The sequence below is a fragment of the Taudactylus pleione genome, unplaced genomic scaffold, assembly GCF_031769625.1.
Source record: "Taudactylus pleione unplaced genomic scaffold, aTauple2 ptg000009l, whole genome shotgun sequence".
NCBI lineage: Eukaryota > Metazoa > Chordata > Amphibia > Anura > Myobatrachidae > Taudactylus > Taudactylus pleione.
In genome coordinates this window covers 9,365,862-9,437,950 of record NW_028284412.1, presented here as the reverse complement: position 1 = coordinate 9,437,950, position 72,089 = coordinate 9,365,862, and the positions used below count along the sequence as shown (strand labels likewise).

General features: G+C 41.9%; 1 protein-coding gene across 1 annotated transcript; it reads right to left on the bottom strand.

Annotated features, from left to right (window-relative positions):
- Positions 1-52,408: 52,408 nt before the first annotated feature.
- Positions 52,409-62,995, bottom strand: TNFSF15 (TNF superfamily member 15). Its single transcript, XM_088466502.1, has 4 exons — positions 62,781-62,995; positions 60,477-60,504; positions 53,978-54,025; positions 52,409-53,273 (listed from the first exon to the last, which is right to left on the bottom strand). The coding sequence occupies exons 1-4, from the start codon at positions 62,973-62,975 to the stop codon at positions 52,855-52,857; spliced, it is 690 nt and encodes a 229-aa protein (XP_088322628.1). The 5' UTR covers positions 62,976-62,995; the 3' UTR covers positions 52,409-52,854.
- Positions 62,996-72,089: the final 9,094 nt, after the last annotated feature.

The window sequence follows — 72,089 nt, the reverse complement described above, 5'->3', positions numbered from 1 at the left end:
TGTTGGATAGTGATGTAGTTACAAGTATTTAATAGTCCTGCTTGCCAGTGTTTTGCAAAGGAAATCTTCATTTTTCTTACAAGCTGATGAGGTACTGAAAGCACAGCTCAAATGTTACATTTCCTGTGGAATGAATATAATTATACTGTGATGTGAGGCAAGGCTCCCATGTAATGTGTTGGAGCTGTAAAGCTCTATATAGGAGTAAGCTAGTGGTTAATTTGTTGCTAAATTCATTCACATGACAAGGGATTTTTCTAATGTAATCTCTGTCTCTTGATGCATGAACACAGAGAAAGGGCAAAACCCTGATGACGCGATTAAGAAAATTCCCCCCAGTAGAAAATGTTGTTTTGAAAAGACAGTTTACTGAGCAGTCTTACACATTATTAATGGTAAGAAGTCCATTAAATCAACTTTGGAAATAATTTTCCCAGATGTTTTAAAATGTAAGTGGCAACTCCCGCATTTAATTAATTGTTAGTTAATGTTTAGTTTGAGATGGTTTTATTAAACGGCTTCAAAGTTTGCGTAACAATTTTTGTTATTTTGTCACATTTCAGAAAGCCCCTTTGCAGTCTGAGACACATATAATATATGTAAAACTGGCCAACTATAGGCAAGTACCCCAACTCAGACCCAATCTACAGATTCCTTAAGGAAGAGAAATTATCTTACTGCCATTTGCAACAGATTCCTCCAGGGCTGGTTTGCCAAAAGGACCGATAGCCATATGGGCCGGTTTGACCATGAGAAGACCTGACTGAGCACTTCCATCTCCTAGCACTTTGCTTGACTGGTATGATTAGACTGGGACATGCTGCATGGCTATGCCCCTGTGATTCGGAGCATGCCCCCCGTGAGGCATGGTTGTGCCCCTTTTCCATAGGTGCAAAGGGAATGCTAAGGCCACATTAAAGTCTCAGTCCAACTGACTTAATTTTGAATAATCAATGTTATATGTAAGCTTTTGTAGGATGTCTATATAATTTCCAATCAATGTATAATTTCAAGATTTTATTCTCATTTCTTAATGCTGGATTATTTTTAAATCAGTATCCTATGATTAAAGAATTGTCTACCATTAAGTATATTAAGCAGATTGATGTTTTTAAAAAGTAATGCAGTGAATATGCAGACAAGAAAATGTAATTATAGAAGTGCTTCACCTGGTACAGTGACATCACTTCTAGTTCTGGACTTTACCATAAGAACCGACAAGAACACAACTGCTGTGTCTCCTCAACATTGCAACAGAGCTCTTCAGTTAAACTGTTTATGGTTTTATCTCAACTATGGTGGGTTGTCCTGCACAAAATAATTATTAGTAACTGATTTAAAAACTCCTGTTTCCTCTTACCAGGGCGTCTGAAATATAATAATTGTGGCTAATATCCTGACATCATTCAAGTTATGTTGCAGGGTATGGTGCCATCAAACTCATTCAATTGTCATATTATAAAGAAGAAAAAAAGAATGAGACATACATGGTGCACTCCAGGAGTTATCAAAGTGGCATTCTGTCAATGTATTGTATGTTGTATTATATATCTTTAATTTTTAATTGTTAAAAAAGAAAGTTATCATATCCAAAATCATGGTTCTTTGGCGAAAATATATAGAAAATATTAAAGAGAGAAGTGAATAAAGTTAGAAAAATAAGTGAATTTAAAAAACAAAATCTGCTGTGTCTGTGTCTTATATTCAAACACTCCTTATATTGGAAATATGCATATTAACCTAATATATACTGTATATATATTCAGTCACACTATAAAGAAGGATGAATTAATAGTATACATAATTTTCTGTGTTCTCAAGCTCTGAACAGTACTGTTTGTTTACAAACAATGCAATAGTTAGGGTGCATACACACCTGTACGATATCGGCCCGATTTAGCAAAATCGGAACGACAAATCGGGCATATCATGCAGTGTGTATGCCCAATTTGCACATAACCACGGTCGCATGTGATATTGTACGATTGCCTGTGCTGCACAGTAAATCATATGATATCGCATGTGAGCCTGTACAAGTGAATGAAGGACGGAACAGTGATTGTTCTGTCTTTCATTAAATCTTTTGTCGAAGCCGGATAATGGGATGAGACAGGATCGGTTTAAAATTGAATCTGTGCAACGCCATTTTGCGAATGGCAATGAGATGCCATTTTAGGAATGGCGCCCAGCGCCATTTTAGTGAATCTCGCCCATTATAAGTACATATGGCGATGTTATTATTTAACGTCGTGCGATTCCCACACAATAGAAAGAAGTTAAAAGTGCTCACCATATAAATACAGTACCTAAAACATATAAAATGATTAACCCTGCAAAACACGTACCATGGTGTACTCCAGAAACACATAGTTGCACAGCGCTAACTAGCATCTTTTCTCAATTCCCCAATACTTACACACTGGACAATTACATAAAAAGGTTCCCTAGCATTAAAATGTAATATTCAAGGTTTATTCAGTATTATTAATGATGTGAAATAAATGTAATTTGAAATCTAAAGGTTTAGTACATGGTAAGCAGACCGTGTTTGGTGTTGTACTGATCCACTGTGTATTTGCAGATTTCTGGTACCATCTGTGAGAAGATCGCAACATGTGTCTGCAAACTATGGACTATAGAGAGTTAAACATTAAAAATGTACTCTGTAATGTAACCAGCTTAGATTTAGTATGCAGCGGGAAAAAGGACACAAAGGGCTGTTGGAGGCTGGTTTGTGTCCATTCGAATTGACCTATGAACTATACTGTAACAGAAGAACCAGGAAGAAGAACCAATGGAATCATGCTAAACTATTCTATTGTATTGCCTATCTCTGCTAGTGTATATATGTGGGCTCTCTAAACTTGGATGCCAGTCTTCTTGCCTTGCTGTTGATGGAGGTTTCTATATTGATGCCGGTATCTGGGTCCAGAGCGCGTGCGTATGTAACAACTGTACCTTGGGTCTGTATGATTTAGTTGCGCTAATTGTATTTAGATCACAGTGTGTAACCATCTGTTTTTATATTGAATAATAACTTTTTGTGCTTTGGAACCACACTCAAAGTCTGAAAGCATTTATTCTTGAGCGACTCATAACGCTAAATAGCGACAATTTAAGAAGGTATAGGTAGGTAGGAATCAATACTTTCAAGTGTGTACCGGCAATTATGCGATGTCCAGGGTGATGGCAAATCACCCTGAACATCTGCACGATTGCCAGTCGTTTGTGTGTACCCTGCCTTACACTTTCTAAAAAATAATTACTGTTTAGGTACAAATAGATACATAGGAGTCAATCCTAGTCTATGCAAAGGTGCGAGTTGCCTTTTTAACGGCGTTAAAACGTCGGCATCAGCACCACACCTCGCACCCTTCACTGCACACTCCGAGCCTGAAGTCGCTCAATTTTGTCCTATGGGGCTGCGAGCACTTTCATGTGAATCTGGGCTGCCGTCAAGTGCGGCTGTTGTCGCGATAACTCACACCTGCAAGTACATCGCGTATAATTGGATTGACCACATAGTTTAGGTAATAGCTTCATTCACTTTTACCGATGTGAATCTTGGTACACTGGTTATAGATAGAGAGAGATAATTTTGCCACACTGGCTGTGGTTAAACTGGTATTTAGGGGTAAATGTAATAGGAAGCGAGTTTTGTGTACAGGACAAACTCGGACTTTCACGCACATTAAAGGTCGAGTTTGTTCCACAACTTGCCAAATGTAATAGGGTATTTGGTCATTAGGTCTACAGTAAAAAGGTAGACAATGGAAGATAGACAGGCAATAGATCGACACAGAATGAAGGTCGACATACTAAAGGTCGATGCACAAATGGCCGACACACAAATGGTCGACACTTTGTTTTTAAGGGTTAGGCACTTACCCTGACGGTTAGGGCTAGGCACTTAACAGAAGGTTAGGCACTAGAAGGGATGGTTAGGTCAGGCACCTACTCCAACGGTTAGGGTTGGGCACCAGGATGGACAGTTAGGGTTTAGGCACCAAGGGGAGGGTTAGGGTGAAGATGAGGGCTAGAAAAAAAACACAAAAACATGTGTCAACCATGTGTGTGTCGACAGTTGTGTGTCAACCTAATGACTCGTCGACCTTCTGCACCTGTCAACCTTCTTACTAGTCGACCTTTAGTGTGCCGACCTTCAGTCCCTGTCAACCTTCAGACCCTGTCAACCTATTGCCTGTCTAAGTTCCATTGTCTACCCAAACATAGTCTACCTTTTTACTGTAGACCTAATGATCCACACCCATGTAATAGCCTGCAAACTTGTGAGTTCGAGGCTATTACATTGTCTGTGTAATAGTCTGTGTGAGTTTTCTCATATGAAAATTCTGACCTTACAAGGTCAGAGTTATCCAGAAGCCTTCACAGATCAGTGAGAATAGTAAAATGTAAAAAAAAATTGATGAGGGGTTCCCCCCTAAAAGTACAACCAGCACCAGGGTTTTCTGAGCCAGTCCTAATTGTGAAAATACAGGGAGGAAAAAATGTAAGGTTCCCCTGCATTTTCATGTAGGGGTCTCCTGTATTTTCCTTAACCAACACCTATCTAGCAAGGGTGTAATGCTACAGCCGGGGTACTCTTTCACTGGGTCCTCCCCCCAATAAAAAGGTTTCCCCTCTCCAGGGCACCCCAGGCCTGGGCTGATAGCCCGGGGCTATCCTTGGCACTCCTGAGCGGTGGGTGCTGGGTTGATTGTGTAAAAGATAATGTTGTCTTTTACAGTAGAACTAGTGGTCCTAGCAGGCCTCCCCCGTATGCTGGTACTTGGAGAACCACAAGTACCAGCATGCGGGCATTAAGGGCCCGCTAGTACCTCTAGTTCACCTGCAAGACAATTCAAATAAACATAGGACACAGACACCGAAGGTTTTAATATTTTTTTCACATGCACTAACCTATAATCCCTGTAGACATTCACGTCCTCATCTCCATGTAGCATCCAGGACACCTGCAAAAAAAAATACATACTGTCCTTTTCCTAGTGTAGAACATGTCCTCTTCATTCCAAGTAGGCATCCAAGGGATTAAAAACAAAAAAAGTATACCCGATCTGCACAAATGAGCAGGACCCGTGTGACTACTGCCATTACAGGAGCTGGAAGCCAATCAGCGAGCGTCTCCATAGGACCTGCCTGCTGATTTGGTTCTGAGTGGTCAAGCTGTCTGTCAAACATTCCTCCATAGACATCAATGGTGGGATAACTCCATTGAAGTCTATGAAGGGAACCGCTACATTGTATCCTAAAATGGGAATTGCAAGGTTCATCTCTATTAGATGGCGTTGCTCAATAGAAACCTATGGGCTTCTATTCTCAAAGTGCTGTGATCGCACTCCTCCCACCCCCCCCCCTGTGGAGCATATGTCACTGGAAGCATGTGCAGAAGTCCTTCTAAGGACTGCTCTAACCAGTAGAGTTGTCCTTTGTGATTTTTTTCATGCATACCACATTTATTTGCGCCGCCATGGATGCGATGATTGGTGGGATGTGTCATATGGAAAATGCAATGCGTCATGCATCCCGCCTATTAAGGGACAGATTATGCAGTTATCAAAGAGAGAGACTACTACTGACAACAGAGTGGGGAGCTCTTTCAGGATGTAATTACCTTGGAGAACAGATCTAGGAAAAATAACGTAATTGTTGGACTCTCTGAATCAATCTCTTAAAGGGACAGCACTTTATATATTTCTCCAAACCTCTTTACATGAATTACTAACTGTACAGGAGGCATGTGTTCATATGGCAGTGAAAAGAGCTCACACATTAGGACCTATACTTGATACCATTGAAAGAAGTAGAATGTCGGTGGCATTAATTCTTCTGCTAGAAGAAAGAAAATTAATTTATATTTGAGCAAACTTAATATAGATGTTGCCTTTCTACAGGAAACCCACCTTTTGCCTCCTGAGATCTTGAAGCTGAATATGTCATGGTGGTCTGTCCTTGTTTCGGCTCCATTTACTTCTACAGTAAGTTTTTAATTTTGTTATGAGCACTTTTTCTTCCAAGTTGCATTTGGTTTTAGTTGATTTACATGGCCTTTATTTAATTATAGATGATATCTGTTATGTAATATTTATGCTCCTAATATATATTCTAAAGTATTCTTTCGTCAATTTAGTGAGGCCAATACTGGGATCAGGGGGAGTAGGAATAGGACTGGAGGAAGCGAGAGGACAACTGTACAGAGTCAAGTGAATGTCTATCATTGTAATTAGTCACAGTCTGGTTTTTGTTAGTATGGGCTGGGCTGGCTGGGGGGCCATCAGACAAAAGTTATTTTATTACTGTGGAGGGCATGAAAGTTTTATATTTTGTCTGTGGAGCTGGGCCAGCCCATGATGGATGTTATCGTATTCATGAATCCTGTGGTATGGGGGCTGGGGTCCATTGTTTAATTTTTTACTGTGAGGCTGCTGCTTGGCATGAATGTTATTTTATTCCTGTTGGGGGGGGGGTAACAGAATAATAATATTTTCATTGATCAACTCAATCCCTGGCATCCGGGATTGAAAAAATGGGACAAAATTGGCTTCCCTACTCCAATTGCTCATTAAAGTATTGTCACAACTTGTTTGTTACGCCTGCCGCTGGGTCTGCTCCATTGGAAAGGATATGGTCCTAATGAGAGATCTTGGGTGAGTGCCGAAAACATTAATTCTCTTTGTTATGTTTCTGGTTTTCATGTAAAGTTTTCTAAAAAACCAAAGAGAAGTCCTAAGGCCAGTCCTACATGGGGGGGTACTGTCACAACCCATGCCCTTCTGCAGGGTCACTTATCGCTTCTGTGGCCAGCCAGCTCGCTACCTGAACTCTGTGCGGGGATGGAGCCGTATGCCGTCCCTAAAAGGGGTGTGACCTAGTGGGCAGAGGCGTGTGCCATGCAGGAAGAGGTGTGGTCTCGTGGCCGAACCCCGTGGTACGACTCCCGATGCTGCTTATCATTGGGAGGCGGGGGGGGTGACGGAGGTGCAGACTGTGCAGTGCCGGCTGGCTCCCTCACAGGAGCTGATTGTCAGGAGCTGAGTGCTGCACTTAATTATACAGTGCAGCACCCAGCTCCTGTTACTGAGGGGGAGTCTGCACCTTGTTGTCACCCCTCGGCAGGTGACACCTGGGTGCGGCTCACACCCCCGAACCCTCCTTGTGATGCCACTGCATCCACTGTCATCCCAGGCTTCATTGTTTCCGGCCTGCTAGGCTGCAGCTCACATCCAGCCACCCCCAGAGTACTGCTGTCCCAATCACCTGATCGATCTGGCCAATCTCTATCCAGTCTGAGTCAGCCAGGAGAATCTGACGCTGCTCATCCAATCCTGGCTAACCTTGGGGTATATATTCTAGCTCCTGGCTCTCATTGCCAGTACATTGTCTAGCTCAGTCCCTACTGAGTGAAGCTCAACTGTGCTCCGTTTACAGTCAAATTGTTATCCTGCAAGTGCAGTTCTGTTGTTTGGCGAACTAACTTTCTATGCTATTCTATTTATGTATAATCAGCATCTCAAGTTGCACAGGTAATCCCAGCTTGTTCCAGGGTGCTGATTCTGGGTCTGATTCAGAGCCGGACGCTCTGACAGAGCGCGTGCTCTGAATCAGGGCGTCTTTTTTTTTTTTTTTTATGGAGCGGCCTCTAGGCCGCTCGCATTGCTGTGGGTTGCCACCCACAGCTAATGCGAGCGGCCAGGATGATGGTCACGATGGTCAAGACCATCGGGCTTGCAACGAGACCCTTGTGGTAGGGTCTCATGGCCGCAAGCCCAGAGAGCTTTCGGCTCTAACAGAGCCGAAAGCTCTCCCACTGACATCTCTTGTAATGTCAGTGGGGCCGCCCCCAGACTGTAGGTGTTCTCATGGGAATGCCTCCGTCTGGGCAGCCACCCCCCGGCCCGCCCACCAGAGGGGGCGTGCTGTTACTCAACATCGACAGCACGCCCCCTTTGGTGCGAGACCCGGAGTGACGGATTGCCACGCACGATGAAACTGGCTCCATCGTGCACATGCGCTCTGGGTCACCATCGACCCGGTTGCGAGCACTCAGCGCTTGCGACCGGGTCTGAATCAGGCCCTCTGTGCAAAGCATCCACCTGTCTGCTCAGGTATATTGCTGTTCCTGATTCCCTGGTTCCATTCCAGATTATTCCCCAGCTACCATCCATTCCGGTGTTCCATCTGTATCCGGTCCTGTCATCATTAGATTGCTCCCAACTACAGAGAAAATCCAGTCCAAGCCTGGTAACTCCTTCTTCCAAGATCTACTACTCAGGTGTCCTGGACTACAGAACCAAGTAAAAAAAAGTGCTTTATTATTATCAAGTAACAGCCCAGTTCAGTCTGGTTAATCTACTGCTATAATCTTCTCTGCTACATACAGCATACCATCAACAACACTGACGTCCCTGGTGGTCTAGTGGGTATGATCCGGCATCTCTATGCCAAGACCCGGGTTTGATTCCTGGACAGGAAAGCATCTAACTACATGTCAAGAGGTCTCCTCAGGCCTGCCAGCTTTGCATACACACCTCCCACTTCTAAAACAGAAATCTACTCAACCTCAGTTCCACAAACAAATACAAGCGTGACAATTATATGAGTATTTAGATGCCTTAATTATTCTCTTAGGGGAGATTTTAATTTGGTTTCATTACAACACATTGATGGGAATTCCTCAACTGCTACTCATTTCATCCCTTATATGTCTCAACAACTGCATATGGTAGAAGTTTGGAGGGCTTGGAGCGTGATTATACCCGTATATCTGCAGCATATGGCCCACTCTTACGTATTAAATACTTATTATCAGAAGATTTATTTCCTCTAGTTATTGCCTTTAAGGTAGAACCAATATGTGTTTCTGACCACGCTTGGTGTTTGGTGAAATTATCTTTATCTACAGAAGGAACACCATTTCGGTAGTGACATTTCCCGACTCACCTCTCAAGCTGTTTAAAATTTTGTAACATGCTTAACACTGCATGGGTTGATTATAAACATAATTATCTGGATTGTGAACGGGACACACCAATGCTTTTCTGGCAGGCCTCTATACCTGTACTCAGAGGTTCTATTAAGTCATATTGTATTCATAGATACAAAACAGCTTAGAGCCTCTTATTTAGAAACACAAACAGCCCTGACTTTAGCTTATCAAAAGTTTAAAACTACCCCTAAACTTTTGTCACTAGGACCGCTTATTTGGCATCAGAAAACCCTATTTGACAATATGTTATCCCACCAGTAGATTGTTGTCAAATCTACCACTAATAATAAATCTATCCGGCATCCTGATGGATCTCGTGTACACGGGTGCGCAGATTACTGACATTTTTAGATCTTTTTATGTACAACTATATTCTGACCCCCCCAGTGGATGTGTCGGAGAAAGCTGCCTTTTGGAATGGCTTACACTTGCCACAAATGTTTGAAACTCATGCTTCCTCCTTGTTGGCCTCTATCACTAAGGAGGAAATTTCCATGGTCATTAAGTCTTTCAAACCAGGAATAGCACCACGTCCGGATGGCCTCACTAATTATTTTTATAAAATTCTTTCTCCCAAAATTTGTGAGCCTCTCAAAGCTGTTATAATGCCATCTTGTCTGGTCAATGTCTTCATACATATTTCAATTCCGCTATGCACAAAGTTATACCTAAGCCAGGCCGTGACCCGGAACTTCTTGGTTCCTACCAGCTGATATCATTGTTAAACACAGACTATAATATTTTTACTATATTATGATAGACTGAAACTTATTCTCCCCTCAGTTGTTCATGAAGACCTATCTGGGTTTATATGGGGGCGACATTCTGTGGTGAAGATCAGAAAAGCCCTCACATGTTATGCAGTGGTTGGAGACCTTTTGCTGCTCTGACACCATAATATCAGATGCTGAAAAGGCTTTTGATTTAATCACGTGGGATCATCTGTATAAGTTCCTGCATCAGTTTGGAGCTCTGGAGGACTTCATTAAAATGCTTACCTTTATGTATGCTGCCCCAACAACAAAAGTAGCAAGTAAAGGATATCTATCTACCTCAGTTTTAATACAGAGGGGCCCCTGACAGGTTGAGGATGTCCTTTACCACTGTTACTCTGTGCCTTAGCATTAGAAACCCTTGCGATTGCCCTTTATAAATTCCCCTTTTATTCTGTCATTCGAGTAGGTCGACAAGCAGTCAAGTTTGCATTATTTGCAGACGACATGCTGTTATTAGTATCCAATCCAAATGATCAGATCCCTGCTATTATGTAATGTATCAAATTTTTATCTTCATTCAGTATTTTCACAATTCCCTATTTCTAAATTCCCACTTAAATACATAGGAGGTTTTATTCCCACTTCTTTTCACAGTCTTTATGCTGCCAATTTAACCCTGTTCTAGCTTCCATTTCTAAACTCCATTCTCCCCCTTCCCTCAAGGGTCCAAATAGATGGTTCCTGTGGTTCCCTGTTATCCAGCTTAATGCACCAGCTTAATTCATTTCAGAATGAATGTCCTTCATCAGAAGTTTAGTGACACCCTTAACTAGTCCACCTATTTATACCAATGAGGATAATTAGGATAATTCACCAGATGAGTTCCGCTTTTCCCGCCAAACTCACTCAATCACATGGTAGGAAGTGATGGAATCAAAGTTCCCCATGTGTTCCAGCCGTCTTGGCCGTAAGTGGTCACATCGCGTCATGCTCCAGACTCAATGGAGAGCCCGTCCATCTGGCCAGAGGCTGTCACTCATACGCCTGAAATATGCCAACGATCCAGGGATTGCGCAGATTTTAAATTGTTGTTTGCTTTATATTGTTTAGCCATCTAAAGATGGCATTACCCACCATGTCCAAGTTTCAGCAGTTATCGCATTCCAGAGCTTGGTACATATAAAAATGCTGCCAAAACTCAGAAAACAGGTTTTTGGAGTTTTGACCACATTTCAGCCTTCAGTATATGCAGCCCTAGGAAAGATATGTCATATGTTCCTAGGGGCAGGTAAAAAACCTAGGATAGCATATGCTAAACTCAAATTAAACAAACTGATGGTGGTTTAGGTCCCAGACCTAGGCGGCTATCTTCCGATACATTCCATAATGGAGGAGATCAATTTTTACTAATTTTGAGATGGAGGAAGAGTTATTCCATCCCTATTAATCAAAGTGCTTCATTACATTCCCTGAAACACTTCACCACTGCTACTTTGAATATTTTATTTTCTGATGTTTATAAGGCTTGGCTTGGTGTCATACTAATGTTAAATGAAAGAAAAACCCGTTGTGTTCATCATTTACAACCTTTTGGGCTTATACTGTATTTAGTCCAAGCCTAGACAATACTACTCTCTTTTTGTGCTGGAATATCAGCCATCCATGAGGTTTTTGACCAGGGAGGTAATTTACAGCCCTTCTCCGCTTTAAAGTTTAATTTGTCACATAAACATTTCTCTATGTATTTACAAATCCTGTGTCATGCCCAGCGTACACCAACTAGAGGTCCCGACTGGGACCCCAACCCCCTAGTATGTCTTTTGGTATCCAGTGATTCATCCCAATTGGTGTAGAGGTGTATCTTCAAGTTATTAAGTTTCATTATATGATGTCGTCCTAATACATCCAGTGAAAGGGTCAGAACAGGCTCCCTGGGTCAAAGTTCTGCCCAGCTTCCCCGGGTCAAAGCTCTACCCAGCATGCACCAATGGGAGGTCCAACAGGCATGTCAACCACCTAGTATGTCTTCTGGGAGCCAATGTTACCAATCTGTGTAGTTTTCATCCAAATTATGTGATGTCGTCCAAATCCATCTAGTGGAAGGCTCAGAACAGGCTCACTGGATCAAAGTTCTGCTTGGTGCACACTGCAGTGAGGCCCGACAGGACACCAACCACTCAATTAGGCATCCCAGACCAATTGTGAAGTTTTCATCCAAATCCATTGAGTGGAAGGCCCAGAACAGGCTCCCCGGGTCAAAGTTCTGCCCAACATCCCCAGGTCAAAGTTCTGTCCAGCATACACCAATGGGAGGTTTGACCGGGACCTCAACCCCCTAGTATATCTTCTGGGACCCAATGTTACCACACTGTGAAGTTTTCATCTAAATCCATCCAGTTAAAGGCCCAGAAAAGGCTCCCCAGGTCAACGTTCTGCCAAGCTTACGCCAAAGGGAGGTCACAACCGGAAGTTTTCATCCAAATTATGTGATGTTGTCCAAATTCATCCAGTGGAAGGCCCAAAACAGGACCCCTAGGTCAAAGTACTGCATGGCACACTCCATCGTGAGGTCTGACCAGGACCCCAACCACTCCATTAGGCATCCCATACTAATTGCCACCCCTCTGTGAAGTTTTCATTTAATTCCATCAAGTATAAGGCACAAAACAGGCTCCCCAGGTCAAAGTTCTGCCTGTATCCTCGGGTCAAAAACAGGCAGGACCAATGAGCATACAGCCGCAAGTATTTACAATCGGCTAACTGAGTACACAATGAACTTCCAGTGAAAAAGCCCACGGCAAAACGCACATCGGCACAGCTCCAGGGGTACCTCTGTGTGCATAGAGGGCCCCCACACCACCAGACCATAGCCAACTGGGAATCCAATGCAACTATCGATCAGGTACTTCATCTCCCCTCCACTGTTTCTAACAGGCTGAAGCTCTAACACTAACACCCTGCAATGCATAGCAACAGGGTTCAGCTCTGAGCCAGGGTAGGCAGCAGAAACAGCTGTGCTGCTCCTTAACTGTGCCACTGCACAGGACTCTCATCCCCAGTCAGATGCAAGGAAAACCTGGGGAAAGCAGATCCCAGTGCATATAAATACACAGCTATTGTATTTACTATCTACACTCTAAACAAAAATGTATTTTACCTGAGAATACCTATTATAGTATTAATACAGAATTACACTCCCAGCTGCTTGAGGGACGCCTCACTATACAATTAACCATTTGCATATCAAGGGCTTATGGTCTGGTTGAAGGTGTCATTTTAATTGTGTATTTAACACTTTATCTATATATTCTCACTAATATATTTGCCGATATTTACCCAGGTGGTAAATACAATAACTGTACATGTGTGTGTATATATATATATATATATATATATATATATATATATGAATTTATACTTTTTTCACCTTATCTATATCAGTTGTTATTTTCATTTATTAATTTCTCTAATTTTTTTCATCTTTTTAATTTTCTCTTTTATTATTGTGATATACAGTATACTGTCATATTTCCTCTGATTAACCAGGACACATGCAAATGAATTGTTGAGTTCATACGTGTTGCCTTATGCTGTCTCTGATTTTATGAGATATACTAATTAAAGGTTATATATTAAGTTACCAATAGTACCTTCTTCTCATTTTGGATTTGTACCATCTCTGTCAGGTTGCTCAGACAATGTTGCTTAATTGCATCATAACTATGTGACACTGTCATGAGGGGATACATTCAGTATTCTGGCACAGGGGATGCCAGCGCTTAGAATACCGGCGTCGGAATCCCAACACCTGTCAGAATCCTGGCACCGGCATCCCGAAGGTAAGTAGTGAGGTTAGGGGGAGGGTTAGGATTAGGTTTAGGGTGTGGATAAGGGGAGGTTAGGTTTAGGCACTAGGGGAGGAGGTTAGCATCAGGCCCTGGGGAGGGAGGGTTAGGATACCTACCAACAGGTCTTAGTATCCTAACCCTGTCGGGATGCCGGTGTCAGGATTTTGACTGCCGGGATCCTGAGCACTGGCATCCCGTGCCCATCCCGCCATGAGCCGAGAATAACTGCAGTGTGCTTGATGCTGCAGAGAGAGACTTTTTTTCTCAGCCGGGCATGGTGGGAGGCAATCTGCCTCTGTACAAGAACAATATGTGGGGCTGACCATAATCACGTGGGCCATGTGCAACACATAACACAAGCCTCCGGGGTTTGTTTTTTAATGGGGTTCTATCATTCTTCAGAGATTAGAGTCAAAACAATACCAAATAGTAATTTGCATATTTTGAAGAATGGATCTTATCTTCTCAAAACACCTTACACAAAACAAAGATTTTACTGTTCTCTATACAGTGAATCTTATCTTTTCCCAAGTTGTTTTGAGGTAGTGAAACTTTTTTTTTTAGTAAAAGCCGAAGTCTAGTGTACAAACACTGACGCAAGGGAGCAATACCATTTTTAGAGTCTGAAAATGTTAACCTTAAGATAAGAGAAATGAAATCCCTTGATAATTATAACACTCCATTTCTGATGTATATGATATAGTGTAGGCTAAAATGCATTGGGAAACGAAGACTACTAAAAGTACACATTGTGGAATACATAAAAAAAAAACCATAAAAAATAATGTTGAGAAGCAAGAATCACAGTGTCCCCAGTCACTTGAAGAAAGAACATAAATGCAATCCAGAAAGCCTTAAATGTAAGGCAAAAGAATTTGTAGAAGTGGCTAAAAATGGAGAGATAGGTTAATGAAACTGACAAATAAAACAGTACAGTATGTACTAAATACAGTTTGGATGTGAAAAAACATTTTGGCTGGTCCAGAATTGTGCGTATCTCCGCAGCTTGCGGCTAAATGGGTGTAACTGGGTAAGGGGCATTTGCACTTAGGACAAGTGTTTCATGGGCATGTCATCGGGTTGTAGATGGAATTGCGTGCTGTTAAGCAAACTGTGCAGTTAAGCAGGGCTGGCAAAATTGATTCATCTGGAGACCACCCCCATAATACCACAACCTCGACCCCACCACCCTCGACTCCCGCATTCACACATCTTTTCCCTGCGTGTGTCCAGGGCCAGCAACAGAAATCTAGGGGCCTGGTATACTGATGTCTCTGGGGGCCCCACCTTCTCGCCACCCCCCCGATCCCTCACATCCCTCCTCCTCCTTGATAGAATGGTGACTGGAATAGCTATGAGTGATACTGACAGATCAGATGTGAGAGCTGTATAATGGATAAGCAGACCAGCTGTCCCTTACCAAAGCCAGCAACAAGAGCTAAGGCACCATTAACATTGGTACATACAGAAGTGTGTGGTCCGATGAAAGTAAAATCAATAAGTGGAAACCATTATTAACTCACGTTCATCGATGATTTCATGAGAATGATATATGTTTATTTCATCAAAGCCAAGAGTAAAGCAGTGAACAAAATAGCAGACTACAAAAGTCTATTGGAGACTCAAATGGGTTACAAATGAAAAATCTTGATATTTGGCAATGGAGGGGAAAATGAAAACAAGAATGTAACAGTCTTCTTAAAACAATATGGCATTGAGCACCAGTCAACCACTGCATACACGCCAAAACAAAATGGTGTCAGTGAGTGTGCACACCACACAGTTGTGGAGAGAGTACATACTACTGTATGCTGACTGATGCAGGCCTGGAAAAGTATTTTTGGGCAGAAGCAGTGTCTATGGCAGTATATTTAAAGCAATGTACACAGTTGCTGTAAAAGGCAAAACACTGCTGGAGGTATGATCTGGAAGCAAGCCAACTGTCAATAATCTCAGAATGTTTGGATGCAAAGCTTTTGTGCACATACCAAAAGAAAACAGATGCAAGCTGGATCCCAAGTCAGTAGAATGTATCTTGCTTGGAGACTGTTAAGGAAGTATGGTATACAGACTATGGGACATTACAAATAAAAAACTTATAAAATCCAGGGAAATAGACTTCTTTGAAATAGTGCCAAGATTGTTTAGTTGGATATGCTGACACCTGGAAGCATATCTGAGTTGGATATTGCCAGTGTAGATACCCAATCAGAGAAAAGGGGGTATATTTACTAAAATAAGAGGTTTTAGAAGTGGAGGTGTTGCCCATAGCAACCAATCAAATTCTACTTAACATGTATCTAGCACTTTCTAGAAGATAATATCTAGAATCTGATTGGTTGCTATGGGAAACATCTCCAATTCTAAAAACCCGCACCTTAGTAAATATACCTCCAGGAGTTCTGTAAGATAAGAGGAAAACACTTCAAAAGATATCATGAGGTGTTTGCAAATATCACTTCCTGTTAACCCTAAAATATCAAGAGACAAAATCAAGCAGTGACTGGGAAAAATGGAAGGCAGCAATAAATAAATAAACAAATGACAACATTGCATGACAATAATAGTTACGTGGACTCTTGAAACAGGCTGAGTCACCGCAAGACAATCATGCACAAGTGGGTCTTCTGTAAGAAGTAAAATGTAGATGAAACTGTTGCCTGCTATAAAATTCAACTTGTTGCTAAAGCATATATCAGTACATGTTGGTAGCTGCTCAATCATATACTGTGCATAGAAATCAGGGATTGACTACAGTGTAGTCTTCTCGCCTGTGGCAAGGTAAGTACACTGCGTTGAGTCATAGCCATATCTGCCATGTATGACTTATTGCTATACCAGTTAGATTTCGATTCATTTATTGATGAATAGATTTATATTGAACCTCCTGAATATTATAATGATGACATGTTCCAAGAAAAAAAAGTATTTTTTTTTAAAGAAAGCATTGTACGGTCTGAAGCAGAGCCGCCGCTGCTGGTATGTTAAGTTAGATGCAGTACTTTTGTAAATGGACTTTGTATGTTCAGAGACTTGGGGCCTGCAAAACTACTGTTAGGCTTAAGAAACTTAGGGGTCTATTTACTAAGCCGTGTTAGGAGACAGAGTGAAAAATGATAAGAAAGTGATAAGGTGCCAGCCAATCAGCTCCCAACTGTCAATTCACAGGCTGTGTTTGAAAAATGACAGTTGGGAGCTGATTGGCTGGCACCTTATCACTTTTCACTCTGTCTCCTAACACTGCTTAGTAAATAGACCCCTTAACCAAAGTAACTGTCACAGTTGATCAACAAGGATATTTTGATGGAAGTATGCAATGTCAAATGTAAAGCCAGTAAATACTCCCATTGACAAGGGCACAAAATTAACAAAAGCCATTTCACTAACAAGTGAGGAAGAAATGGAGGATATGAAAAGTATTCCTTATCAGAATGCTCCTGTTAGGAGCTTAATGTATGCAAGTATTGGAACTCGACCTGACATTACACATGCAGTAAGCTGAGTGAGTCAGTTTACCATTAATCCTGTACTGCGATTAAAAGAATACTGAAGTATCTAAAGTTTTATTCGGTACTGCTTACAGGGGAGCATATGTGGATGACTGTTATGATATCCAATGCCTACTCCACATGAAAAGTCTAGAACCAGGCTAGTGAGATCTTCTGCCAATAACAACCGCCCGTTGCTCACCGGTACTTAGGCGGCCGCCTGGATTTACAGCTCGAGGTACTAGCAATTCACATGGAGGAGCAAAAGGATTCAATGGTGAGAGCAACAGTAGGAATGGAGACTAAATCGTGGATAGTAGATATGAGTATAGAACAGGAGGTGGTACACTAAGATGAGACAAGAAGCTGGTTCAAGATTCTGTTGGTAGTAAATGTGGAATTGTTATAAGAGTAGAAAAAATGGCTTGAGGCCCGTACTGAAGAGTTTAATAATTGATTTGGCTTTGAGAGCCATTGTTGTGGCTTGGAGCCCGTGCTAAGGAAAGGAAAATATTTGAGTTGGCTTTCAGAGCCGATGGTGCGGCTTAGAGTCCGTACTGAAGAGTATGACAATTGATTTAGCTTGGAGAGCCGATGTTGTGGCTTGAGCACTGAACAAGGTACAATGTCCTGATAAATTGATATGTGCTGATATATTTAATTGTATTTTGATGCATAACCCAAAAATTTCTGGTTATAGGATTGACTTTGCTAAATGATTGATTCAAATGTGACGTATGTTTTTATGTAACCAGAGACAGCCCAGAGCGAGGGCGGTGTCAGAGAGCAGTGCACTTCAGCGCTGTCTACTCTCTCTACTATACATGTTGGGTACTAGAATCCAGAATCAAAAGGAGGCATGACCTCCAACTTGAAGATGTCACCGCTGGGCTACATCTCATGTGCAGCTGGCACTATATTTACTGTGTAAAGTGTCAAAGTAGTGAGGGTAGGCACATAATTTAGCTCCTGAGATTAGAAACCCTTGTTATACTGCTATTCTGCTTACAGCTAATACTGCTGTGTTACCGCTGTTACCTGTTACCCTGTTAATATCAATATACCCAGCATCCTGGATATTGCCTAGCACCCATCCATTTATTTTTTAAATGTGCTCTATTGAATTAATGCTCTTTAACAGACTATTCATAAAACCACTCAAGGAAGCGCTATAAGAATAATCACATGTTCATTTAGTAAAACATTAAATCATAAAAACAATATTAGAACCACACAAAGTGGTCAAAAAATAAATAAACAATGAATAATGAATATTATGAGAAAATAAATTGAATTCTGATTAATAGTCACTGCCCGCTCTTGTTTAGATCTCTGGTATAATAAAACAATCCACTTTTTGTATGGGATGAAAGGAAATATTCCAAGCAGTGTGGTTCACTTATGCATATGGGATAATTCCAATAATTGGTGGACCTTTATATCAGTAGGCACAAAATGTGGCATAATACTCGACCTCCCCACCATATGTTCACCTCATCACTAGTGTGGATCTTAGCTCCTGGCAGTACTCCCGGCATAGCTGCGGTATGAGGAAGGTACCTCAGTGAATTACTCTCCCAGTGACAGGCATCCACCTGATGGATTAGTGGAGCGGTGTTTGTAGGAGCAACACATCATCGGACAGGTCTTTTTGGTGGAGGGAGATGCACCTCAGGTGGAAAAGAGGTTTGCACCCAAGTCCACGATGTCCAACTCAATCTCAATCGATCACCGGAGTGTCAAGCGGCAGCGGGCAGACCTACAGGAAGCTCCTTAGTGCGTTTCTCCATTATTGCAGTGTAACAGTTTCATCAGAAGGTAATGCAGGTGTCAAAAAGTAAGATATTTAAATATTCAAACAGCCAATCTGAGCCATCTTTCAATTAATTCCAATAGATGGCCATGGCTGTTTTCAATTGAGAAAGGAATAAACATCTAAAAGTTCTAAAATAAAACAGCTAAAAGACAATCACCAATAGAAAATAATCTTAAGATCAAGTATAAAGATAATAATGTATAAAATAATATGTATAGCAATCATTACATGTTTAAATTATAATGGCATCAAAGAGAAACATAAATAGATGGAATAAAGTATAAGGAACCAGCTACCAATTACAACAGGCTCAAGTGGCCTAGTGGGTTAGTAACACAGTACACTGTTCAAAGAGGGCCAGGTTTGAATCCTGCATAGAACTGGGGAAAGTTTTTAAAACATTGTATATATTGTAAATGTATCATTAACAACATTATCACAGAGGAATGGAAATAAAGCATACAAACCAGCTACGGATAACAACAGGCTCAAATAGCCTGGTAGGGGAGTAACATAGTAAACTATTCAGGTATGGCCAGGTTCAAATCCAAGATAAAGCTGTAAGAAAAGTTTTATTTTAAAACATTGTATATATTATAGATACATTAGAGATCTAAATAAAGAACTACAAAACACATTAAATCTAGCAACATCAAGTTGCTCCCATAGCCTAACAAACAGAGAGTCTGGCATAGACACAGACCACAAGTTCGACTCCCCAACAACATAAACCTGAAAAATATTTTTTACTAGCAAAAATAAATTAAATTAAATATTAAGTATTTTGCTAAATATATTGAGGGATATAGACTGTAAAGTCATTGATCTATTTTGTTATATATATTGAGGGATATAGACTATAAAGTCATTGATCTAATAATTAGATGTTATTCATTCAATGCAGTCATTAAGGCCATTCGGAAATAGGGTACCCAGTGAAGAAATCCATAATGCTTCACGTTTGCACAACAGATTAAAACAATCTCCCCCTCTAGGGGTCATCTTAATATGTTCAATGCCCTGAAGTCTGAGAACATTAACATCACCACCATGTTTCAATTTAACATGTTGCAAAAGTGTGTATTCACTCCATTAAGAACATTTCACCTGTGTTCAAGGAACCGTGTGTGTAGCATATGGGTCATTCTTCCAACATACTGGACACCACAATTACATGTAATAACATAGCCAACATAGGTTGTTCTACAGTTAATCATGCTTTGGATATTAAATTAAGTACCTAATGAATCTGATTTAAATTGGGTGCTTTATCCAGCATAAACTTGCAAGTAAAGCAGCCATTCTTCCCACATTTAAAGTTACCTTTTTTATTTGTGTACTTGCCTAGCCAGGTATCGGTCTTACAATTCAATGTATTGTTAGCTCTAAAGTGACTAGGTGCCAAATAATGCTGCAAATTCATTGCTTTTTAAAAAATGACCCTTGGTTCATCACTGAGAACAGTAGACAATATATTGTCAGTTTTAAGAATAGGATAATTATTATTAATGACAGCCTTTAGTTCACTGAAAAGGTTTACTAGGGACCTTTGTAGGAAAATATATTTTACAACTAAAGCTCTTAAATTTAAGGGCAAAACATGTAACCCTATTGTTCTTGATACTTCCGATGATGATACCCCTGGAGATATATCATTATTTGATTTACGTGATCCCCATTTGTATAGGTTTAAAAAGATTTGGGATTTTATCCCACCCAATTTTAAAGTTGTCCCATTGAAATCTAACTTTGAATGATTTTAAGAAGGTATGTACAGAGTCAAATATAAAGAAAGAAAAAGATAATTTTCATCCATGTGAAAGAAAAGCATTAAGGGATAATGTTGATTATGTATCTGAGGCTTATGGACAATTGAATAATACTCATTTTTAAACTACCTTGACTGTTGATCCTACTGCCATCTATCTAAAGAAATTTAGGATACTTTTGGATGAAATACTAATGGACGGGATGATATCTAAGGGTGAATATTCATTTTATTTAATGCACAACCTATTATTCCTACATATTATCACCTCCCAAAAGTGCACAAATACCTTCACTCACCACCCGGGCACCCCATCATTTCTGGTGTTGGGTCCCTCAGGTTAAATTTTTGTTAATTCTTTCTTCAAGCACATATAATCACTTTAAAATCCTATATTAGAGATTCTACCCATTTTTTAAATTTAAAGATTTGAGATGGAAAGAGAGTTTCACATTCATGACATGTGATGTTGAATCTCTTTATTCAAATATACCACATAAACAAGGCCTTATGGTTTAGAAGGTTTTCTTACTTCAGATGAATCTCTAAGTTAGAGGAGATATAAATTTATTTTGGACTAAGTTGACTTTATATTATTCCACAATTATTTCACTTTTGATAACAAATTCTTTCTACAGGTTGTTGGTACCGCCATGAGCACCTAGTTCACCCCAAGTTTTGCCAATTTATATGTAGGCCTCTTTGAAGAAACAATGATGTGGAGACACCCATTTGTGGTGAACCTGGTGATCTTGTCATATAGTTGTTTCCAGTGGTCATTAGACAAGGAACTTGTCTAATGAAGACTGGAAACAACCATAGGACAAGAGATCACAATAACAATTAAGCTCTCTAATATAAAGATTCCAATTTGTGACAAGATTATAGAATAATGCCAAATGTCACGTAATCTATGGCAATATCCTGATATAGAAATGTATATATCACATGACAGATCTTTGAGGAACTGAAAGGTGTCCCAAATATAGGACCAATACAAATAGAAACAGGGGAGAGATCTCATTTAGACTATTTTACATTGGATGCTGCAATTCTAAACACAATAAGAATATTACAAGGATCTCATGATACATGAGTATCCTCAATAATTAAAAGCTTCTTTATTATTACAAGTAGTGGTGGTACAAGTGCGTATGCGAATGTTATTTTTAAACCACATTTGTTCTATACTTTGACACAACATTCAGATTTTTATCCTATTTTTGCTAGTTGCACTATTATTTGATTATTAAATAAAAGTTTTGTTTTAATGATGATATTGCTCAGTGCACCACATTGGACATTTTCTTTTCTTCTTTTGTAATTTTGTTATTCTTTCAATGCTCAAGGTTATCCTATTGAGATTCTAAAATCAGCTTTTGAGGTAGCAACTAACAAAAATAGAGATTCCCTATTATGTGCATCAACTAGAAATAACAAAAAAGATGGTTTTCCAGATGAATGTAATCTGAAGTTTGTCTCTAAATATAATTCCTTTTCCAATGAACTAAAGGCTGTCATTAAAAATAATTATCCTATTCTTAAAACTGACAATATATTGTCTACTCTACTCAGTGATGAACCAAGGGTCATTTTTAGAATCGGTGCGAGAGACCAGGATGCATTCGCTCGCTGCGCATAGACAGCCCAGCAGAGTGAGTGACAGGAAAGGCCATTTGTGGGTGGTAACAGGGGCAGGCCACTAGAAATGGGGGACTGGAGGTGCAAATGCAAGCATGCTTGAGTACTTCAACCCCGTTTCAGAGGTGTACATAATTAAAAGGCAGCATCATAGTGCACGTCACTTGGTGGGATTTCACTCTAAAGTGCTTGCGGCAAGGTATAGTCAACCTCAAGTGCTGCGATCGCATCTGATGGTGCTCGATGTACCAATGGTTTAAAGCACTTCCAGGAGGTGACGTGCGCAGGTGGGCATCTTATGACTGGCTGATGGGTATCTGCATACACTAAGCGATCACATGCCTAGACATAGTGGGCATGCTAATGCCTTGCCGTGCAATCGCCTTCCTCGCTGGGTGTGCATTGGTTTTGCATACGCAGGTAGCGAGCGAACGCATCTAGTGAGTGGGTCTGAATGAGCTCCAGTATATGGTGTTACTAGTCCACTAGGCCATTTGAGTCTGTTGTAATTGGTAGCTGGTTCTTTATACTTTATTCCATCTATATAAATTGCATACTATGTTTCTCTTTGATGCCATTATAATTTAAACATGTAATGATTGCTATACATACTGTATATTATTATTTTGTGCATTATTATCTTTATACTTGATATTAAGAAAAATTTCTATTGGTGATTGTCTTTTAGCTGTTTTATTTTAGAACAATTTTTTCTCAATTGAAAACAGCCATGGTCATCTATTGGAATTAATTGAAAGATGGCTCCAATTGGCTGTTTGAACATTTAAATATCTTACCTTTTTGACACCTGCATTACCTTCTGAGGAAACACTGCCATAATGCAGAAACACTTTAAGTAGTTTCCTGTAGGTCTGCCTGCTGCCACTTGACACTTCGGTGATCGATTGAGATTGAGTTGGACATCGTGGACTTGGGCGCACAGCTCTCTTCAACCTGAGGTGCATCTCCCTCCACCAAAAAGAACTGGCCGATGACTGGTTGCTCCTACAAACACCGCTCCACTAATCCATCAGATGGGATGCCTGTCACTGGGAGAGTAATTCATTGAGGTTCCTTCCTCATACTGTGGCTACTTCGGGACTACTACCAGGAGCTAAGATCCACACTAGCTGTGAGATGAACATATGGTGGGGAGGTTGAGTATTTATGTCAACATTTTGTGCCTACTGATACAAAGGTTCTCCAATTATTGGAATATACATCATTATCCCATTATCCCATTTTCATCCCATACAAAAAGTGGATTGTTTTATTATACTGGAGTCTTAATCCAGAGCGGACAGTGACTATTAATCAGAATTCAATTTATTTTCTCATTATATTCATTATTCATGGTTTATTTTTTGAACACTTTGTGTAGTTCTAATATTTTTTTTATGATTTAATGTTTTATTAAATGAACATGTGATTATTCTTATAGCGCTCCCTTGTGTGGTTTTATGAATTTTATTATTTAGTGTTTTCAGGATACTGATTGGGAGCTGCAATTACGGATAACATCTGTCTTTAATTATTGCTTATTATTGCACCTGATCAAGATAGTATATATCTACGAGTTATATATTCTTTGACAGACTACCCCCCATCCATAACATTATCCTCTCAAATTACTTGAACCTTCAAAACATAGTTCACACAGACACTCACCTACTGCCCATGGTGGTCTCCAGGAAGCAGACAAGGATATGGGTTTAAATTTCCTCCTTTTTAGACATAGCATACTCTCAGTTCTCACTAACAATTTCATCACTCACATCTCCATATTTACAACTACATACACAGGGCCATAGGGAGGGGTGTGTAAGCAGTGCCATCTTCCAGGGAGCAGGGCCCTCGGCTAGCATGGTTCCTGGAACAGCACCCTTTGGCCAGTAGCCCTTCTGCAGTGCTCCTCTGATTGTCCAAAGGATACTCCAGGCACACACTCTGCAGTGTTTAGAGCCATCTGGAGTGTCTGGGTAGTTCTATACTATCTCCTGTCATCAGCCCTACCCCCTCATGTGATATCAGGGGTTTAGGACCAGCACAGGGTAAATAATTTCTTATCCTTTAAATATCCATACTATCATTGATTATTTCAACTTATAAAATCATTTTTCACATTCTCCTTGTGCCTCCAAATACTCCCACCCTGTCTTGGCTTCTCACAGTGCGCTCCCACTCTTATACTCACTTTGGCCACTACCTTGATCTAGTTTATTCTAAACTTTGTTGAAATTCTAATTTTGTACACTGCACTCCCTCTCTCAGACTATCTCTATCACTTGCTAATATTCCTTCACCACTAATCCTTTATCTTTCTAGCGCCTCTAGGCCTCCTCACATCCATACAAATCTAAGTTCTGTTCATTTGCAATAACTTTCTGCCACTTTACTACTTTTTTCCTAACTTTGTAAATTCATATGTTTTTATTTGGCAGTGCCACATCTTAACCAAACTCTATAACAGCCCTTGATCCAGCTGCTCTTTTCTCTCATCTGGTGGCAGGATCATCTGACCTGTGGGACTCACACTAAAGAAAACCCCCTGACGAGGAATTGACGTAAGGTTATCCGGAAAACCTCCACCTTTAAAATCTATGGGCCCTCAGAAAGTGGGACTTCTGGTAATTCTATATTGAATATTACACAAAAGGATATTATACATGCATACCATTTTTTCATACACTTGGTATACAAATTATTGAAACATTTATCAGGTCTGTCTTGGAAGACACACAATTTATTTTATTTTAGTATGAATTTGGAATAAATTTGTTTGTACAATATCACTCTGTGTACATATTTTTATGTTTTTCATATCTACGGAGACACCATCTATTGACATCTATTTGCATCTATTTGCAAGATCTACATACTATATTTGGGAAGTATTATATATATATATATATATATATATATATCTTTTATATAATAGCACCGTGCGCACATATTGTCATATTGAAAAGTTTGTAGACGCTGTCAAGGAAACATTCATCCAATACTAAAGTCCTTTAAGAATAGAGCATACAAATGATTCCTCAAATGAACCAATAATTAGCCTGTGATTTGAAATAATTCCCCCCTTTATCTGTAATGATAAGATTAACAACCAGTGTCATTTCTGGCAATTTCATTCCTGGAAATACACAATTATCAATGAAAATATAAACCTTCCAAATACATTTCCTATAATTTGGGGCTTTAGCTGCTATTTATGTTCAAATTCAACCAATGAATTTTTGTCCAACTATTGAATGGACTATTTTTTTTTCCAACTATAGTTCACACCTAGTGAACATTTACTCCCCCACTTTAGCATCTACACTGCCTCTCCTGCACAGTGGAAAATGTATTTGTAGCCTGTGGATAAAATGGTAACTTGTCAGTTCTAAGATTGTCATTGAACTGAAGAGCTGTCATTTTATCCACCCTGTCGAAAGTATATAACTTAGAGGCCGGTATCCAATTAGCCGTGGTAAATTACCATGGCTAATTACCTCATCCAGGCTATCCAATTAGCCCCTATGCCGGCACTTATCAGGGATTTTGTTTCGCTAGCCTCAGCAACTTTCCCCCAATTGCGGAGGTGGAAATACATAGGTCCGTGAATTTTGGCAGATCCTATGTGTTTTCGTGAGAAAAACTAAGTTTTCGGACATAAAAAATGGAGTTTAATTGGATACCACGAAATAAAAATCTTCAAAAAAGACACAAAAATCGGCGAATAAAAACATTTTTTTTTTTCGTCCGAAAATTTTTCGCTGCTAATTGGATACTGGCTTTATTCTGCACAAGTATTATATTTCTGTCATTTTTTATCCTCTTTGTTTATAACTGTAGTTGCACTTTTGGAAGTAAATTAATACATGTGTTTTATTATATCCAATGTCCTGTATTTTTTTATATTAAATCTAGAATTTATAACGTTTTGTCCTTGTTAATCTAATGAATGTATAGGCCTTTCTGAAAAGAATGATTGCTTCACTACTAACCTTGTAATAAACTTGACTACGGTGTGTTAACCTTTTAAATGCTGATGTGTTACTCACTATGCTCTTTGCTAGTTAAAAAGTATCACTTAATAATTTTTGGTAGATAAAAAGAACATATGTGCATGAGAACTGTTTTTTAAGTGATTAAAACAATCTGTAACAAGTGTGAAAGCAAGATTGAGTGCTGAATCCTCTGTAACCCCTACTGTAAAAAGCCAGAAAATATATATGTCATAGTGATAGCGTACAGGTGTACCCAGGCAATACATTGTGATTTAAAACATTAGGCCACTCAATTGAGTCATATTCTTTTGTGGCAAATAGGTTATGGGCAGAAAAAAATGGGTTGTCCTAGAACATTCATTAGTACAGGGTCAAGAAGTTCGATCCTTGCCTTTGCTTCCTCTGATCTTGAGACCAACCTTTGTCATCTCCTCTGTCAAATTTACATTAGATATATGGGACTCACTGAGTAAAAAGTTGTCCCTCTCCATACCTGTCTCCGCTGACTCCATTGTGGAGACATGCTCACTTCTTAATGAACTGTGGTTCAGCTTACATTAGGCCTTGGGACCACTGTGAAACTTCTCCACATCCGTGGAGATTTTGCACCTTCTAGGATTTATGTGATTGCTACCCCATCTTTAGATCATCGTAGTTTAGTTACACCTAGATCTGTAGTTTCATTCAGTCACTGTTTAAATTTTCCAAATTATGGAAACCCATGGCTTTTGAACGGCAGTGAAAGTATAACCCTGGTGCTAAAGGATCTATTTGTCTTTTTAAACACTTCAATAGCTCCTCCTTCTCCTGACGTTAAAGCATTTGAGCTTGCCTGGGAGCAAGATTTAGGAGTCTCCATGAAGCTATAGTGGGTAGTCACTCATTGGTCAGAGTATATCTAAGTAATGTAATAACACGCCCTTATGGCACTTTGTCCTGATTAATTTGCATTCTATTTACCCCCAATCTTCTGATTTATACTGGAGAAATTGTCACTTGAAATACTCCCATATTTGGTGGAAATGCCCCTTAATCTTGGTATTTTAGGAAACAGTTCTTGATTTTGTCCTCTGCATTACAGGATTTGTATTCCAAAGAGATCCTCTGCCTATCCTGCTTTCCTAAATACATTGTTAGGTTGACTGGCTATATCTTCAACAAATTGGAAAAAATGACTGCAACCTCTATAATGGCTCTGACTAATACATTATTAGTGACTATGGAATATGTCACTAATCTCCTACATGATAAAGTTGATTACTTTCACAAAATATGGGACCCATGGTATTTTTACCACATTGGTCATCTACCAAGATCCTCTTGATATTCCTGTGTCCCTAGTTTTTGTGTGTTCCAAGTGCCTATGTACCATTTGTCTGTAATACATTTTATCCCCTATCTCTTCTTTTCCCTTTCTTCCTAAACTTTAAAAACTCCAATAGATGTAGATTAATAATTTATGTTGTGTGAAGCGCTATATAGAGTCTTTTATTCTATGTTATCTATTTATTAATATTATTTTGGCATTTAAATTTATTTTATTTTTTCTGGTTCGGAATCTTTTACAAGCCCTTCCCACAGTCACCACATCAGATATTGCTCTCTCACTTTTTTATTTATTTTCTTTCTTTCTTACAATGCTTAAAGTCTCATAAGCAATATCTGTTTAGTTGTCAATATTGTTGCTTGACATCTATTGTTTTAATTTTGTAGCGTTTACCAGACTGTATGTTTCTTATATGTGTACCAATGGTTATTATAAATAAACAGATTTAAAAAAAATACAAACAAATATGTACTTATAAGAAGTGAGATATGAGCGCTTATTAAAAAATGGTGGCACCTGTAAAGGAAAAATAGGTTAACCAGTTACAGCTGATGGAATAAAGTCATTTGTTGTATGTGCCCGATCTTTGATATTTGATCCCGGCTGCAGGGGCTGCAAGAACTAACTTTCCCTATCAGACCCATGAGATCTCCCTAGCTGTAGGTGGTGAAAATGCAGGCTTCCTTCCACAGAGCTGGAATGTTTGGCCGTGTTTGGACGATGTTAATAATATCACATGTGCAGAAGGATGCCAGAGGGACTTCTGGATGTAAAATCTGGAAGTCCCTCTGTCTGGGGGCATCACAATGTAAATCACATCTCTAGGTACATACTGTGGTATGTACCCGAAGAGAGGCAGAATGTATTGCATTGTGGATGTGATGCTCAGTGCATTCCGTCCGGAGTAAGAGAAATTGGTTGTGTTATACAAAATTCAACTGCAATTGCACTGTAGGTGCAAATAATGCAAATGAGGCAGAATTGGGGGAAATGTAAATTTATTTCTAGTATTCAGAGTGGCACGGATGCAAGAAGACAGGGCAGCATAGAAGGGGAAAGACAGATTGGTGCAGATGAGGGAATACAGACTAGCACAGTTCTGAGACCACACAGCAGTAGGGATTGGGGAAGATAAAGCAGCAGGGAGATGTATAGGGGTAAAAAATTTACATGCATAGACAGAGTATGATAATTTTAGCAATTAGGAAGCTGAATGTTTATTCTAAATGAGATGGATGTATGGAGTGAGAAGCACACAATCCTGTGAATTAGCAGCTCCACCATTTTGTGAGTGACAGCAATCTCACTCTGTAAGAGTGCTGAATCAGCAATTAACCACAGGGTATAATGGCATACCATATCTGTAGAATTTCAGTAGGTTTTGTGAGGTTTCAAATCATGTCTAAGAAGCCTTAATGGGACATATGAAACCATAAGGCTTTTTGTCTATGGAATATATATATATATGTGTGTGTATATATGTGTATTTTTATTGAGTACACACAAAACTGGATTTTATTAGTGGGTTGGAATATATCTCTATGCCCCAGTTTGATACTGCCTCTAATGTTTATTTTTATTTCCCTTTAGTTTAACCCCACATGCTGGACATGCATCGTCCCTGGTACACTTGGGGGTTGCGCCGTAGCGCACATGTGCTCTGGGCACCCTGGTCACATGCTACACCTTTGCCAGTATGTCACTTAGTGAAACCAGTGATACAGAGAGTAGCCTGCCTGTGAATGAGCTTGCATTATGTGTTAGATACTGCTGCTGCTGAATGCAATACACCCACCAAATGGGCTGTCACAGCAATGTAATCTCCTGGATAGGGGAGGAGTCAGTTTACCTTTGCAAATTGGATGCAGAAGGACTTCCGCCGATCACTAATGAGGAGGTTGATGATGAAGGTGTTGGCAATGGAGCTGTGCTGGGACCTATCCCTACTGCTGGTAGCTGATGCTGGACTTTATGTTATTATTTTATTTGCATGAACTTGCAGCTAATGACATAACAGGAAAGAGGGGCCTAGATGGTTAATGTCCCAACCTCTGCTTACTTTGACACCACAAATGCCAAGGATGCTTTGACAAATGTTGTCAGGATATGGATAAAAATGATTCCACACAGAAGAGGAGAGCAGTTTATAATATGCCGCTGTAAACCCATCAGGATCAGGTGTTTTACCTTTTGGTAATTGTTTAATTTGCACAGCTATTTCGTAGTCTGTTATTGGAGAAATTGAGGGATTCCTTATCAGAGGGCTGGAGTTGGCTCAGATTGGCCTGTCTTAAAAATTCAATGCCCTTATCTGGATCATCTATAGGGGTTGTACACAGAGATTGGAAATAGGTTAAAAAAGTTTCCTCTATACCATTGGGGTCTTTAGTAGATCTAGAGGGGATTAGTTTAATAGTGGAAATATACCTAGGGGACCCTGAGGATTTGATTACATTTGCCGATAACTTAACGGGCATGTTACCCCACCTGTTACCCACCTGTTAGCCCACCTAAAATACCTGTTTGACAATTTCTTTCTTCTTACTGAAGTTGCTGAATGCTGCAACTGTTGGCTGACTTAATTTGACACAAACAACATCATCCTCCTCCTGAATTTTATCAACTTGTACTTGTCCAACACGTTCATCATCAACTTCCTCATAAGTAAAACAAAATTGTGCACCACAATAGTGCTTATCCAGGATACATATAAAATAAAGTGAATATAAAAAAACACACACGTGAATTCCCACAATAGGGAACACCAAGGAGGGATATTGGAAACTCTCAAACTAATTAAAATTGCAGTCTGTATCACAATAAATTTCCACTTTGTAAAGTTCCTCCTCCTTTTTCTTTATTGAAATCATACAGCTGGAAAGTTCATTCTTATGTTGCAGATAGCACCTTATTCCTTTTGTCACAAAAAGGTTATTCTCACATGTGACGAAAGAAAATAACAATAGGAGTGCAACACCTCTTGTTAAAAAGTTACTGATTTATTTCTACAGTGCACTCACATTTAACAAAGTTTAAAAAGCATTACAAACCACCAACAGGTGGGTTTCTGGAGCTGCTTGCTTCAAGGTACCATACATCTCACCAGGATAGTTGTAACTAGTGCAAGAAAATCTCCACAGGTCCTAGAAACTAGTTGGACACACTCCTGGAATAGCAATAGGCACCCCTTTGTCACAGCATCACCCGCTTAATGCGTTTCAGACCTCCCAGGTCCTTCATCAGAAGCATAGTGACCTGTGAGAAAAGGCGCACATAAATACCCCCAATAATAAAACAGGCACCCTCTTAATTCTAATGCTTTTTCTGGCAATGTCCATACAGTCTGAAGACCGGAAGTAACATATCGTGGTAGCCAGAAAAAAGATGGCCACTGCAATTCCTGTTTATGCGTTCCACCATTGTTTCTTATGGGAGTTGTGTGAAAATCGGCTTGTTTACAGTATTTTTTCTTTTCTGATCGGTCATGACTCCAAAATCTATAAAAACCAGGCATAATTAGTCCATCAAAGTCCACGAACAATTACATAAAAAAAACAAATAAATAATATTAAAAAACAGTATATTATTACATAAAAATTCCATTAAAAGACTAAAAAAACAGCAAAAAAGGAAGAGTAGCAGCAGAATAGAGGAACAGACAGATAAAACTGCAAGAATCATAAAACGCACTTTAATTCAAGGTCCACATTGAGGCCATTAAGGATCAATGTTTTTAACTTATAAATCCACTTCATTTTGGTCTGTGAGAGTCTGATATCTAAATTTTTGCACCTTCATATTGGTGTAACTTGCTCAATACCCCAAAATTATTTCAAACAACATTCTTTAGATTTGTGTATATGTTTAAAATTCGAGGACAAAGTGTGGGTTTCTAGGCCCTTCCTAATGTTATATACTGGCTGCGCCAAGCAGACTTTAAGGTTTCTACTCATTTTGCCGATGCAGATTAAAATAAAACTACTACTTCTAATGCATAGATGACATTCTTAGAGTTACATGTAATGAATGCAAGAAAAAAGAGGTAGTATTCTAAAGGGTGGCACTCAAATAAGCAGTATCTCCTAAAATGTAACCTTTATTACATTAAGTAAAAGCAAATTATAAAAACAGAATGTGAAGTGATATGTAACATGTATATAGTTTATATTCTCAGTTAAAAAAGTAGACACCTCAAATATAGGGTATTTACTCCAGTCCTTAGAATGTGGGCCTTGAGCTAGAATGCAGCTTTTGGTAATGAGGGTGTATTATTATCCAGGTCAATTATCAACCTCAATTTATTAATGGTTACCTCTCCAAACTATACCTGAAAATGCACTTCTATCCGCTAGTGGCTCTTATACTGTATATTCTTAATCCTAGATGAAATTGTGATTGTTCCACACAGAATTATATTTCATTGATAGGTGTTTCACTAATTATTTATAGAAAATCCCCTTACTTCCCTTTTCCTCCCTTCCAAGAGATGGTTGAATTCCTGATAGTTATTTTTTAATAATCTGTATCTATTGTCTTTAGTGGCAAAAGAATGGTGCTACAATCTCATCAACATATTTCAGCAAACAGAGACATTTTTTCATAGAAGAAAAAAAGGAGGATGAGAACTGTAAGTGCACTCTGGGGATTGATTGGTTAAGGCTTCCTTTATTAATTTTTTATTGTTATTTATTATTTATTTCTCCATTTCTATTTCTTCTCAAATATAAACTTTATTTGTGCTATTTTAAAACAGTTTAAAAATGTTACAAACTTGGAATAATAAAATGAAAATATAGATATGTGACGAAAAGTATTAGAAATAAAGTGGTTTAAAATAAATGACCACTGTGTCTTGTCTTATTTGTTAACTACATATATATATTTCCTTCAGTTAATCTCAGCCGATCGCTGCTGCTGGCAGCTCTCTAGGTCTGTGGGCATTTTTTGTTGTCTCCGGCCGCTCTCAAAGCTGTGGGAGCCCACAGGAGTCCCTTGCGATAATCGCAACCATCGGCCCTGCGACGAGACCCTGTGGTAGGGTCCAGCTGCCGCAAGGCCGAGTGTACTTCCTGCTCTAATAGAGCAGGAAGTCCACTACTGACATCAGTAGTGATGTGAGTAAGGCCTCCCAACAAACGCCAGGCGTTCCGCCTGCGTTTGTGCAGCCACCCCCCCCTTCCCGCCTACAAAACGGGGCGAGCTGTCACTTACCATCGACAGTCACCCCATCTTGTTGCGAGCCCCTTAGCGACTGAACTGCTGTCGCTCAGCGGGGCTCGCGCACGCCAGACGTGGCGCATGCGATGTGCGCTCGAGCGGCTCTGAATGAGCTCCACAGTGTTTTGTATTTCCACAATTTTGATGATCCAGGAACAAGGTAAGTCAGTTAATATTTCTTTAGTTATGCAGTGTGGTTAATATATGTCTTTATTGGAGCAATATAGATTGCTAGTTTCTCAGACTTTATATTTGTTTAATTTTGTATTTATTATATTTTATATATGTCCAACAAACTAGTCTATTATTGTCTCAGACTTGTCACACTTATTTGTATCTACTGTAACCTGTAGCAACATTGATAGTCTCTCTCTTGTATCTATTTAACAATTCTTATATAATCGGAATTGCTTAGCATTAGCAGGTGGGGATATTATATTACGTCATAGGTATAGTGTTGTCTGTATTTAATCCCTGCTTATTGTATGGGCCTAATTTTTAAGGCTACTTATCTGTATTGGGATATGTATACCGTCAGTTTGGTTTATTCCTGCGGCTCCTATACTTCACTGACTCTACTATCCCCTCAGCCGCACGTTATTACACAGACATGCGGCTATGTGCACACTATGTGCAATTTCCCTATTGCCAAGATCGTGCACTATACTGTTGTATTGTATTTGCGGTCTGCCTGGAACCTCAGCAGCCCACTATCATATTGACATGCGGCTCCGTGTACACTTATTGCAAGTCCCTTTTGCCTGACTCGTGCGCTATATAGCAGCTTATATTAGCGCTCTGCTTGGGCTTCAGTATACTTCAATCTGTCAGTGTCCACTCTCTGCCGCTCGAGTACAGCTGAGACTCGGGTGCTGCGATAGTATTGACAATGTTGCTAATGTTATTATCACACTACATATATATGCTTGACATTAAACATCACAGTTAGATCATATGCCTATGCACATTTCACCGGATGTCCGGCTTCTTCAGGGCACCTACAGTTCTCATCCTCTTTTTTTCTTCTATGAAAAAATATTTTTAATCCTGCTAGTTACTAGAATGAAACTGTCATGCAACTACACATTGTAACTATTTCCTCTGTTACAAAGATGCTGATCTCTGCGCAGCTGGAATCAGTCTCCACTGCCATTCATTCTGCTGCTCTCAGCAGTGACTCATCTCTGTTATCCATTTGATAAAGCGGTGTGTAGTTAATAGAAGGGAGGACGAGATGCCGCCAGTCTACATCCCGACAACGAAAACCCGATGGGGGACTTAAGATAGGCATCGAAATACCGATGCCTATCGCTGATGGACTCTGGACTAATCGAGCGTCCGGGCGCCTTAGCACTTAGCTTCCGGGGGAAGGGGGGGGTTAGGTTTAAGGACTCCCGGGGGTCTTAGGGTTATGCACCACTGGGGGGAGGTTAGGGTTAGGCACCCCCCCCTGAGAGGGTTAGGTTTAGGCATCCCAGGGAGAGACTTGGGGTTAGACACTACCCCAGGAGTCTTAAGGTTAGGCACCACTAAAGGAGGGTTAGGTGGGGGGGAGAGGGGAGGGTTAGGGTACTTACCAGCCTAGGGTCGTATTCAATTAGGAGCGAAATGCTGTTTTCGCCCGTTTTTTCGCAAAAAATTCACATTAAAATTTTTCCATATTCAATTCCAGTCCGTTTTCGTCTATGCGAAAAGTCAATGCACTGAAATAGGCGAAAATTTTTCTCCACAGAATAGCAGAAGAAAAAAATTGCAAAATCTATATTTTGGGGTGCAGATGTTGGGAAACCACTCGGAAGCTTTGGTACACCCCCCCAAAGGACAATTCACCCCAAAAAAAAATATTGCAGGAACACCCCCAAAAAATGCCTTCGAAATTTGGGGCAAAAATGAAAAAAGTAAGGGGACAACTTCAAAAACTAGCAAAATAAGCTTCTGGTCGTGCTCTAAGAAGAGGCCCAGTGTTTTTGGGATTGCAGGTACTTGTATGATGGAGGAATTTCACTTTTCTAAAACTTTACTTTAGAGACATAAACATATACTAGCACCCATTTTCAAGCACCCCAAATTTGATGGAACTACTTATTTTCTCAAAAAACACTGCTTTATGCCATTCTTCACCACTTTTACCAAGACGCTAATAGCAAGCAATTACCACCACTTAGGTACCCTAACTAGTTCAATTAGGGCTAATACTAAACTACCATAATGATTTCTGAAGTCAGACCATCTTTTTCTGGGGTACAGAGTGATTGCCCCAATTCAGCCTGCACTTTTCGCCTGTTTCACATTCGCCGGGTCCCATTTTTGCCTGTTTGGTAATTGAATATGGAGTAAATCGGGAGCGCGCGCGAAAACTTTTCACCTTCAAAACAGGCGGAGGCGGCGAAAAGTCAGGCAGGTGGAACTTTTTTGTGGATGCGAAACTAATTGAATACAGCCCCTAGTCGGGATCCTGTCCTGTCATGCTTCTGGGGTTGGGACTTGAACCAGCCTCCAGTATTTCCTACCCTTTCCGATAAAGCATCATGGATGCGAAATGTACGCCAAATGGACCCAGTTTAATGGACACCTTTAGGCAGTTAGCAATTCATTGTTTTATTATGTTAATTTTGCAGCAATACCTCCTGCTTCTGTATGTGCATAATGGCCTTGATGTGTATTTAAACCTGTTGTGCAGTGTGACTCTCTGAGTGGAGAGTAGCCCTCAAGGGGATTTATCTTTAATACTGACAGCAGCAGCTATATGAAATATCAGCAATACAATTACACTCTCCAATGTGCAATCCACTATTGAAATATTGCATTTATAACAGTGTCACATACAGGGTTATGTTGTATCTGAGAGGTAGAAGAGTGATATACTAGTTAACATGAAACCTTATTCAGCAATTGCCAGTAGGCAGTGGCGTAAGTTCATCGCAGAAGCCCGGAGGCAAGTTATAATTTGGCGCTGCCCCCTCACAGCCGCTGACACTGTACTGCAGTATCTCGCATGCAGCCGCAGTTGCACGCAGAATATAGGCATGCCGCAGATCATTTTAATCAGATTGCTTGTGCATCCGATTCGCATTGCTGTGCGAATAAGACTAATTTGAAGGAAAAAATTTGCATGAAAAGATGCTCGGCGCTACTGATTCACTCTGCGCTCACGAGTTGTGTCGCATGGAGGATAGATGTATGTGAAGTTGTGAACACATCTGTATGCTTCTTTAGTCACAGATAACACAGTGACCTGTATGGTGCAATTAGCATTAGGCTCGGAGTCCTCCTGATGGAGAGGAAAACCACAGTGGGATGGGGAGTTGTTGATGAGGTGATGCACCGGAAACTGCTGCATGGGTCCGAGTGGCTGAAGAGCAGTGACGCCAATGAGTAGGGACAGGCTATAGACAGAGGCGGCAGCTGATGGTCTGATACGGAGCTCTCCACTAGTGTATGGTGCCGTCTTAGGTGCCGGGAAGAGGTGCCATGTATTGGGCGGCCGTGACGGTACACTCTGGGTATATAGTTACAGTCCTAAGTGGGGTAAATATATTGTGGGCAATGGAGGGAGGTGCCCCTTCAGTGCTTGAGCCCGGCGGCAGGCGCCTCCATTGTCTCCCATAGTTCTGCCCCTGCCATTAGGTGAACCTTGGTCAGTGTGCCCGTTGAATTGAGGATCCTCAGACATACTAAATTACTTAACAGGCTATATCATCTAGAACAGGGGTCTTCAACCGTGGCCCTCCAGCTGCTGTGGAACTACACATCCCAGCATGCACTGCCACCTTTTTGATATAACAGCATGCTAAAACTATGGCAGTGCATGCTGGGATGTGTAGTTCCACAGCAGCTGGAGGGCAAAGGTTGAAGACCCCTGATCTAGAGTTATACTTAACTTGATAACAAATCACCAGAAGGCACAGTAGCAACTTTTATTTACAGACAGGAGAGGTAATATACTCTGCAGTGACACTTCCTGGTTATAGCTGACACAGCAAAAGAACAAGCCTAACGGTAGATCTGATGTAAAGATCACTACTCCACAAATAAAGGGCCATTATATGTATATGTTTGAGAAGGTGATATACACACCCAATAATTTGCTGTAATTATATTTTGGCCAGAGTGACACCAGACACATTCCTGCCATATAGCTAGGATCGAGTGAAAGTGTTCTCAATAGAACTATATGCATGTGACTAGCAGACATTTAACCCATACTTGCCTACTCTCCCGGGACTGTCGGGAGCCTCCCTAAAATTTGGGTGCCACTCCCGACACCCCGCAAGAGGAGGCAAGTCTCCTGCATCGTCCTCTGACCCCCGCCACCGCATGTAAAAGTGGGCGGTTTGGGTGATGACGCGATTCACGCTAAATCGCATCATCGTAACCCCACCCCCTGCTTTGAACAATTGTTCACGTACATTGATAGACTACTTATGGCCATTTTTTAATGGTTTTTGGTGTCATGACCGATCAGAAGAAATACTGCAAACAAGCCGATTTCCACACAATTCCCATAAGAGACAATGGGGGAACGCTAGTGGAACGCATGGTGGAACGTATAAACAGGAAGTGTGGTGGCCATCTTGTTTCTTGCTACCACTATATGTTAACAGGGTGATGCTGTGACAACAAGGAGGTTGCTGAAGGGGCGCCTATTGTTATTTCAAGGGTGTGCCCAACTGGTTTCCAGGTCCTGTGGTTATTTTTTTGCACCATTTATACCTGTCCTGGTGAAATGTATGGTATCCTGCAGCAAGCATCTTCAGAATCCCACCTGTTGGTAGTTTGTAATGCTTTTTAAACATTGCTAAACGTGAGTGGACTGCAGAAATAAATCAGTAACTTTTAACAAGAGGTGTTACACTCCTATTCTATGTGAGAATAACAATTCTGTGATAAAAAGAATAAGGTACTACAGTATCTGTAGTACCTTATGTCGAAACCGTATAAATTGGTTGCGATCGCTTAATTGTGCACGAATCGCAACACGACATACATTGGACGATTTGATCGTCCACGGCCATTTTATGCGAACACACGCTCCCGCCGCATTCGCGCACACGCACTTGCGCACGCACAATTGTACATGCTCGCTATACATGCACACGCATCCCATGGCCCCGCAACTCGCCATATTGTGAATGGCGAGCCATGCTTCTGTGGTCACAACGGTTAGGCGCCATTTTACATTACATAAACACATAACAAAGTTAGTACAGCAATACTGTTTTGCGTTTCAATCGCATAGCCAGCTTTTAAGTATTATTGTCGGAAACCTTGCCCCGACGGACAGCAGCCTTTCCTTACAATAAACTTATATCCCATTTAACCCTAAACTGACTGAGATACGCACAACGCTATTTAGTACATAAAAACCTCTTTCCTCTCATACAAATATTCACCCACTTACACAATAAATGTTCCAAACATAGAAGTTTGTGTTTTAAAGGTATACAGTGAATGTTACATGTTAAATAGCAGTTATATGATATCTGGGCTTAGGTATAAGATAAATGGGTCATGAGTAGTATCTACCGATTTCCCTCTGTCTCAACAGGAATATGAAACCAACAGAATGAATATGGAAGGGATCACTATCGAGTTATGAAGACCTGCCATGAATTATACTCTATACTGTAAAAATCATTGTACACATCCCCTGTAGATTTGCATGCCAAGGGTAGGACAAAGGGATTTTCTAACACAGTTTAACCGCCAGTGACGTCAACCATCTACTAACCAATGAATAGCAACAACCATTGTGACTCAGTAATAAAGGGCCAATAGGGAGCCCCTCTGAGTATTTAGCTTATGTTCAAAGGATATTGTACACCTATAAATTCCTATGCAATCTGGATCCCAACCCCCTTCTTCCTCTCTTTTCTTCCTTAACACCCAGCTATCTGAGAGACAGCTGTTAGCCTGGATCCAGACCGCATGGCGAAGTATTGGTAATTGTATCTTTGTCTTTATCCTGTATATAGCTGATTGTACCCTTTTTACAATATAATACCTTTGTGTGTGTTGGAACCGCAAACTGTTTCTGTGTGACAAAGTTATTTTATATTGAAATGGGAGGTATGGGCAATCTGGTCTGTGCAATCAAATCTCTCTAATATCGGTACTGTTTAAACGGTATCAATACTTATTCTACTACAGTATCTGCAACATAAGAATGAACTTTCCAGCTGTATGATTTCAATAAAGAAAATGGTGGACGAACGTTACAAAGTGGTAATTTATTATGATATACTGTAAACTACAATTTTAATTAGTTTGACAGTAAGAGCTTCCAATATTATTCTTTGCTGTTCCCTATTATGGGAATTCAAGTGTGTGTTTTTTTCTATTCACTTTATATGTATTCTGGATTAGCTCTATTGTGGTGCACAATTTTGTTTTATTTGTTTTTAAACTTGCTTGGTGAAAATCTCTGGTGTAGTCACAAGCTATTTCGGGTGTTTTTGCGCAATTATTGGTCTTATTTACTAACCTACTCATTAGTGTCAGATACAGAATTGTCCCCCTCATCCTATTGCACTTCCGAAGTAGTATCCTTAATTTTTATGTCTAAACCATAATCCTCACTTTTGCTACTACTCATTCTCACGTTTGTCGAATGTTAAGAAATGTGAGACTCACACATAGCACTTGTGGACACCCTTACAGGCATATTTATTAATATTATTTTTACTAAAATATTGTAAAAATGTGTGTTTTCACGCCCTTTTCACATTATATAAGTTTTATCTAAATGTACTATTTTTTTTTGGACAGAATATAATTGTCACACCTGAGGTTAGGAGTTGGTAGGAACAGGCATGGAAAGCTGAAGAGGAGTAATATGAACTGTAGAGGATGATGGGCCCGAAGGCAAGGGCAGTAAAGTAAATGCCTTTGTTGAGCAGCATGTTGGAATAGGAACTGGATATATAATGCTGAAGAGATGGGCAGAATCTAATTGGGACCGATGATGTTGGATTGAGAGATGGATCAGTTTGAGACCGATATTGATGAATTGAAGAACTTGATCGGTTTGAGACCGATGTTGATGAAGTGCAGTACTGGATTGGGTTGGGGCTGTTGATGATGAATTGCAGCACTGGATTGGTTTGGGACCGATCGTGATGAATTGCAGTATTGGGTCGTTTTGGAACCGTTGATGATTTGCAGTACTAGATCAGTTTGGGACAGATGACGATGAATTGCAGTATTGGATCGGTTTGGGACCGATGATGGAAGTATTGGCTGGAACCAATATAGGTTAATGTTAACAAGTTTCTGTGGTAAAATCAGACTGGACTGTTAGATGGAATAGGAGACTCGATAACCAGACTTGAAACTGAGAAATAATGGACTGGGACCATTCAACTACAGAGTACCTGGGATCTCAGCACAGAGCTGTAACTTCAGCAGAAGTCATGTTGTACTGGCAACAGAGGCCAGTTAGGAAATGGAATTTATGGGGGAGGATCCCCAGGGATTTGATGCTGTGATCAGCTGGTCTGGGAGCAGCGCTCTGAGTGGAGGAAGAGTGTCAGGTGACACAGTCCAACATGGCTGCAGCCAGGGACGGATTAAGGCTTGCAGGGGCCTCTGGGCAACAAAGTTGTGGGGGCCACCACCAGTAAAATTTCCATGGCCAACACAGCCACTACTGTGGAGGAATAGAGAGAGAGATGGGGGGGAAGAAAGAGGTGGAGAGAGATGGAGTGTTGGGGAGAGAGGAGGAAGACAAAGAGAGGGAGAGAGACAGAGGGAGAGCGAGAGTGACAGATGGCAAAATAAATAGGTAGGGAGAAAGAAGGTGAGAGGAGGATAGAGGAAGGTGAATAGATTGAAAGAGAGGGAGAGAGAGAGGGGGAGAGGAGGAAGATAGAGAGTGAGGGAGACAAAGAGTAGAGGAGAGATACAGAGGGAGGGAAAGGCGGGAGACAGAATGAGACTGCAAGCACACACACTACCTGTAGCTTCATTATGTTTCTGACAGGGGGGTGCCTCTACACTACACTGGGTGGCCGGGCAATGACTGACGATCTCTAAGCCCTGCCCCCTGTGCTTATAATGCCACGATTCGTGAGTGCATGGGTAGGGGTGGGGCCTAATGTGACATTCCCACCCGGTGGACATGTCACAGCATTAGGCCCCGTCCTCTACCCATACACCCGCGAATCGTGACAATATCAGCATGAGAGGCGGGGCTTAGAGATGTCAGTCATTGCCTGGCCACCCACTCTAGTGTAGAAGCAGAGAAAAGCTGTCTCCCTCTTGAAAGACTTCAATCAAACGACCACCTGGTGAGCAGGGCTGCCATCAGAAATTGTGGGGCCCAGGACTGACAAAATTGCCAGGGCCCCCCCCTTTCCCCTGCTACCTTATTCCTACGGAGAAAAAATTGGCCAAAATATCAAGCCTGTCCTCTTGTATCCAGCCAGCCCCTCCCCTTGTATGTCCAACCAGCCCCCTTATGTGCATCTGGCCAGCACCCCTTATGTACGTCCATCCAGCTGCCTTATGTGTGTCCAGCTGTGTTTCCCCTTATCTGTGTGTCCAGCCAACCCCCCTTATGTGTCCAGTAAGGCCCCCTTGTTTGTCTAGCCAGACCCCCTTCTGTGTATCCAGCCAGACCCCCTTCTGTGTATCCAGCCAGACCCCCTTCTGTGTATCCAGCCAGGCCCCCTTCTGTGTGTCCAGCCAGCCCCCTGTTGTGTGTCCAGCCAGCCCCCTGTTGTGTGTCCAGCCAGCCCCCTGTTGTGTGTCCAGCCAGCCCCCTGTTGTGTGTCCAGCCAGCCCCCTGTTGTGTGTCCAGCCAGCCCCCTGTTGTGTGTCCAGCCAGCCCCCTGTTGTGTGTCCAGCCAGCCCCCTGTTGTGTGTCCAGCCAGCCCCCTGTTGTGTGTCCAGCCAGCCCCCTGTTGTGTGTCCAGCCAGCCCCCTGTTGTGTGTCCAGCCAGCCCCCTGTTGTGTCCAGATAAAGAAATGAAAGCCACCGGCACTCCAGGTGTTTCATGCTGCTGTTAAAGGTTGCTAACCATAGAAAAACGAACAAAAGAAAAAATATAACAGCGCTGTGAAACACCTGAAGCCTAATAAGTATATAGTGAAAGAATGTTGAATAAGATGATATAAAAAATTACTATTAATTGAAATAAATATATATAAATAAAAATAGAACAACTATGTCATTTACAATTACATCACTTTAATAATACACTGTAAATGATAAAATTCAATATATAACAGACATCATTGGCCAATGAGAATACACATATAAAATAAGAAATAATAAAATAGCAGCAAATAGCAACAAATGACCAATTGATATCAATCAATAAATAGGAAATGATGGAACAAAAAAAGGTAAAAAATAATTGATTTGTTTTGGTCACCGCAGTATCAAGTATCAACTACCATTTATAAGAAACTGTTAATAAATAAATTTGAGGAAGGTAATTATGTATTGATATTTCACATCCCACATGTGGGGAAAAGGTTATTGTTTGTAGTTCCAGCAAAAGTATAACATATGTATCGGTTAAAGTGAAAAAAGTTCCACGGGAGAAACTCACTATGTAACAAATAGAATGAACTAAAAGAATTTGTGATGGTCTCCAAGTCAATTCCTGTTAATTCAGTGGTTGTAGTCTCCCACAATGAATACAAATGGCAATATCTAGCTGTTATGACATATATTAATGTGATATATTTTGATCACTCACCAATGTCCTCCAAATTTAGTGAGCCTAAATTGTGGAAGCAAATGATATATTCCACCGGGTCCCAGCTCGTAGCTCTCCACAATGTGAGAGGCCAGCCCGGCTGTTAGCTGGGCTGCAGGTCCGTGGCGTGGAGCAGACTTCCCGCACCGCGGGTTCAGAAGCGGGGTCCGCTAACCACGTCGTATCCCGGCTTGCTGCTCCCTGCAGTGCCCGGTCTAAGCACGTGAAGCCGGGCACTGTCTGGGTATCCTGCAGCAGCAGCGTGTCATCGCCCGATGTGAGGCAACACTCCGTCTCTCACAAATCATAAAAGATTGATACAGCGGGTGGAGACTCAGCTAAAGAGGTATTGCTGGAAACAGTGGTGACAAGTGTAACGTAGAATCTGTCTCTCCTGAAACACCACTGATTGATGTAGGTAACCAACAGTATCACAACAGGTCCAATATCTTTCTTTGAAAAATCCACGATGCGGTGCGAAACGCGTCAGCAAGAATATTGGGCCCGTTGTGATACTCTTGGTTACCTGCATCAAGCTGTGGGGTTCGGGAGAGACAGATGCTACATTGTGCAGCCGGACGCACCTACATTATTGAGGTTGAGGCTGGGATATACATGCGATCCACGGGACCTTGTGCATCAGAAAGGTAGTAACTACCCGTTTCTCTCCTGCCGGAGGAGTGCCTCCCTTCACGTTTCCGGTGTCCCCTCCGTGCGGTAATTACAAGAGATACATTTAGCTGCTGCTTGTTATCTCCTACCGGAGAAGTGATTTGCTGCATCTCTTCTGTGTCCCCACCGAACATTTAATACAAGAGATTTATTCCTTGGCAATATTACCCACATTGCGGAACTATATATAGTGTACAGTGATACAACACTGATTAATATTGAATGACAACGGAACTTTAGGTACATTGCTAGTGCAGATTATAACCATTGAGTGCCTTTTTTACGATCCACCTCCTTCAGATACATAAATAGTGCAATTTTGCTACTTTATATAACGAATATTAGAGGTTTCTACAATATTGTTATATATATGATGTATTGATTTCTTATGTTTTATTCATTGACCGATCAAATTGATGTTTTAGGATATTAAATATATGTTTGTTAAAGTATAAGATGATTATGTGATTCTTTTCAGCCATGTCTTCTCATACCATCTAATTAGCGCAGAGTTTTATATTACAGTTCTGTGGTTCACCGGTTATACAGGTGCGTGTTCGGTGTGCTATTACAAGCACATTTTTCTCTTCTGATGCTAAAATATTTGTATCTAGATTTCATTACAGAGTTTCCATTACATTTAGATCTATTTTTATTCTAGCGCTTGGTATACCTTTTTTTTTTGCATTGCAATAAAGAAAAGCCATTTCACACTTGCTGTCTGTAAAGAGTACTGCGACAGAGACAAAAATGCTATCCACTACACCAACCCTACTGCCTCATACATAAAACAGGGAGAAATTAAATACAGACATGAAAATAAAGGGTAGCAAAGGACGCTCGGGATCCTGGTGGTCAGAATGCTGATGGTCCTAGGTAAGTGACCCTAATCTAACCCTACCCCTAACCCTCCCCCCGTGCCTAAACCTAACCTCCCCCTCCCCACTTCCTAACCCTAACTCTCCCTAGTACCTAACCCTCCCCCTAACCCTGCTACTTACCTTCAGGATCACGGCGGTCGGGATGCCAGCACCGGTATTCTAATAAGTGTTGGGACTCGGGCATTGTTATTCTGAACTCCGGAATCCCTGCTGTCGGGATTCTGAACGTATCCCATTTGGAATAATGTGCACTTGAAACAAGAGTAGTAAGTGTGGTTCAGAGTGGAGTTCGGGACAGTCGCGTGGGCGCATTCATGTGGATAGTGTAGTTGTATGTAGGGTAGTCACCAGTGGCATCACTAGGAGGGTGGGGGTGTGGTCCAAAACATTGTTACCAAGAAAATGCCGTGCTGTGAGGTTATTGTGGAGGACCTGGCTCCCTGCCACTGAGGAGCCAGTAGTGTGGGGAGAGTCTCTGGTGGCAGTCCAGCATCACCAGGAGTGATGGACATGCCCCCATAGTGATAAAAACGGGGGCATACCCCCTTTCGGGTGTTTGCGGGGGTCTATATGGTGCTATGGGCAACATCTCCATTTCTAAAATCTCTCATCTTAGTGAATTTACCCCTAAGTATTTTGAATATTATTATAATTTTGTACCATGAATCTAAAACTGATAATATTTCACCATGTATTTTAAAGCAGCAGACCTTAGTCTAAAAATATATTATACTTAAAAATGTCACAATGAATCTAACTCGGTTAAGAATAAAACACATAATAGAGGAGGAAATTACAGCTATTGTAAATTCCAAACTAAATCAAATTATATAAGTAAGAACTTGGGTGACAGAGCAAGCTAAAATCAATGTAGTTCACCAACTTAAAGAGGCAGTACAGGATGTCTGAGGACTAATTGCAAGCAATGCTTGTGATTGGCCCTTCTACTCACACTCTAAATGAAATTAATTAATTTTTTTCATATCTAATTTGGGATAGAACTAACAGTTTTAAAAAGGGCTAAGGTTTTGTGACCAGGCTAACTGAAACTAAAAAGGCTCTGTCACAAAATTGTTGTTTTGCCAAAACCAGTGGTAGTAACCCATGTGCCAAAATCAAGATGTTCTAAATCTGTCATAAAGAAACAGCTAAGATCCCTGACAGGCGTCTCCCTTAGGTCCTTACCGGCTTCCATATTGTTTGCACTAGTCTTATGTTTTGCAGACAAAATTGTATGCATGTCTAGGCCACTTCCTAGAGTTGTTTGGCTACAAGCAATGTAATGTTCTTGTGTTTAGACTTTCCAAACAACAAAAGTTGACTCGGGATTCTGCTAGTGATATTTGTGTAAGACCTTAGCTTCCTGTGACTTCCTTCCCGACTCTACCCTTGTGACCATCTGACTATTTGGCCAGCTCTTGATCACCGGCTACATTCCTGACAATTCCAACTTATTGTTCCACCAACTTCCAACCATTGAACTCTAGCTCAAGACCTCTCAAACTACACACAGTGGGCTTACCTACAACCTTGTCTGACTCAGGGAAATTACAAAAACCTTATAAATTTAATAATACAATGATTAAGAAAACAGTAGTAGAGTTTGTGAACTGTCAGACCTATTTTTTTGCAATATATTAACTCGACTGTAGTTGTGAGGTTAAATATATTGGAAATACCAAGAGATTTCTATAGATAAAAATTCAGGAGCACATTCAAAATTTTTCCTCGCATTGTGCATGCTCCAGAAACAAGAGTATACAACTACGGGTGAGTCAGATCCATATGCATTTCGCTGATATCTGCACTTGCATCTGAGTAAGCATGAAAGGTCTGTAACAGGACTTTCTCACATAGGCAGTGTACAGTGAGGGTGCATCAGCGCAACTGCCGGCTATGATGAGTTAGACTAAAGTGTAAATACCAGTTTCCAGGAGCATCTTTTGCACCAAGTATAAGCTGGTGCAAATCCTGATAGTAATGGTACTGCCCCTAAGAGAAGTACGACTCTGCATACAGTATTACAGGCTTCACTCTATTACAAAATCCTCTTTTACAATGGTATATTTGAGAATTGTATAAGTATACATTTATGTTTCTTTAATTTGTTTATACATGTGTGTAAATCTTTCTGCCAAACAATTACAGGTCTCAGAAATGTTAATCCGCCCACCTTGTTAAGGCTGAGTTACAAAACACATTGGGAACCAGCTTAAAGTGAATTCTCTGTGGCATACTGTAGCATTATTTTGTGAACATGCGGCTTAGATCAAACATGGCTTGTTCCGGGTCTGAATGCAGGTCTCAGAGGAGGGACACTGGAGCTACTTTGTATGGATTTACTCACTGTGCTTGTTGCAAATCAATGATCAGCTGTAATAGAGGACTTACATTATTGCATTTCCTTTTCTCGTATTATGGGCTCAATTCAATTGCAGGCAATGCCTGCAATGTGCTGTAGCAACGGCACAACAAATCGCTCCAAATTCATCCAACTTTGACCCAAAATTGTGTACTTGGTTTACAAGCCCCATAATGCTGCATGTTAAAATAGAGGATCTTAGGGCTATTTTAAGTGTGGCATATGCAGGCACTAGATTAACCATCCACCCACCCCATTCAGCCATCTAAGGAGGTAAGGTCTTTTATTCAGGAACTAACTTTATCTTGCACCCTCAATTACAGGAGAATCTCACTGCAGGTAATCATATGCAATAGCAACTTTTACAGCATTCCATCGATACCTAATCTGGAGACAGGTGAGGATTAAAGTCTATGGAATGTACATATCCTATATACTTTGGAATATTACATTAAGTCGCTGTTCAACATATATTACATGCACGGGTCATTTTTGGAATACAAAATATATGTTGCCCGTTTATGTTGTTTTAAGTATAACGGTATTAGGATGTATTACCACATATTTATACCCTTTAAATATTTTTTTGACATTTGAGATATTGTCAGAGTTTCTATTTTTACCCTCTCTTTTTGGAGGAAATGTGTGTTTGTTTGTTTTTTTTATAAATAAACCCATTATAATTAACTATTACTGTGTCAGTGATATTCTGTACGACAGCATAATATTATTCTCATTATTATACTCTTTTGATAATTTGATGGTGAGCGCTGGGAACTCCCCCTTTTTTATTGTTGTTTCTACTAGATTAAGTGTATCGGCCGTAATTGAATTTGCCCTTATATATTTAGATATCTTCAATGCCTTTTATCGTTTGTCAAGATTATCAAGTTTCTAAATAGAATTATAAACAAAAGCATACAGGTGTTTGTTTTATTATTGTACAATGTGACATTACAAATTTAAAAAGACATTTCCCAACATTAATCAGAATTTCATCAGCACATTGATCAAAACAGATATAAATTTATGCTTAAAGTACAATATGTATAACAGAATAAGAAAAGTTTTAATATAAAACATTTACTTTGATATTCATCAGGCCTATTAAGTGGTAGGAAGGGGGAAAAAAAAAATATATATAAATATATATATTTATATATATTTTATAGTCCATTGTACCAAATTATTCTGCTTAAAAAAAATATATTTTTGCTTTGTGAAATGTCTAATTTATGTAAAATACAGGTTTTATTATAAGTATATTGAGCATTGCACAGTAGCTGTAAAACATATCAAAGTAGTTATAAGCACAAATAATATTTTCAGACAATATTTTTCTACAGATCTTGATTAAATATTTGAGAGGCATAGTAAGATTTCACATTTATTATATCACATTTAACAGTAATGTTACATATATAAAAAAAGCAAGATCTTTATTAACCACTTTAAAACAAGTGTTAAAAAGAACATTAAATCATCTTGTAAATAAGCCACACAATGGGAGGAATTCTATTAACCATATGCTCCACAGCCAATTGATCGCGCCATGCGTGGAAATGCTATTACAATTAATAGCATTTTCCCCACACAGCAAACATGGGCTAACGTGTGCTAATCCATTGTTCCTGTGTAAAGCTCCTAATCAATGTGTTTTCCCTGCAGGTTAAACCCCAAGGGGTGACTTTTTTCACCGACTTCGCAGCACTTGAAGCTGCGAGGAAAAGGGCAGCTCTGAGGTTTAATACACAGGGTAAACCCCGCCAACAGAATTGGTAAACCCTGCGGCTGATTGAATTCCTCATTATGTGGGTAATTTTACATAAAAAATAAAAGAATAATAAAAAGACTGGATAAATTTCAGGTTAAACTATTTCATTAGATAAGTGATATTGACCTTCACCACATCAATGATATTCCAAAATCATAATTCACCCCAAGTCCCCCCTTCCCCCAGGGACCAACTAGGACTATAACAGATTGCAGCTGTAATAAGAACTGCAATACGGTTGCAGTTCTTTCACATTACTTTCAGTACATCAAGCATTAATTTAGACCCCCACTCTGGATTATTGTAAAAGCACTGGCTATGAAAGAATGACAAAGACTAGCTTGAAAGTAGGTTGTGGTGACCCACAGAAGAAATTAATTTGTTGTCAGCTCTACGGGGTAATATTTCTCAACCTGTGTTATAGACTTAGCTGCATCAAACAATGTCTGACACAAAATGGTTTATACATTGTACAGTACTGTAAGTTTAAATGGCTAGAAAGGATATGTTAATCCACAGTGACAAGTTCTGTATACTTTGGAAAAGTTCCACTTAAGTCTGATGAAAACTACACTGAGTTATTAGCTTCAATGCTGTCACTTGATCTGTACAGGAATTGCAGAATTAATTAAAAAAGGTGTCCACACAATGAAACATGGACAGTTAAATTGGGAATCTCACCCAATATCACAAAGTGAGCAGCCCCAAAACAAGAGCATTGCATGATAATGTGATTGGATTATGTCTGGGTATATCGTGGAAACGGTGATAAGAAAATTACTTTATTGTCCCTGCTGACCTCACTAACAGGCAGATTTGAAGATATAAGTTATCCACCTGCTATACCAAAGTGCCAGGGTTTATTAATTTCTCCACGTGCCTGGCCAAATTGGACAGATTACTGCTCAGCACTCTGAATCAGTCCACACATTGTTAGCGTAATAGAGCTATTTTAATCAATTAGTTACACAATTTTATGTTAGTGCTTGGCGATATAAACTGGTGGCCTAAAGGGGCCTATCCATTACACAACTTTTTGAACGATCCGACCAAAACCAGGAGGTTTTGGTCGGGTCCTGCGCCGCGCTTGAAAACAAGAAGTATTTTGCCGTCCGAACACGCTGGTCAATTTCTGCATATTGCTGAACGACTTTAGAAAAGTTGTTCAGTGGATATGCAGTGAACAACCAACTTATTTAATGAATATTCACTCCATTCATTAAAAATTTCTACTCCCTTGTCTCTTCAGCGACAATCCTTGGTCTTTCATGCAAAAAATCTTTCAAAAGACTTTCTTTAAAGACTTTTTGTTGGCAGGAAAAAAAGTCTTTGGTCTTTCACACAAAAAAAAAAAATCTTCTAATGGATAGGCCCCAGAAAGCCCAACAGAGTTGACATTTCAATTTCTATGACTGCATCTGGTAATTTTCCAATGAAATGCATACAATGTATCTGAACAACGATGATTAATACACAACTATGCTTACGAAATACCAAGTGAAATTTCACACAGGAAAATAGCAATACAATGCTTAACAATAAAAAATGTAAATCTATATTTTTAGTCTAATGACAAAATGATTTTCTTGGTGACGCTGGAGAAAATAAATTTTATAGTTCCTGTTTTTGCCTAAAAGGATATTCTTAAAAGCTAAAGGGAATATTATGTTACAATGTCCAGTGCTCATGAGATATTGTTGGCCCCAAACAATCTGTGGATCTTCATGGAAGAGATTTTTAGAATGGTTATTTAATGAGCTGTGGGCTTGATTCAGCTTTGGGAATAGAGGCCCTGATTCAGAGGCGCTCGCTATTTGCGAGCGCTCACACTGAATCAGGGCGGGCCTATTTTCTTTTGACCCCAGCCTCCAGGCCGCTCGCTAAGCTGTGGGTGACCACCCACAGCTTTAGCGGGCGGCCTGGCAATGGTCGACCGGGCTTGCGACGAGACCCTTGTGGTAGGGTCTCGTCCACAGCAAGCCCCAGTAAATTTCCTGCTCTAATAGAGCAGGAAGTTCACTACTGACATGTTGCAATGCAAGGGGTGTAATTACATAACCATGTTGCAATGCAAGGGGTGTAATTACATAAAAAATGTTTGCATGTAGTGTAAATACTGGCTGCTTTTGTATGTAGCCCATATATACTGCACAGCTTTATTATTACACTGCACTTTAGATGTCAGTTTGGACACCTCCCACCCAAATCTAAATCTCTCTGCACATTTTAAATCTGCCCCACCTGCAGTGCAGCATGGTTTCACCAAGATGATCAGTTAAGTGCTAAAGCTCACTCTATTTCCAAAGCTGAATCAGGGTCTGTGTCTGGGCTTTTCCACATGAAATTCACATACAAAAAGGCTTACTGTAATATTATGTAAACCGCTTTTTCCCCCCAGTTACTGGTAACTGTACTGTAGAGTTATATATTTTGTATAAATATGTCGTTTTCTCAAAATGACTCAAACATCTTTATAGTCTTGCCAAGTTGCTAGTGGGTCCAACTGTGTATAATTTCTCTGACCTTCAGGAAATATGATCCTATCAGACATTCTGCAAGATTATGCACCAATAGTCTGTCAGTGTTGGCTAACCTTGACACTCCAGCTGTTATGGAACTACATAACCCAGCATGCACTGCTACAGTTTTGCTATTAGGGCATGCTAAAACTGTGGCAGGGCATGCTGGGATATATAGTTCCACAACAGCTGGAGTGTCAAGGTTAGCCAACACTGGTCTATGTGGAGACTTGTTTAGTAATGTTAATTAATTGAATGCAAAACTATAAACAATAGACTAGCACTTAACCACAAGTACAGAGAGACACTTCAATTAGAGATTAGCAGGTTGATCCAACATGTCCACATACGAAAGTAATGCCGCGTATCCAATCGCTCACAAATCGGGCATAAAAATGTAGAAAACAACCAGCGATGCGCACTCCCGCTGGTCGTTTTTTTTACATCAATCATTGCCTCAACATGCTGGTCAATCTGCCGATAACGACAGATTGTGCATGTTCAGGAATGAGGAGGAAGGGTGCCTGCACTGAACATATCGTTCAGTGTAGGCACCTACAGGATGAGGAACGACTGTACAATTACATTGCTGTAATCATACTGTTGTTCCACTATCGTCTAGTGGATGTGCAGCTTTAGACCTTCATCTACCAAACAATTTGCTATAGGGAAACCTTGTTCCTTCCATATTCTATCTGATAGCTTGTGGCTTCTGTCCTGCCAGTACTGCTATTGCAGGTGGTTTAGCCGCTATGGGACCCTAAGGGTAGAGGCCTGGCAATGATAGATCTCTCTGCCAAGGCCCTCTCTGAAGAGCATGTTGGGTGGGGGGGGGGGGTCTCTTCTAAGGTTGTGCAACGTCTTACAGGTTCAACCCTGGACACATCATTACAGACCAAAATAAGTTAAAGTTTACAATAATGAATATTTTTCACTATAATTGTATTTGACAGCTGAATAAGTGTTTCTACAAGAAGAAATTGGCACATTCATCTCATAAACTATTCTGTTCTGCCAAGTTCACTTTGATGGATCAACGGCAAGGGTTTGATCAGTTCAAAACTGGATACATATGAAATATTCCAGTCCAACAAACAATCTCTTCTTGTAGCACATTTTCTGTTGCTACAAACAAAAATTATGTTTTTGAATTGCATTATTCTGTCTTTACCCAGTTTTGAACTAAACATCCCCTACCCAGTACACCCATTAAAGTGCTCTGGGCATCCTGGAATATTTCACAAGATGAATGTGCCAATATTATGGCAGTGACCTGTCTACTTATATTATTCTGAAGACAGTGCCTCCCAAGACTATCAAAGCTTCCTTACAGTCCAGGTTTTATGTATATTACAGAAAAGGAGAGAGACAGAATACATTTAGCTAATGCTTTAGAGGGAATCTGTATGAAATACCGACAGTCAGGATCCTGGCTGTCAGAATCCCGACAGGGTTAACATACCGACACTTGTTGGTCGGTATGCTAACCCTCCCCCTCTTTGGTGCCTAACCCTAACCTCCCCCCTAATGCCTGAACCTAACCTCCCCCTCCCCACACCCTAAACCAAACCCTCCCCCAGAAGTGCCTAACCCTCCCCCTAGTGTCTAACCCCAACCCTCCCCCAACCCAGTTATTTCACCATCAGCATCCCGGTGGTCAGGATGCCGGTATTCTGGCGCCAGTAATGTAAGCATTCTGACCGGCGGGATGCCGAACGCATACCCTTTCGAGTGTGGGGAAGTGGGAAGCTTTAAGGGCGCTGACATACAAACTATGAAACTTGAGGTATATAACAGTAACAGGTTAAGGTTTACTGCCGTGTAGGAATTAGTTAACAAAAAAATATATAGATATATCTCAACATATAACACCAGCTTATGTTAGTTCAGAACTAGTATACCACGGAGTAATTTCTCATGGAGTTCTGTCACGCAGGAATTTGAGTTGATAATGAAATCTGTAGTATTAAAGTTTGAAGCAGAATTTGCTCATTAAATTACGGCTTAGGAATGCTAAAAGTAGACATTTTGGTTTAGATTTTAAGAGATTATAAATTAACATGAATACAATTTGGAAAATATAGCTCATAGCTAGACTGTCTGTTCACAGCAGTAATTAAGCACGATCATACATCAAGAACACACCAAAGAAAGTATTCTGTTCAGAGATATCTACTCGGTTAACAGCAATACTCACAGATACCTTCAACTTATCACCTTTACTTAGATCCAAAAGGGCACCCAGATAGATGGGTTGTATTCGCCCAGTTTCCTTAATGCAAAATGATATTCCACTTAGAAGATTCTCAGAATCTCGATAGTTGCCATTTAGCCTTGAGATAGTCTGTGATATACTAGATGGCGGCATTTTATTGCATTCAGAAAGGAAAGACACTTTAGAATACACAAAGTAATACCCATCCTTTGGGATATGGATAGATTTGTTGACATACTTCATTCCATCTTGGATAAACGCCAGTCCGTTTTGGGTCTCCCATTGTAGATCTTTGGACTGTAAGTCATCCTGATGTTTAGCTGAGAGAGAAGCAGCATTTTAAAAATATTAATGGTTAGTTGTATTAAAAAGTTTGGCAAGGAGAGAGGAAATAAAATAAAAACATGATATAAATTAAGGACTTCATAATACCCCTTTTACACTGACCTGAAAATCCCAGGTTGATGCACGTGAACGCACATCAACCCGGGATTATGGTCAGTGTAAAGGGTTGGGCACGGGTCGTTCCTGGGTCACCATAACAGTGTACACGGCGTGATCTGGGTCACGATGATCCGGATCGTGCTGTATGCTGTCTGAATGGCCGGCTTCAGTGTTGCTTGGAGATGACATCTCCAAGCATCCACTGCAACACCGTAAGAGCCAGCTCTGGTGTGAACGGTCCCGACCCGGGCATAGTCGGTGTCGCAGTGTAAAAATGGATCTGTCCCGGGTTGGAAAAGTGTTCCATATCCCGGGTCAGACCTGGAACTTTGGTGTAAAAGGGGTAATGACCAAAAATAGTTAAGCTTTCAAAAATTTTATATGTGCAGGAGCAAATACCGCTCAACCCAGCCCTGACTTTTCAATAGTCTATAAATAATTTTTTTTACATATTTTGCTGGGAGTGAAGAATGAATCATTATACAGGTCCTGAAATGGTTCCAAAAAGCAAAATTGTTCATCTGATTACTTTCAAACTTGCAGACTTTTAAGGGCTAGAGCTTAAAATATGCATCCTTACCTGTCAGATGAGCACTGGGTTTTGTAGGAACAGAATTATGGCTTGTACCTTAAAAACATAATAATAATAAAAATAATAAATGACAGGAATTCCAAGAATATTGTAAATCAGTCATCAAGTATCCTTGAAACTGTGGGCCTGATTCAGAGCCGGACGCTATTTGCGCTCGCTCGTTCAGAAAAAGGGGCCGGATATTTAAATTGAGCGCTCTCTCTATGCGGTCTGTTGACGCCTCTATGTCTGAACGAGCGAACGAAACATGCGCTCGCTATTTTTTTATAAAACGCCCCCTGGCCGCTCGCATGCTACGTTATCTCCGCTATTTATTAGATTAATCGAGTACATCGAAAGGCGTATGAACTACTCGCAGTGCTTGTGGTTGGATTTTCCTACCGCAATCATGCGAGCAGTTCAGGCTAAAAGACAACCAAGTGATGTGGCCGATGACGCTGCTTTGTTAATTATGCACTCCCTTAAAACGCCCGTTTTGACAGTTTGGCATGCCTGCGTTCGATTCTCCACTCCCCGTTTTCAAGCACCTTCCCCTGTTACCACCCACAAACGCCTCATTCTGTCACTCAAATTAGCAGGCATTCGCTATTTTGCGAGCACACGATTTCCGACCGCAATGAATGGTTCACGCATGCGTATTACAACCCATACGCAGTTGTGCGAACATCGCTCGGAGCTTACGAGCGGCTCTGAATCAGGCCCAGTAGTCCTTAAAGGGACATATTTATCAATTATAGGGTTTTAGACCTATTATTCTTAGCAAAAAAGTAGTAACATTCGACTAAATGTCTAAAAAAAAAACAACAAAAAAAAGTACAGGAGCTCCGTTGTGTTACTCCTCTATTGGGACCCTGCAGTACTACAGCGCATGTATGGTCTGCTGACAACACATGTGCGGCGACCACTGCCTGGGAGGGTCTTGGAGAAACCCTCTTACGGTAAAATTTGTAGAATGTAGCCCATAGGCTACAGTGGCCGACATCATCTTCAGATGGAGTAAGCTGCAGGGGCCAAACTCCGGAATGCTTTGTAAATCTGACAGCTTTGCCGTACCCATTGAAACCTATGGGGGCTGCGGCTGCTGTCGGAAATGGAGATCTCTGCTGCTATCCTTCATTCCTATATTGGGGTGATACTTAATATTTGCAGGTATCCCCTGAAAATGGGCGTTTTGGAGGGGAATATGCTGCAAATATTGAATTGTACTACTTAAGTTAGAAAGTAAGGGGTAAATTTACTAAGAATCGTGTTGGAACCATGTTTGTCAGAGTTTAAACACTGTGTAGTTCGATCAAACACAGGGTATCGTGTTTTCGGTTGGTGAATGCAATATTGTTGAGTTTGGTCTGTGTTTTACAATGCGGCCGTCTTCCAGTCCATGTTTGCAAAATACGGGTGAACACAGAAGCCACTTTTGTTTGTTTTTCATTGGTTGAAAGAGTCACATGTATCAGTGACATGCCTGAGCCTTATAAATACACCTCAAACCGCCTGGACCTCGTGGGTTTAGTTAGAAGAGTTCGGAGGAGAGTGGTGTGTTATTGGTGTTTGTGAGTGTAAGTAGTCTTGTCTGCTTTGTTGTGTTGTTTATTATGAGTCTGTCTAATTTTTCTGTCCTTGTGCATTTTTTAGTCTTTTGTCAGTGATTCCGTGTGTGTGTCTATGGAGTGTTTTCTGTGTTGTGTATTTTGTTTGGAGGAGGTCAGTGGCAGAGGGTAGTCAGGTGGAGGAGGTGGCTGCCCAGGATCCCCAGACCAGTTAAGGTGACCATGATGATGTGCCCGTGCAGCGCACCAGGTCAGGCCGCAATATCAAGTTTCGTTTGTGGAGAACATGGCTCTGGTCAGTGAGGTAATGAAGCACGACCGGCAGTTATTTCGCTGTGAGGCAGCCAGAGTCTCCACTGGCCACAAAAATGCAATATGGGAGAAGGTGGTGTCTGAGGTTAATGTAGAGGGGCCCGTCCGCAGGAATGAAAAGACCTGCAAAAAGCACTTTTCAGAAATCAAGCGCAGGGTGAAGTCTTTGATGTCCGAAGGGGTGAAGGCCCGCCACACAGGTGGTGGTTCTCCTTATGTGTCCCACTATCTGGAATATGATGAGTCCATGAAAATCCTCATACCAATGAGTTCAGGTTCAAACGCCCTCTAAAAAAAAACAAAAACAAAAAAACAGCCTCCACGGAACCTCCATAAGCTGCTGACCTGGTTCAGTTTCTTGCTCCAGGATCCTTTCAGCCTGGTGGTAGAGCCTCAGAAATCCCATAGCACCCTGCATCAAAGTAAAACTGCTGAATTCAGCCATGATGTAATCAGAGGAATGTATGCAGCAGCTTGTTCCCCTTTTATAGGCATGAAAATTGTGTGCACAGTGATCTAAAGTGGTTAAACATGTGAAACACGCTGGCCAAGAGGTGGTGTATTAAAACTTGTATTTTGGCACAGAGTTTGCGAAATTTACGGTCAGATTTGTAAATACGATTAATGGTAAATACCAGTGCATCACTGATGTCTATGTAAAGTTTGTCCGTGTTTAGCCGAAGGCGTATTGTTTTCTACTTGTATGTGCGGCAGTTTTCACAAAGACGATTCAGCAGTTTACGCCCGTGTTTGGCATACAGGATCAAGAAAACACTCCTGTGTTTGCCTTTAGTAAATTTCTGAGTTTAAAAAAATGGCAAGACACACCGCGAATGCAATCTCGGACCAGCACGATTCTAAGTAAATTAACCCATAAGAATGCTTTTAGCAGTAACAGTTAGGTATTGAGTTTTCTAGAAACATTTGATGTACCTTTAGCTGTAATTATGGAGGAATAGCCATTTTAAGGGCCCTTGGCCACTGTTTTTTAAATGCTGCTACTTTTAATACAAGTGGAAAGCGTGCAGATTTCTACTTGTGACCAGTGGTCGATGTGGGGCGGTATACGGCGGTATGACATACCGCCACTTCCCGGCCCCACTTCAAGAATGCACCAGCGTGGGATCTCAGCGCTGGAACAGTGGCAGCAATGTGTAGAGATGTGTCCCGCAGGGGATACATCTCAATCACGGCAGCGGAGGCGCTGACATGTAGCCGGGACACAGTACCTGGTCCCGGCTGCACTGTAAGCACCACGCAGTGGGCGGCTGCCAGCCAATCACGAGGCTCGCAGCCGCCAGCCAATCGCGGCCGCCTGCCAATCGCAGGGCTCGCAGCCACCAGCCAATGAGAAGCTGCCAAATGGCAGCTTCTCATTGGCTCGTAGCGGCGCAAGATAAACTGCAGTGTAGACCAGAGGATCCCGGTGGCTCCACTCCAGCAGCGCAGGTAAGAGGTAATTAGAGAGAGGGGAGGGTGTCAGAGAGGGAATAGAGAGAGGGGGAGACAGGCTAACCATTGTAGGGGGTGAAAGAGAGAGGGAATCAGTAAGCGCAGGGTGTGAGAGAGGGGTGCAGGTATGGAGAAGTGTGAGGGTGGGGTGGGGGGGGTTTAGAAGTACAATGGGGTGATATGGAAGCAGGGGCCCATGGGGGGGGGGGGTGATTCAGTCTCCATACACCTCTAAATTACCACTTCGAGCACTGCTTGTGACTGTGTGCAAGTTTCAGTTTTTTGGATGCTTCTTGCTCCTTGCTCCATTTCAGTGCATTTAAAGCATGCCCCCTCACTTAAACAGTCTGCTCTCTATGCAAGCACATTACGCACATAACTAAAAGCAGGGGCGTTTTAAGAGGAGGGGGCCTGTGTGCAGCCTCCGTTTAGGCCCCCTTCTCTTGGGCAGCGCACTGTGGGGGTCTCCGGGAAAATGGCGCTTTTATAAACAAATATGGGTGCAGGGTGTGGACCCCCCAGGACCCAGGGGCCCTGGAATATGCCCCTGCCTAAAAGGGGTTAACAAAAGTGTTCATAGCCCATTCTTTCCAATGCCTCATTCTTTCAATTGTGTTTCGCTTAAGTTGAATGTGTGGAGTAATCACATTTGTTACTTTTTTTTTTTTACCCACAGCAATCAAATTAATCCTTATTAATGTATGATCAAAGCAGGTAACCTACTGTACTCCCCTTACCGACAGACAATTACATTGCTGCTGACATAGGAAACAGCTTGTGATTGGCTTAACTGCCAGTAAATTAATTCTTCTGTCATTCTGTGGTAGGGTGCCTAGTGAGAACTTTGCATTATCTATTATGGATGTTTATGATATGAAACTGAATTTGTGAATCAGGGTTTTAGTGGATATTATTTCAATAGAAATGTTGAAGTAACATATTTTTACTATTTTAGGCAAATTCTCATTCTGCATATAGGCCAGGAAGAAATCCAGTGCATTTCAGCAAAGAGATGTATAGTACATGGGAAGGGTTCAAACTGTTTCTTTGCACCCTCCCTATAACAACGCCAGCTCTGCACTCTGCACAGTCCAAACTCGGACTGGTTTCCATTAAGAACAACACACTGGTTAGTAGTAACCGCATGCTATTAGTATTAGGACCCAGCCCAGGCCATCTAACCTGGGGCTGGATATCACCATAGCAGGGTGATCCAATACATGTTATGCCCCTATGTTAGTGGAAACCAACACAAGCCCGATGAGGAATTTGAAGGGTAGGGGGTTCTCTGACAAATTAATACATTACCAAACATTTACCATTTAATTATATGGCCTACTGTATTTTGATTTAGCTGCTACATGTAGAGCAGGGGTTCCCAACCACGGTACTCAAGGCACACTAACAGTCCAGGTTTTAAGGATAACCATACTTGAGCACAGGTAACTTAATTAGTACCTCAGTTATTTTAATTTAACCATCTGTGCTCAACCATGGATATCACTAAAACCAGGACTGTTAGTGTGCGTTGAGGAACGAGGTTGGGAATCACTGATGTAGAGCAAGAGTTGGAATGAAATAATTGGCAAAGCCGTGTAGCTCTTGCTTTTTGTGAGCGTTCACAAATGCATATGAATGCCTCCAAAGCAAATAAACTGCATGTGAACCTCATTTTTATTGTACATATGCGACAGTGCATAAGGTATACCTCCCAACCGTCCTGATTGCCTGAAAAGCGGGACTGTCCCACCCGTAGACAGCAGTGTCTCGTGAACAGGAATGAAGTTGGGAGCACTCAATCACTGCAGCGAGTTAATACATAATAGATGACATGCGCATATGCACACACCATCTAAACAGTACTGGGGGTGAGCTCGGAAACGGGGGCTTGCCATGAGGTCAGCCTCCTCCCAGTGAGATCACATCACCTTTTCAGGCATGCTGGGTCCCCATCTTTAACTCACATTTGCATTTTTTTTCCAGTAGTAAAGACCACAAAAATTACTGATCTAATTATGCACATACTGTATAAGGATATTAAACCCCTTTTTTACTATGATTATCAATAACATTTGTAATGACCAAACTAGCTTTCAAGTATTTAAAAAGGCACCACAGATGTGTCCTCACTTAAGGGTTCTTCTGGTCGGACACACACTTTTGCGTGATAAGTTTCAAGGCTATAAAACAGATTGACCATGTTTAGTTGAAACAAATGGTATGGAGAAAATAGGCTGGTGCTTGTGAGTGGGGCATGTCTAACGCAACCTGTCACACCTTGATATTAATGCTTAGGTTACACCAGTTAATAATTAATTAAACTTGTTGAATCTGATTAACTGAACCAATGAAAAACTACTTTATTAATTCATTGTCGGCCTTTAAAATTTTTTTTAAAATATATATATATATATATATATATATATATATATATATAATATACACACACACACATATTCTCTCTCGCCCCGGGGCTTGCGCACGCACAGTTTGGTCACTGCGTGTGCGCAGGACCAAAACATCGAGACGGTTGCGAGTGCTCAGCGCTTGCCACAGACTCTGAATGAGGTCCTATGTCCCAGGAGGTGCGGCATACAAAGGACTCTCCAAACCGACTCAATTAGTTTCAACGTTTACCCAACTTACCCATCTTAAGTAGACACCAGTACTACGTAGTGGTGGTGTCTAATTAAGATGGGGAAGTGGAGTTTGTTTTGTAAATCTGATGACAGTGCCTATTAAGCTGCACTGAAACGTTAAAGGTGCATACACACGGTCAGATTTTTCCTTCAGATCTGAACGATAACGATTTAAAAAATCGTTCAGTCTTTCATAGCTTATTGAAAATCTGACATATCTGTCAGATGAACGATTTGAACGATGCGCGTTCCCGATGGTCAGATAACGATATCTGAAATCTGATGTGTTTGCTGTCAGACTTGGACGATTTCCATTCATTTTAATGCAGTCAAAAATCGTTCAAATCGTTCATCTGACAAATCTGACCGTGTGTATGCTCCATTAAGCTCATTAGCCATTTGTACTAATTTGTTTTAATTAAACATGATCAATCTGTTGTATAGCCTTGAAACCAGATACTGACAGGCTGTGTGTGGTACATGATGTCACAGTTTGACAAAAGAGGAATAAGTAAAATACAGGAATAGGACACATACCCACGCTTTTGGAAGGTTCACTTTGGACCTGGTATGGAAAAAAAAAAAAAAGAAATTCAAATCAAAATGTTTTCATTAGTCAATATTCCCCCCCCTAAACAATCCACAAATGATCACATATAAGTCCTGATTCAGTACAGATCGCAATAGCGATTACGCACGCACGAAGATATGGTAATGATTGCGATCACAATGCCATACACACATCCATAATACTAAGCAAGACTGCAAAACCATTGGTAACATCGAGTACAATCGCAGCCTCACACTTGCACAAGCTCTGACCTTACTCAGGAATTGCTATCATCATCACACGCAGTGAAAGCCCAAGCTGCATATGGCATCACAGTGCCTAATTTATGCTTGCCCCTGCAACGGCGTTCAAACGCACTGGCACGCCTGCGTTTCATCGACCAACCCCCAAAATAGTACTTTTTATCAATCATCTGAGATGGGTATGCGTAGTCACTGCGATCGCAGTCCCGATCACAGTGGAGTGTTCGCGCACTGCGATGCATACAATGCAACAATGGCTGATTGTGTGCATAATCACAGTTGCGATCGCTGCGGGATCAGGCCCATAGTATATGGCTACGCACAGCGTGTTTATTTCTGTGATGTGTTTTTCCTTTGAGAACCTGTGTAATTTGTATAGCGCTGATCCTAATGTCACTTGTAGCCAAGTACGCAAATGAAGGTTTTTCATAAAAATGTAAAAAAAAAATAGTTCATCTGTATCGTGGTGAAGTAGCTAATGTTTTCCTTGGTCTCTAAAATTGAACAACCGATTACATTTTTCATCCATAGCACTCAGGAGTTTTACAATGCTATGGTTTTCCAAGCAGAAGAACACTGCGGTCTGATGATATAAAATGCTCAGGCAATGATACATTGCATTGAATGGGAAAGGTTTTTTTTCCCCTATCACACAAAACTGCTATAGCAGTGAGAGTATTATGACAAGGAAACCACATTTCCCATCCAATGCTGCAGCATCAGATAACAAAAACAAAACAGAAAAAATAACCACCACAACCACGATATGCTAGCGCTATACAAGTAAATTTTAATAAACAAATATATAGATTTCTACAAGACACGACATTTGATTAATAAAACAATGGACCTCATTCAGAGCCGCTCGCAAAATGAGAGCGCTCGCTCTGAATGAGGGCGGCCGCTTCTCTGTAAAGAGCCGGCCTCTTGGCCGTTCGCTAAGCTGTGGGTTGAGCTTTAGCGAGTGGCCAGGTTGATGGTCGCGATGGTCAAGACTATCGTGACCATCGGGGCTTGCGACGAGACCCTTGTGGTAGGGTCTCGTCTGCCGCAAGCCCCAGTGAGCTTCTGGCTCTAATAGTGCCGGAAGCTCACCACTGACATCACGGGTTCCTTTAGGAACGCCTCCGTTTGGCCAGCCACCAAGCCTACAAAACAATGCGAGCTGTCGATCACCATCAACAGCCGCCCCTTTTTGTAGTGAGCCCCGGAGCGAGAGAATTTTTCTCTCGCTTCGGGCCTTGCGCACGCGCAGTGCGGCCACTGCGCGTGCGCAGGGCCTCAACATCGACCCGCTTGCGAGACCTCAGCGCCTGCGAGCGGGTCTGAATGAGACCCAATATCCAATAAATACTGAATTTGTAGGGATAAAATAAATGAATCACTTATGTTTGTAAAATCTGACATGTTGAAAGATTGCTAGCGGGAGACTCAATTATCCACAATGTTCCGTAGTAACATCTTGCGCTACTATACCGTGGTTCATCCAGCGGCATACCCATGCTTGTTGGCTGTGATGTTTGAGTTAGAACAGAGTGTTGGAACACTCTATAATGGGGTGCGAGGGAAAGCTGCCAAAGTTAGTGGTCGCTAGGTTGCTGTGTTCCAGTGGCTCTTCGTGGACATTGCCAGCAATTTAATACCCTTTTATGTTTAAATTGCCTCTGTGACATCACCTTAAATGTGTAGATTTTAGGGGCCTATATAGCAAGCTTTTTTCAAACATTATGTTGAAACTATGGTTTCTGCATAATTGTATGAACTGTTGCTATGTATTTCAAAGAAATCTCTGGCAGCGGAAACTGACACTGCAGACCCTCCAACATGACCCCTTCCATCAGGTACACAATGCTCAGTATGTACCTGATGAGATGCGGGATGTACCACATTCCGCCCCCAGTAATTTTAAGGATTTTCAAGAAAGTTAATTTATTACCCTGAAAAGAGAGTGCATACACATGTCCAATTAATTATTAGTAACTACATTAACATCAGATTTTGCAGACTTTTCCATGCAACTTTTATTACCTTGTCTTTCCAGTAAAAAAGGTCACCACCGATTATCTTGTATGCTGTCAGACACATGAACGCGCACATGCAGAGCACACAGCCTGCGACAGCCCACTGCAGCCTCCTAATGCTCCTGTCCTGCGCAAGGTGAAAGCTCCTGTTACAATGAGTAACGCGATCCTCTTCCTGAAACATGTCAACGCTCACTTCCATTGTCACTGCTCAGCTGTTGCTCCAGAGTCCAGCTCAGGACCCAGAGTCCAGACACATCCAGCATGTTACTTACTGCTACTCTGGTCGGGCAATAAATAGGCACCAGCTCCCAGGCTTTCCATGTGCGTGGCCACTGCTCCTCCCCTCCCATCCTGTCTGCAGGGAGTGTCTCGCCTACGGTCGATACTACTGTAGTCCTTTCATCGATGCTTCTGGCATTTGCCCAGAGTAGAGCATATACGGTATGCTCTACTCTGCCTTATCTTAGGAAAGTACCTGGAGGTGGTGTTAGGGTAATGAGGCTGTGTGGGCTGGCCGGAGAATGGATACTGCAAACGAGGGATTTAGGACTGGACCGAGAGTGAAACTGCAGAACGCATTTTACAGAGAGCATAACATTAATTGTTCTAGTAAGGGATTTTTTCATTATTGCTTTCTGTATACATGTGTATTACAGCTTGTGGTTCACTGCTTTGTCCAGAAGTTGGGATCATTATAAATGACTGACTCACATTGCCCAAAGGGATATATTATTATTATTATTATTATTATTATTATTATTCATAATAATAATAAGCAGTCATTTATATAGTGCACACATATTTCACAGCTGTTTTATAGAGAATATTTACTCATTCACATCAGTCCCTACCACAATGAACTTACAATCTATCTCCCTGTGCTTGCGTGGGTTTCCTACGGGTACTCCGGTTTCCTCCCACACTCCAAAAATATACTGGTAGGTTAATTGGCTCCCAACAAAAATTAACCCTAGTGCAGGGCTTGACAAATGTTTCTAAAATCTAGGAGCCAGGATGAAAGTGTAGGAGCCAGACCCCCCTTCCCCTGGGGCAGCATTACTGAGCATCTACACCCCAGGCAACCAACCCCCATGGCCACACCACTAACGGGGTACCCCAGGTAACCCCCCCCCCCAGTATAGGACCCTAGTGTTCACTCTAGCTCCGGCGGTAGGCAGGGCGCCGGAGCTAGAGAGGGCACGTTTGTGCGCGCGCGCGTCCGAGAAGGGGGCGTGGCCATTGAAATGGGGGTGTGTCTATAAGACGCGTCCCCTTTTAGTCACTCTTGGGGGCGTGCCCGGCACTTACGGACACGCCGGGCAGCCCCCAAGCACTGCAGACAGGGAGAATGGACTGTGACCGGGTCACCCAACATTTCACCCGTGGGACACTGCGACCCGCGGGTGAAGACGGCACCCGCAGGCTGTTAGGGCAGGGCGCTTTTTGCCTTCCAGAAGGAGGGCAGGGTGCCGCAGCCCCGCTAAAACAGGGAACGCTAGGACTCCTATGCACTCCTATGCAGTGCCCCCAGTAGTAGTCCCCACTATGCATTACCCCTAGAAGTGGTCCCCCCTATGCATTGCCCATAGTAGCCCCCTATACAGTGCCCCCAGTAGTAGTATCCGCTTTGCAATGGCCTTAATAGTTATCTCCACTATGCATTGCCCCTAGTAGCGTCTCCCCCCTGTACAGTGCCCTAGTAGCGGCCCCCCCATAAGTGCCCCCTGTAGCGGTCACCCCCCCTATGCACACACCAAAAAACCCCTAATACCCCCCCTATTACACACACAAACCCTAATACACCCCCTATTACACACACACAAAAAAATACACACAACTTACCTGAATCCCCGCTCATGGCGCGACCGCTGTCCGCTCTGAGCCCCGGCCCGCTCTTCTCCTGCACTATGGGAGAGACGTCATAACGTCTCTCCCATCACCTGCTGCGGGGGGAGCCGGAAGGCGGAGGTCATGAGTGAGCTCTAGCCAGCTCACTCCGTGGACGCAGCAACCAATGAGAGTCTGTCTGACTCTCATTGGCTGCTATAACAAACACACAGCCGCCACCTGTGGCTGTGTGTTTGTAAACTGTAGTGTGGACCTCGCTCGCGGTCTGCACTACACTAGTGACGGGTGCATCCGGCGGCAGGGGGTTGCTGCAAATCTGGTCGCCAGGCAGCCAAATCTGGTCACCAGGGCGAACTGGCCCACGGGTTTTGTCGAGCCCTGCCCTAACCCTCCCCTCCCTAGTGCCTATCCCTCCCCCCAACCCCGCTGCTTACCTTTGGGATGTCGGCGCCGTATCCCTTGCAGGTGTGCCTAGCTTAATAAAGCCCTATTTATGATTTTTTTTTTTTTAGTTATAGTTCATAACCTACAGCAGGGCTTGACCAATTTTTCTAAAATCTAGGAGCCAGGATGAAAGTGTAGGAGCCAGACCACCGCCCCTCCCAAAAAACTACAGGAGTGAGTAAGGATCATAGCTCTGTGTGTTATGCAACTGTCATACACACTATACTAGCCCACAAAATTGTCACAGTTGAATGGATACTAAAATGGAGGCCCCCTCACTGCTCTGCACAACTCCCCTGCTCCACCCTCTAGTAATAACGTACCACATTTCACATAAAACAATGGTGCCAGACAGTACAACAAAACCCCCCTCCCCTCATGGTCACACCACTATCCCTCTGAAGCCGCGTCGCAATCCCTGGCCACACATAGACCCTACTACCGGAGAGCTCTATGCAGCCAGAGATAGGAGACAGTAGACAGCCGGGGGACGTACAAGAGGATCAACGTAGACTGGGACAGACAGCAGGGATCAGAGCAGGCCAGGATGGAGAGGAGTCATCAGCGCAGGCCGGGATAGACACAGGCATAGCAGTCACCGCAGGCGACACTCAGCACATGCATTCCTGTGCATGATATGAACACCGTAATACTATAGGCACAAATCTCCGCCAGAGCTGATGAGGATCTGCTTCTTCCCTCACTGCAAAATCTGGTAGCCAGGTAGCAAAATCTGGTAGCCATGGCGACCTGGCCCCTGGGATTTGTCGAGCCCTGACCTAGTGTATATGTGTGTGCGAGTACATGTGGTAGGGAATATAGATTGTAAGCTCCACTGGGGCAGGGACTGATGTGATTGGCCAAATATGCTCTGTAAAGCGCTGCGGAATATGTGTGCGCTATATTAATAACTGGTTATAAATAAATAAATGTCATCGCAGCTGCGGTCTCTCACTGATTTGCAGTTCCAAAAATAGGCTAATGATCCACTTGCTGTCCAGTGCTTAGAAATGCTCTGAAAGCATCTCACTTCCGCTGCTCACGCACAAAACTGGACATATCGGAAACAAACGCAGATCAATCTGAGTAAGTCTAAGCTGTCACAGACACGCAGAGGGCTCTCCTGCTATGAGCAAGAGTGGCTAATTTATGGATGACCAGAAAAGTGTTAGAACGCTTTGACAGGCCTGTGTTTCACTAACCGCCCCCCGGCCCAATACCTCCTCGAAACGCTGACTACATGTCAGTGGCTTTGCGAGTGAATCCTCTGTGTGAGCGTATTCGCAATTCAATTGCTGCGGGTGCGCAGTGCGACTTCCATGCATGCACAAATAGTGTTCACTGTAGGTCACATCTGCGCGTGACGAAGGTGCGGGTGCACCCGGTACTTACGCCGGAGGGCAGGGTGCTTTTTTCACTGTAAAAATAAGACAGGGCGCGGCACCCCACTAAAACAGCCTAGCGGGAACGCTACACAAAGGGTAACAAATGCTCAATCTGCCTAAATATCCGCATTGTGTCCACATCTAAGCCCTATATTCCTTACCACGTGCATGTAGTGGCGGCTCTAGGCATGGGCTAGCAGGGCGGTCACCTGGAGCGGAGCCCTGCTCCCTGCTTCAGCTCACCATCAGCTGGCTGCAGTGGAAAAGTCCGCCCTCCACCCTCCCGCTGGCGTTATTAGGTAAGCGCTCAAGGGGAGGGAAGGGGCATGGTTATGCAGCACAGGACGGCGACGGTCCTGCGTACATGAACACAGGGCTGCCATTAGAAATTGTGGGGCCCGGGACTTACAAAATAAGCAGGCCCCCCCTTCCCCCGATACCGCTAAGTCTCATGAGTCAAGACTTACCTTATCGTCTTGAAGAATGCTCCTTCTTTCTGGCTTCTCCTCCAGGTCTGGCTGGCGCTGCTCCTCACACGCAGCAGCTCCACTGACCTCAAGCAGCATGTGCATGTGATGTCATGTGCGCCGTCTACAAAGGAAAAAGAATTAATGAACGAGGGCTGAGACAAACGCAAGATTTTCTGAGGGGGGGGGGGTGTTATATATATATATATTTATATATATATTTTCTACCAAAGAGACAGCGGCACTCCCGGACTTGTATTAATGAAGGTCTGGTTTTGTTGCATGCCTAATAAAGCCGACGTTTCGTCGCCATGCAAGACCCTTTTCTCAAGGCTGGCACTGCAATAACTTTACTTTTTTTTTGGCTCTTAAAGTTAAGTTATTGCAGTGCCAGACTTGAGAAAAGGGTCTTGCATGGCGACGAAACGTCGGCTTTATTAGGCATGCAATAGAACCAGACTTCATTAATACAACTCCGGAGTGCTGCTGTCTTTTTGCTAGACTATTGGATTTCTTACAGAAGGCACCCTGGCACACAGACTAGTTAGATATTGAGTGCCGGTTCTATCTTGGACCACATGTATATGTGTATATATATATATATATGTATGTGTGTATATATATATATATATATATATATATATATATATATATATATATAATGTATGTGTGTGTTTATTAAGCATACATATATATATCGTATATAGCAAATATGTATATATTATGACACATACTGTATACACACTAACACATATACAGTATACACACACTAACACATATATGCACAGTGACACATATATACACATATATACAGCATACTTGCCAACTGTCCCTGATTGTCAGGGAGACTCCCTGAAATAGCAGAAATCTCCCTGACTCCCTGAAGAGTCTAGCAATCTCCCTGATTGCACCTTGTCCCCATTATGTAGCTGTTATATATAACAAAATCAGACATGTATACATAAAAATGTGATCATTAGTATAATTTCCCTGCATTGGTTATAAGGCACAATGATACCTATGGCTACATGTATTTTCTGAATAGTATCAGTGTGTTTTCATCAATAAGTAGATCTTACTAACTGCTTTGGGGCTTATTTACATTTAGATGTAATTAAAATTTAGGCTATGCCTCTCAGATGTAGCAGTACACGCCCACTTTACTGCACGCTCATAGGTGTTGCTTTCACAATCTCCCTGAAGTCCTTTTTCAAAAGTAGGCAAGTATGATATACACATAAATACTGTACACACTAACATACATACATACATATGTTATGTTAGCATAGCCTTTTAAATCTGCTCGGTAATTAACTACTGCACCCAACATACTGATTAAACAGTATGTCATATGATTTTTAAATCTGTATCAAGGCAGGAAATTACTCTGTATCTGTGTTTGTATATTGGGCCTGATTCAGAGCCGGCTCGCTCTGAATCAGGGTGTGTTTTATTTTATTTGTGGAAGCTCGCATAGCTCTGGGTAACCACCCACAGCTATAGAGAGCGGCCATGATGATGGTCGTGATGGTCAAGACCATCGCGCTTGCGACGAGACCTTTGTGGTAGGGTCTCGTGGCTGCAAGCCCCAGAGAGCTTCTGGCTCAAATTGAGCCGGAAGCTCTGCCACTGACATCACTGGTGATGTCAGTGGGGCCGCCCCCAAACGGTAGGCGTTCTCATGGGAACGCCTCCGTTTGGGCAGCCACCCCCCCGGCCCGCCCCACCAAAGGGGGCGAGCTGTCACTCAACATCGACAGCTCGCCCCCTTTGGTGCGAGACCCGGAGCGACGGATCGCCCGTCGCTAGCCGGGTATCGAGCATGCGCACAACGGAGCCGGCTCCGTCGTGCGCATGCGCTGTGGGCCACCATCGACACGGTTGCGAGCGTTCAGCGCTTGCGACCGGGTCTGAATCAGGCCCATTGTCCTCTCACCATTTGTTTATTTTACTGCTGACCCTTTGTTGTGTGAGGAGGGTGTTAGGGGTGGGGTGGAATCAGTGTGGCCACCTGGTTTGAGTCATACTTATTTGTCACTATTAGGCTGCCATAGCCGGGGCTGCTACAACATCAGTGCCTAGGTTTGAAGTGCATAGTTTAAAGTGTCAATAGAACATTTAAGTTAAAGCTGGAGTTAAACAGAAGGAGAATTTAACAGATCACCAATTCCTGCTATTAAGGACTGCTTTTAACTACCACCACACTTCCATCATGCCTATGGATTGTGCCTGCACCTGGATCTCCAATGCTGCCCGCATCCCTCCTGATCTCCCCATGCAATCTGCTTATCCACTCCAACTATAGTTTACCAATCCACGCAGCAAGCTTACCTCTCAAATGGTCCTTGGCTGTGGCCCCCAAATCATGAGGCTTGGTGCAAGTTTGCTGTACTCATTGTTTTTTTTTTCCTCTTAAGATTGGACTAACCTTTCCATAGATGTTAGATTACTGCGACCCTTGTATCCAGCCCATCTGTGTCACCCATGTTTGTCTGCCCCCTCCCCTTTAGAATGTAAGCTCTCACGAGCAGGGCCCTCTTCCCTCATGTGCTTATCCTTCACTTAATTATACTCTAATTTACAACAGCACCCAACCCTTGGTTACAGACACCAAGCTGCTTATCTAAGTGTTATGCAGCAATGTATAAATCATGTATCTGTCCTGTATTGTTTGTACTGTTAATTTCTGTTTTCTTGTGTGCTTCTTTGTCTATGTACTGTGTAAGGCGCTGCGGAACCCTTGTGGCGCCATATAAATAAAGGATAATAATAATATATACACATTAACACATACATACACATTAACACATACATACTAGTGGTGTGCACCGGCCACTTTTCGTGTTTTGTGTTTTGGATCTTTCTTCGTGTTTTGGATCTGGATTGGTTTTGCCAAAACCACCCTTCCGTGTTTTGGGTTCTGGGTGTTGTATTTTGGATCTGTATTTTTTTTAAAAAAAGCATAAAAACAGCTAAAATCACAGAATTTGTGGGTTTTTCTGGTCCTATGCTATTATTAACCTCAATAACCTTAATTTCCACTAATTTCCAGTCTATTCTGAACACCTCACACCTCACAATAGTGTTTTTATGTCCAAAAGGTTGCACCAAGGTAGCTGGATGACTATGCTAAGAGATACGAGTGGGCGGCACAAACACGTGGCCCATCTAGGAGTGACACTGCAGTGGCAGACAGGATGGCAGTTTGAAAAACTAGGCCCCAAACAGTACATAATGCAAAGAAAAACACCCTTATGTTGTATAAACAGGACATGCACACTTAAACAAACCAATCATTTCAGCGCCAGGGTCTGCCACACGACTGTGGCTGAAATGATTGGTTCGTTTGGGCCCCCACAAAACAAGCTGGCAATTAATCTGTCCCTGCACAAACTGGCTCTACGGAGGCAAGATGTCGTCCTCATCCTCCTCATCCACCGATTCCTCACCCTCTTCAGTGTTGTGTACATCCTCAACCTCACAGAGTATTAACTCGTCCCCGCTGGAATCCACCACCACAGGTCCCTCTGTACGTTCTGGAGGCTGGTGTCCCTGGAAGAGTTGATAATTAATTTTTATGAACATTATCATCTCCACATTTTGAGGAAGCAACCTCCTACGCCTTAAGCTGACAAGGTTCCCGGCTGCACTAAACTCTCTTTCGGAGTACACACTGGAGGGGGGGGGGGCAACTCAGGTAAAATAGATCCAGTTTGTACAGGGGCCTCCAAATTGCCTCTTTTTCCTGCCAGTACAGGTACGGACTGTCTGACATGCCTACTTGGATGCTGTCACCGATGTAATCCTCCACCATTCTGTCAATGGTGACAGTATCTTATGCAGTGACAGTAGACATGTCAGAAATTGTTGCCAGGTCCTTCAGTCCGGACCAGATGTCCAAACTTGGTCCTGCCTGCCCTGCATCACCGCCAGCGGGTTGCTTAGGATACCTAAGTTTTTTCCTGGCAGCCCCAGTTGCGGGAGAAAATTAAGAAGGAGCTGTTGACGTGTCACGTTCCGCTTCTGCTGACAGTGTTTTCACCAGCAGGTCTTTGCACCTCTGCCGGCTTGTGTCGGCCGGAAAGAGAGACACCACATAGGCTTTAAACCTAGGATCGAGCACAGTGGCCAAAATGTAGTGGTCTGATTTCAACATATTGACCACCCTGGAATCCTGGCAAAGCGAATGAAGGGCTTCATCCACAAGTCCCACATGCCGAGCGGAATCGCTCCGTCTTAGCTCCTCCTTCACTTTCTCCAGCTGCTTCTGCAAAAGCCTGATGAGGGGAATGACCTGACTCAAGCTGGCAGTGTCTCAACTGACTTCACGTGTGGCAAGTTAGAAGGGCTGGAGAACCTTGCACAACACGGAAATCATTCTCCACTGCGCTTGAGTCAGGTGCATACCCCCTCCTTTGCCTATGTCATAGGTGGATGTATAGGCTTGAATGGCCTTTTGCTGCTCCTCCATCTTCTGAAGCATATAGAGGGTTGAGTTCCACCGCGTCACAACCTCTTGCTTCAGGTGATGGCGGGGCAGGTGCAAGAGTGTTTGCTGGCGCTCCAGTCTTCAGCACGTAGTCGCTGAATGGCGAAAGTGGCCAGAAATTTTTCGGGCCACCCAAAGCGTCTCCTGCACGCCCCTGTCGCTTTTCAGAAAATTCTGCACCACCAAGTTTATTGTGTGAGCAAAACATGGGACGTGCTGGAATTTTCCCAGATGTAATGCCCGCACAATATTGGTGGCGTTGTCAGATATCACAAATCCCCAGGAGAATCTAAGTGGGGTAAGCCACTGGGCGATGATTTCCTTCAGTTTCTCTAAGAGGTTGTCGGTGGTGTGCCTCTTACTGAAACCGGTGATACACAGCGTAGCCTGCCTTGGAACGAGCTGGCATTTCTGAGATGCTGCTACTGGTGACGCTGCTGTTGTTGCTGCTTAAGGTGATACATCTACCCAGTGGGCTGTCACAGTCATATAGTCCTTAGTCTGCCCTGTTCCACTTGTCCACATGTCCGTGGTTAAGTGGACATTGGGTGCAACCGCATTTTTCAGGACACTGAGGACACTTTTTCTGACATTTCTGTACAGTCTCGGTATCGCCTGCCTAGTGAAGTGGAATCTAGACGGGATTTGGAACCATGGACACACTACCTCCATCAATTGTC

Coding starts and splice junctions, on each gene's coding strand:
- TNFSF15 (XM_088466502.1), bottom strand. CDS start 62,975: ATGGAAGTGAGCGTTGACATGTTTCAGGAAGAGGATCGCGTTACTCAT. Junction 60,505..62,780: donor TTTTTTACTGGAAAGACAAG/GTAATAAAAGTT, acceptor TTTCCATACCAG/GTCCAAAGTGAACCTTCCAA. Junction 53,274..53,977: donor ACCCAGTGCTCATCTGACAG/GTAAGGATGCAT, acceptor CTTCTCTCTCAG/CTAAACATCAGGATGACTTA.